Source organism: Episyrphus balteatus, chromosome 3, assembly GCF_945859705.1.
Source record: "Episyrphus balteatus chromosome 3, idEpiBalt1.1, whole genome shotgun sequence".
In the NCBI taxonomy this organism is placed as follows: Eukaryota; Metazoa; Arthropoda; class Insecta; order Diptera; family Syrphidae; genus Episyrphus; species Episyrphus balteatus.
In genome coordinates this window covers 111447784-111503777 of record NC_079136.1, presented here as the reverse complement: position 1 = coordinate 111503777, position 55994 = coordinate 111447784, and the positions used below count along the sequence as shown (strand labels likewise).

Below are 55994 nucleotides of genomic sequence, written 5' to 3'. Positions count from 1 at the left end.
AAAATTTCAACTTATGAAATGAAAACAGTAAATTAACGATTGTTTAAATATAAAAGTGTAACAATAAGCACATTGATTGGCTTTACTATTTTAATCAATAATGAGATACTTTTTAGAAAACTCTGTTTAATTTGTACAATATCTTAATGTTTTTTTTATGCATGAACTAATCCCACTTTCAAAAATGACGACAAATTTTCAAAACTAAATCTGAGGATAGCATGATCTTTACTTACTTTAAAAATTGTAAATGATGTTTAAATCATTAATTTAACTGTTTTCCTCATTTTTGGTCTTACCTAGAAAGAATAAAGCAAAAATAGTTTAGATATCAGGTAATTAAGTATAAAATATAATTTATTTTTTTAAAAAGATACAAATATATAAAAAAAAAATAAAATAATAATAAAATAAATAAAAAAAATCAATATGAGTTTAAAAAGTACATATTAAAAAAATGTTCACTATGGCGAATACGCACTTTTTTATTTTGAATTCATATTCATTTTATTTTTTATCTTGAAGCAAAAACATAAAAACAATTACATTATTTTTGCGCTGTCCTTTATTAAAAAAAATAATAAAAAAAATATACTGAATTGAGTTGATAGAATTAGAATACATTCAAAGGAAATACAGAGTGCCCGGTAATAAAGTAAAGAACGTTTTTAAACGCTGTTCATTTTTACTTGCCCGTGATAGTATTTAACTTTAAGTGCCATTTTCTTCGAAAAATATGTGATAAGAATATAGTTCTATTTATTTGTTCCTATGAAGAAATTAATAATAAACAAAAAAGTCATTCAGAACAAAACGAAAACATTTGATTATACTTGGGAAAAACTGCACAAGGTAAAATCTTAAAAATGCGTTTTTTTTTTATTAAGTCTTAAAATGCTAAGAATAAAAAAAATATTTTAGTTGTTCAAGTTAAATTTTATTTAAAACACGTTTACAACAAAATTGTTCGATTACCCCTAGCATTCGAAGGGACTTTAAATAAACTTTTTTTAAACGGAACTTGCTTGCCAGAACCAGACCAGAAAAGGGAAAATATCAAAAGTACTCAAATGAATCTTCCCCAAGCAGTAAAAACTGAGGTCAAACGACTGCGAGTCAAATCAAATATAACTAACCATTCTGTACTTTTGCAACAACTTTCAAAATTCAAAGGGTCGATTTCGATTTCGACGCAATGAAACCAAAATTTTGGCAAAGCCTAAACATAACCAGTGCGGAAAATCCTTGTCATACTCGAGAATTTCAAAATCACATTGTTTGTTCAATCATTTAACAAAATTTAGAAAACGTTACTATCAACTTTCAATCGATTCTAAAGTTATCCTTAAATTAAACAACTCTACGATATTAAGAATGCTAAAGATTTTAAACCCTCTGCATTCATTGGTGGTAGCTGTTGTGGTGGCGGCACATCAGTGCTTTGTCCACATTTCTCAGTCAACTTCATTACTCTTCTGAAATCGATTATAATACCTTTAACTATAAATAGACAAAAGACTAGATAGAAAAAGAACTCCTATGTACTCGTATGTATTTTCCGAAACTTCTCAAGTCATCAAGGAATGTCTAAGCCATCATTAAACTGGTTCTGTTTTTCATTGGCCACTATAATTCAATGCATGCTTAATCATCGAAAATCTATATATACACAAACATACAATACATATACGTATACGTATATCAGCAACTACATAATATATGTCTATTTATATATAAAACTACATCAACTACAGAGGCAAGAAGAAGAGAAATTAATAAATAAATCCCCGCAGCTAAATCAATCAATTTATTGTGCACTGCACAACCCATTGGGCGCGCGTACAGTTCATCGTTCTGTTCTGATATCCTTCCACACGGGCATGTAAGCACGGGCACAGACACGGGCAGCCCAATGCATACGCAGCCAAAGGCGCAGGCCATCCCCGCAGCAGTCAGTTAGCCAACACAATCCACCAACCACCACTCACTCTCTCGTCGTATCTTCTCCATCCATCTGATAAATGTGTCCTTTGAACCTTTCAATTTATCATTGAGTGGTCGATGTGTGTCAGATGAAGACGGCGAACCGAAAATTTAAAATCCACAACTAGGTTTCACGAATTGGCTCTGAGGGTTAGGTGAGGAGGTGTTTAAGAGTTATTGATTCGTTGTAAAACGATTTTTTGCTTATATTCCTTAATTGTGCTCAGGTAAATTATTAGGATACAATTTTTTGCTAGCAAAATCCGCAAAAAACAATCAATTGCTCTAGGAAGTCTACGTAAAAAAAAGTGATCAAGTCCAATTAAAATTGCCATCTTATTGAAGAAGAAGGTTAAAAATCAAGAGTCCTAAAGAATTTAGTACAATGTTGAACTTCAAGAATGAAATTCTTAATAGCTTAACGAAGTTTTTTTTTTTTTTATTTCGCAGTATCATTTTTTACTGTCATTTCATTTTTTTTTTTTGTAAATGCATTACTTAGCCTTTAGCCCAAATAAAGAAAATAAAAATTTAAAGGGAGAACCATGCGACCGATGAAGGAAGACACTTCAGCGTAAGACCAATCGACCAACCGACAGTCTCAGAGTGGTTGTATAGATTGCGAATGTTATGCGACTCTGATTCACCACACTGAATCGTAATGCGTTAAACCAGTTTAGTATTACTGACGATGGTATGCGCTCCGCATTTACAGGATGTCAAACTGAGATACACAACTAATCATCCGGTTCAAAACCAAAACGGAATTTACTACAACTCTCTAGGATTACTCACTATTCTTACAAAAAAAAAAAAAAAAAAAACGAGTAATAACTTAAAATAGGAATTTTATCTTTCACTGGTAGATTAGGCAAAAGTCATAAACTAATTTTTTTTTTTTATGTATAGAGAAATTATGAAAATACACGAAATTATAATCCCAAAATGTAGGTATAAAGGTTTTTATGAAACTGAAACCCAACTAGAACTACACCAAAATCAAGCTCTAAAAAGAATGAAACAAGAAGCATGATTCAGGCGGACTTATTTGCCCTCAAAGTTAGATTTTGAATGAAAAAATTAAGATGATCCTAGTCTCCAAATTTAGAAGAGGTTATCGTACGCCTTATCAATGGAGGGAAGTTGTCCTTCATTCAATTAACAAGCTGATGTCACTCACCATGAAGATTACTGATCGATAATTCGGTAATTCGGGGGTTTGTCACTCGCGGGGCTACCTTCACGCTTCTAAAGATGCGTTTTTCCCCTCTTACAGACAATCTACTTTTCTTCCAATTTAGAAAAATTGGAAAAATCACAAATGCATCTTTTTCATATTTTGGTGCCTCTTTTCCTTCTTTTTTAAAATTACGTACTCTTCTAGTTCTTTTTTAGTCTTTTTTTGTGTCGAATAGGTACGTTTATGAATGAGAAAAATTCTTTGAAGTCTGAACTGTTTAGTAAAGTTAAAGTTAAAGCTATGGTGTTGGTCCCAGTAATAAATAAGACAGCAGTGAGAACAACTTAAAGGAACATATAAGGAGTTTATAATAGTAATTCGTATTTTTATAAATGGAATAACCAATTTTCTTTAAAAAGTGACAAACGATAATAAATAGCAGCATAATTCGTTTGAAGCTCAAATTCCTTTTAAAATTGTTGCAGAAATAAAAAAAACTTAAATGCCCAAGTGTACACATTTAACAAAATTTTTAACAAAGATTTTGGAAAAATAACAGAGTATCAGATCTTATTTGTAGTTTGAAATATTGTCAATTTAACCCATTTATATATTAATTGGAAGTATCACGTTATTTGACCCCCCGAAAAGTATAAAGCACAAAATCAGAGCTGCCAGACTTTCGAATTCGATAGTAAGACACATATAAATATAAAACTGCGTATTTACATATAGGGAAAGTGGGGGCAAGACCGTCTATAGGGGCAAGACCGTTTTTGTACGATGTTGCATGAAGAAAAATATAAATGGCAACACTTGCAATATAGAATAAGTGCCTTTTGGTATGATCATCCACGTCTGTAAGTTTGAGCAACTTCGATTGAGACGCCGACAAATTACTGTAAATTTTGTGATTTTTCATCAAATTGTTATCGCTCATGTGAAAAGTCAATAGTATTTTTAACACTGAAAAAATTAAAATTGCTAACTTTTTTTCTATAATAGAAAGCGAATACTCAAAAGTATTTCCTGCGAAAGAAGTAGTCGTAAAGACAAATTAAAAAGAATATTCCAGAACATCAGATATGATATGACTGCAGGGGTAAGACCGCCCATGGGCGAAAATGAAAGCTTTGGTAACTAAAAAAAGGTGAATAAAGAAAGTCACTGTTAAAGTTGCAAAAAAAACTTAACGACTGGCACCAAATAGTACTGTAAGTGATGATTCTGATGAAGAAGACGCTGCAGACAGTATTTTTGTCCTCAACTGATATATAGATCCAATCCAAAAGATCGTTAGCTTAAGTGCAAAATGTGTTACAAATGGTACCACATAGCTTGTGCTGGAGTGAGAACTAATAAAAACATATAGCATACGTGTGTTATTATTGCAAATAGATTGCATTTAAAACAAAAGAAACGATCTTTCTACAAAAAAAATTTGATAAGGCGGTCTTAGTCTTACCCCCAAGACAAGACCGTTTTTTGTTAGATGTTTTTTCAAAACGTATTTTCATTTGTTGAGTATTTTTTATTTTTTTTTTTTTATAATAATGAGATTTACTACAAAAAACAATGAACTTAATGGAAAAATACTTAATTTTAATTAAAAGATGTTTTTTATTGTGTTTTAAGGCAGTCACAAACTAAAAGTGCGGTCTTGCCCCCACTTCCCCTATTTCAGATGGGAATATATTGTATGTAGCTTCTTTTTAATTACTTCTGAAATTGGGATTTAAACGTTATTAATATGACAACGGCACTGTCTCTGATAAAGCATCGGTTTCTTATCAAGCATCATTAAGTGCTGTTGGTTGAAATATGCATGAACTCTCATTATTTAAGGTAGGTACAACAATTAAGTTCAACATCTTGCTCTCTAAACTTTCTTGTTGTTGTTATATGTCTAGACCAAAAGTGATTCATTACACAATACCTGAACACAAATACCACCCCGGAACAGAAAAGTTCATAAAAAGTTATTTAACGATCAAGTTTCAGGCGAGTTTAGGTAAGATACTGCAGTAATAGCTTACTTTTATTGCGGACACAGAATTTTTCCTTTGAGTGCGGGAGAACATTGCAGCAATAAAATGACGAAGTCTCGAACAAATGACTTCAACGGACCCGCACTTAAGTCGACTTGACTGTTTTTTTTTTCATGTTGCCGCAGCGTATGCTGGACATGTAGACGCAAGATTTGTGTCCAGTTTGTTTGCAAACGCGCATGCGCCACCCTCTGCATCATCGTGGCTTCTTGCTGCGTATTATCAACCCACTTCCAGAAGAAGAATAATTCTAGTTTTTCCACTAACAGCAACCCAACCAGCCACCACACCGATCGATCGATGGTGGCAGTTTCCTCGGTCTACTTATGGAAATTCGGATAAAATTCATGGCTAATCTGGTTGTGGAACAACTTTGTAAACGGTGTCTATTCGTTTGACAGGAAGAGCTGCAAGGGTGAAAGAAATAGATATCGTTCCCTGAGAGCCATAGCTTGCGAGCGAGCAACAGCGGTTACACACTAAGATACTTTCCTTTTGAAACACTTTTCACACGAGATGACACACATACATGTGCAAGAGTGTGAGGGAGATTTCGGTGGGTGACCACTGAGCAGAGACCCAGAGTGACCAATCGGACTGTTAATCCCAGCTGCATCATGTCGCGCATGCCAATCATTGATCATTTCAGGTCCAATAATGGAACCATGTGGTAGTTCATAAATCATCGCAGTGAAGCCAAACAGATGGGTCGCGTGTTGTGTTTGTTGGTTGCTTTCGCGCAAACGCGTGTACAAATCCAAAGAATCTTTTGCTCTTGGTCTTTAAATCTGAAATAAGTCGTGGGGATGGGGATGGTGAGGAGGAAGTCAGTGGGATTAGTAAAACAAAAATTTCTTCTCTCCTGGGTGGGAACGGACAGCGTGGCGGCTGGAATTATTTGTTTGCAATGCTGCAACATGACAGCCATGCACTGATTATGAGAAAGTGGGAAAGAGAAAAGATGACGGCGGAGCGGCGCGGCGCGGCGGCGTGCGGAGTGAGCAAGCATGAGGAATCGGAGAGGATGAAGTGAATACCCCCAACGATAACATCTGGGATGCGAAGATAAAAGGATTTTGAGCTGAGCGAGAATGCAGGAAGAGATTGTGGCTGACGGATGTTTTTATTTGGGACGCAAGTGTGTCAAACGTTGTATGATAATGTGTTTTTTTGCGCTTAGCAGAAGTGTCACGGGAAGTGGTTTCTTTTTTGTATTTTATAATTTTTTTTTCGGGTTTAATGTAGTACCCACTACCATTAATTTTCCATCAGCTTCATTGGGAAGAAAGAGATAAATTTAAGAAAGTAGGTAGATATATTAATATCTGTAGTGTATAATTTTTAAAATAATTTTTTTTATCAATTTCAAAGGCTTAAGAATTTTGAACTTTAGGTACCTATTTTGAACAGAGTAATAAAATTTTCATGGAAATTTTCAATTCCTCAATACAATTATAAAAATATTGTTTGTTTTTGCTTTTACACCGAAAAAAACCAATATCAATTTGACATTTTTTTTAATATGAAATTAACATTTTTTAAATATCAGCAAAAAATGCTGGAAAATGTGTTTTTAGATAAAATTAAAATATCAAAACAATATTATTAATATAAGGATGATATGTAAATATCAAACTTTTTGTGTTTTGATACATATTTTTTTATCAATTTACTATATCAATTTTTCATCTGTTTCTCATTCCAAATTATTAAAAAATATTAAATAAAAAACTCTTTATTTGTACTAATATAAAGGCGCTTTGTGTTTTTTCGAAGTAAAATGTATGAATTACTGCATGAATTGCCGATCAAATTTTCTCAGCAATTCATACATTTTACTTCGAAAAAACACAAAGCGCCTTTAAATTAGTACACATTAATGGTGTTTTCGATTGGCACTCCGGAAGAGTCCGGAATCATTCAGAAGCCTTCTAAAAGTGTTTTATGCGCACAAAACTGACAGACAGAACGCTTCTCAGAAGAGAAATTCTCTTCTCGATTTAAAATCAGAAGCACTAATACATGAACACTAAAATGTCAACAAAAAAATACTCAATCATTCTTTTTTTGTTGTCATTCAAAAATTTAAATTAAATTAAAATTAATAAAAAGATTAAAATGGGTACCTCAATGCAGTGGAATGATTTTTTTAACATTGTACACTATTTAATTTATATTTGATGTGCAAATAAATTTTGTCTTTTAACACATAAAATGAACAGGCCATGTCTTAAAAACACGGTTATGTTGATTAAAATCAAAAGCAATGTATTTCGTGGAACCTGCAACCCCCTTTTAAAACTGCCTCTGATTTTATAACATATTTAGGATCTATCAAATCACTATTGGGCTCACCAAAGTAGACAATGGTGAGGCTTGAAGGGTTATTACCTTTTAAAAATGGCAGATGAATACTGCCCATAATCTCGTAAAGGCCCTAACTACATTTTTCTTACTTCTGAGTTATGGAGGGAAACACTAAATCTAATATTGCAATTTGCATATAAAAATGAAAAAAATCAAAAGCACATATTGAATTTTCTGACTTATTTGAAGACCTAGGCTAAAAAAAATAAATGAGAATAAATCAGAGACAATGCCCTAACTCCAAATATATGTAAAAAAAATCATAATCGAAAATTTTGTAGTTAGGGCCTTTACGAAATTATGGGCAGAATATGCTTTTTAATCATATATGGTTACTGTCGATATACGGCGGCGCAGGGAATAGCTAAAAAGGACATAAGTCTGGACACTGAGATAGAACATTGATACCACATAAAAATGCTTGGATTTATGTACCGCCAAAAACATATTTCTTTTTGACCCGAAAGAACAGTGAGGAGTGAGTCGAAGCAGGGGGGTTACATCTCTTTGTTTATAAGCTTTATTACCTTCAAACCTCTCTTGTAAATTTGTTTATTGTTTTTCTTTAAGAACAGATCTAAAACTGTAGACTTTTATCCCACCTTTATACACAAAACCTGAGAAATCCATAATGAAACCTGTGGAGTTATGCCCCACTAGGGTCAATTGATGAATATCTTAGCGTCAAACATAGTACCTTATTTACTCAGACTTCCTTAGGCATAAAAATCATTAAAACAAAACGAAAGCAAAAAAAAAACGTTTTCATCGTAAACAGCCGAGAAGTAAAGGTTAACAGTTCAAAGGAAGCCCTTCCTCATTTAACACGCGCTCCTACAATCCCACAAATTGTGGGCCACAATACCTAGTATAAGACCCTTTCATTTTGTGCAATATTTAACCAATAAACCTTTAGGCAATCTTTGTGTCAGTTCATGAGATACATTATAAAGTAAAATCCCAGAGCAAAAGAGCCTTCTTCAGCAGCAGGAGCAAAAATATGTAATTTGATTGCGTGTATGCATTTATGCATTACGCATCACCTAAAGAAGAAGAAGGGTGTTTCATACATTGTTGCAGTATACCGACACTCTTGGGATGAGTTGGTTAACACTTTTTCATAAGGATGCAAGCATAATAAAAAAAAAAAAACAAACTAAAGAGGAACTTCGAGTTTCTGGTGCTCAGTGGTTGAATGGCCTGATTCCGGTCATTTGTGGAATAAGTTCTAAACAGAACACAAGGACTTCTCTGTGATGGCAGGCATTACTCATGGTAAATTAAACTCATAGGAAAAGATACCATGGGAATCCAGAAAGTTGACTGTGGGTTGAGTAAGTTAGACGTGTTTATTTGACGTGATACGTCGTAAGTTGACGGTTAAATTTGCAAAACAGGAGTTTTGTTTGAGGTAGTTTGAACTGGATATGGTTGAATGTTTCCTATACATATTTAAATCTAGTCATCATAAGAATTTTTTTTTTAGATCTCTTATGATCACAGAGAAAACCGTGGGAACGTTTTTCTTATACTTAATTGAAACTACCAGAATTCTAATAGGTCAAGCTTATTTCATTTAAGTGTAGAGGTCTGACGTAGCTTAAAATCTGTTTTCCTTCAACGTGTAATTTTATTTTGAAAAAAAATTAGTCTTTTCTATGAATTAACATGGTAATGACAGTAGAAAAATTTGACCAATCCTTTTTGGTTTTATTAAATGCAAATTAAACCTTTTTATCTATAATTAAATAATTTACATATATTGCTGATTGCAAATTAGTTTTGTCACTTTTCGTAGATAAATTGGTCACGTTCAGGAAATGTTAGGGACTAGATATTTAGGTAACGTCATTTTCTGAACGGAAATTTGAGTAAATTGACTAAATTAGTTTGGATATACGCCATTATTGTCAAATTTCGAAATTAACTTGAGAATTTTAGAGCAGACACCAAATTTCACTTCACTTTAATAAATAAATAATATTAATTATAACCGATAATGCACTTTTTACTCGTTTTTCACACAAATAAATTTAATTTTGCTGAAATTAAAAACAATCAGCTGTCATGTTGACAAAAAAAACTTTCCTAATTTTTTAGGGAAAAACTGACTTTCCAGTCAGCTTTCCAATAAAATTACCTAAATTGGAAGGATTTTTTTTGACAGTTGACCAATCAGAGACCGAGAAATTACCTAAATATTTAGTCCCTAACGTTTCTGAACCTGCCCATTATATTAAATTGCTGATAACAAATTAGTTTTGTCACTTTTCGGAATTTTTCGATAATTTCCCATAGTTCCCGTTAGAAATGTTGTTGGAGAGTTTCAGATTCATGTTCAGCAGCCCAAAAGATAAAGTTGGCCACTTAAAATAACTACACCGGAGCTTACACTTTTATATGAGTCTCGGAAGACAAGAACCAGAACTGCTCAGAGAGCCGCCCGGGAGCGCCCCAGTGAAATTTATATGCAAAAAAGGAGAGAGGAAAACCGAATTTTAAAATGGAAGAAGGGACAACACACGGAAAACAAGCGGTAGAGTCTATCGAAGGATGTTACGGCAGGGGTTATATCAGAAAATTCTCTAAAAGGGTGAATCTAGTAGTTGACAACCATAATATTTTTTGTAAGGGAAAGGTAAATAAATGACATCATTGGAGTGATCAATATTGGCGTTGATTACCTGCTTTGAGCTGTTTAACAATGTTGAAAAGTTAGCTTGATTCATTAAAAAAATTGAATAAAAACCATAAAAACATATATTTGTTTTGAAATGAATTTAAACTCTGTCGGCAATGTTCTGATGTAAAAGTTTGTATCTGCCTTGAAAAATACTTTTAAAAAATGTAAAATACTCAATCGCTTATTTCGAAATATAGTCGTTCGAGTTATATCAATTATTTCTTAAAAATTTAATATCCAACTAAATGTCTTAGAAGTCCGACTTCTGTTCTAGCATTTTTATCTCTTTTTCTGCTCTAGTCACGATAGAATTCCACTAGGAGGTTAATGAGATTGACCTCATGCCGACAACAAGTCTTGTGTTTTATTTTTGTTCCTAATTTATGTATAAAAGCTGCACGTGCATTTGAAATTAAATTTGTCCAAGCCCCTAAGAGCTGTCCCAACTAGGTATAATAATATCACATATGGAACAACAATACAGTGATCATAAACAATAAACATACCTACTACCACACGCCATATACACAATGCCCATTTGAATTAAACTCGCTCAACACTGAAACCGAGGATTATATCTTCCTTCTGCTAAGCCAAATGCTGTTATTAAGCCATGAAACTAGAGTTTTATTATATACATATATTTCGTACATATTATGGCCATTACAACTTGATAGGATTTTATAATAATGTAGGTAGGTACTGTAAGCTCTCTAGTGTCACATAATAAACGGAAAATTATAAATTAAATTCCAACATCAGTGTCGTTATCATGTGAATTCAAAGTGTGTTTTAGCCATAAAAAGAATGTGAAGTTGCAGTTTCAAATAGTTTTTTGTGCAGACTTGGTATTTAGTTTTTGTTTTTATTATTTTGCTTATGTGTGACATCTAACGTGGATTTTAGGAGGTGACTTAGACTTTAAATGGCACAATAAACATTTGAAACATCTTTTTTATGCCAAGGCCATAACACATATTGAAATTAACATGTTTTCTTGTTATGAGATAATACACTGAAAAAAAAATTGTACATAAAATTTATGAACGGCGTTCATTAACTTGAAATTAATGTACGGTTCACGGAATTAATGCACCATCCCTTAATTCAATGAACGATTCATTAAAAATAAAATTATGAACCTATGAACGTTCATTAATCTCGTTCATTAAAATCCGTTTTTGTCTGAAATTTTTTTTATGAACGGCTATTCATTGAATTAATGAACCTGTACATTAAGACAATGAATACCATTAATTAAAATCTATGAACGTTCATTAATTCAATGAATAGCCGTTCATAAAAAAATCTGTTCATTATCCCAATGAACCTGTTCGTTAAAACAATGAACGCCATTCATTAAAATCTATGAACCATTCATTAATTTAATGAACAGCCGTTCATAAATATCCGAGACACTTTTTGATAAAAGATAAATATCCGATACACGAACCTGTTCGTTAAAACAATGAACGCCATTCATTAAAATCAATGAACCATTCATTAATTCAATGAACAGCCGTTCATAAATATCCTATACACGAACCTGTTATCCGATACACTTTTTGATAAAAGATTCTATGAACCTGTTCGTTAAAACAATGAACGCCATTCATTAAAATCAATGAACCATTCATTAATTCAATGAACAGCCGTCCATAAATATCCGATACACGAACCTGTTATCCGATACACTTTTTTGATAAAAGATTCTATGAACCTGTTCGTTAAAACAATGAACGCCATTCATTAAAATCTATGAACCATTCATTAATTCAATGAACAGCCGTTCATAAATATCCGAGAAAATTTTTGATAAAAGATTCTATGAACCTGTTCGTTAAAACAATGAACGCCATTCATTAAAATCTATGAACCATTCATTAATTCAATGAACAGCCGTTCATAAATATCCGAGAAAATTTTTGATAAAAGATTCTATGAACCTGTTCGTTAAAACAATGAACGCCATTCATTAGAATCAATACACATTCACTAATTCAATGTTTGTGAGATGTTTTATTTTGCAAAAGTCGCTATTACTTCTAAACGAAAGCGAAAATCAAAAAAACTTATAAAATATATTCTGTCGGAAATTAAAAAATCTACACCTTTTATATCTGACAATTTTTCAAAAAAAGCAAAAATAGAAAAGATATGACGAAAAAAGTAAAAATTTCATGTCTTTGTTTGAGAGATGTTTTTTTCACAAAAGTCGCTATAACTTCTAAACGAAAGCGAAAATCAAAAAAACTTATTTAATATATTCTGTCGGAAATTAAAAAATCTACAACTTTTATATCTGACAATTTTTCAAAAAAAGCAAAAATAAAAAAGTTATGACGAAAAAAGTAAAAATTTCATGTCTTTTTGTTTGAGAGATGTTTTTTTTTTTCACAAAAGTCGCTATAACTTCTAAACGAAAGCGAAAATCAAAAAAACTTATTTAATATATTCTGTCGGAAATTAAAAAAACTACATCTTTTATATCTGACAATTTTTCAAAAAAAGCAAAAATAAAAAAGTTATGACGAAAAAAGTAAAAATTTCATGTCTTTGTTTGAGAGATGTTTTTTTTTTCACAAAAGTCGCTATAACTTCTAAACGAAAGCGAAAATCAAAAAAACTTATTTAATATATTCTGTCGGAAATTAAAAAATCTACAACTTTTATATATGACAATTTTTCAAAAAAAGCAAAAATAAAAAAGTTATGACGAAAAAAGTAAAAATTTCATGTCTTTTTGTTTGAGAGATGTTTTTTTTTTCACAAAAGTCGCTATAACTTCTAAACGAAAGCGAAAATCAAAAAAACTTATTTAATAAATTCTGTTGGAAATTAAAAAATCTACAACTTTTATATCTGACAATTTTTCAAAAAAAGCAAAAATAAAAAAGTTATGACGAAAAAAGTAAAAATTTCATGTCTTTGTTTGAGAGATGTTTTTTTTTTCACAAAAGTCGCTATAACTTCTAAACGAAAGCGAAAATCAAAAAAACTTATTTAATATATTCTGTCGGAAATTAAAAAATCTACAACTTTTATATCTGACAATTTTTCAAAAAAAGCAAAAATAAAAAAGTTATGACGAAAAAAGTAAAAATTTCATGTCTTTTTGTTTGAGAGATGTTTTTTTTTTCACAAAAGTCGCTATAACTTCTAAACGAAAGCGAAAATCAAAAAAACTTATTTAATAAATTCTGTCGGAAATTAAAAAATCTACAACTTTTATATCTGACAATTTTTCAAAAAAAGCAAAAATAAAAAAGTTATGACGAAAAAAGTAAAAATTTCATGTCTTTGTTTGAGAGATGTTTTTTTTTTCACAAAAGTCGCTATAACTTCTAAACGAAAGCGAAAATCAAAAAAACTTATTTAATATATTCTGTCGGAAATTAAAAAATCTACAACTTTTATATCTGACAATTTTTCAAAAAAAGCAAAAATAAAAAAGTTATGACGAAAAAAGTAAAAATTTCATGTCTTTGTTTGAGAGATGTTTTTTTTTTCACAAAAGTCACTATAACTTCTAAACGAAAGCGAAAATCAAAAAAACTTATTTAATATATTCTGTCGGAAATTAAAAAATCTACAACTTTTATATCTGACAATTTTTCAAAAAAAGCAAAAATAAAAAAGTTATGACGAAAAAAGTAAAAATTTCATGTCTTTTTGTTTGAGAGATGTTTTTTTTTTCACAAAAGTCGCTATAACTTCTAAACGAAAGCGAAAATCAAAAAAACTTATTTAATAAATTCTGTCGGAAATTAAAAAATCTACAACTTTTATATCTGACAATTTTTCAAAAAAAGCAAAAATAAAAAAGTTATGACGAAAAAAGTAAAAATTTCATGTCTTTGTTTGAGAGATGTTTTTTTTTCACAAAAGTCGCTATAACTTCTAAACGAAAGCGAAAATCAAAAAAACTTATTTAATATATTCTGTCGGAAATTAAAAAATCTACAACTTTTATATCTGACAATTTTTCAAAAAAAGCAAAAATAAAAAAGTTATGACGAAAAAAGTAAAAATTTCATGTCTTTTTGTTTGAGAGATGTTTTTTTTTTTCACAAAAGTCGCTATAACTTCTAAACGAAAGCGAAAATCAAAAAAACTTATTTAATAAATTCTGTTGGAAATTAAAAAATCTACAACTTTTATATCTGACAATTTTTCAAAAAAAAGCAAAAATAAAAAAGTTATGACGAAAAAAGTAAAAATTTCATGTCTTTTTGTTTGAGAGATGTTTTTTTTTCACAAAAGTCGCTATAACTTCTAAACGAAAGCGAAAATCAAAAAAACTTATTTAATATATTCTGTCGGAAATTAAAAAATCTACAACTTTTATATCTGACAATTTTTCAATAAAAGCAAAAATAAAAAAGTTATGACGAAAAAAGTAAAAATTTCATGTCTTTTTGTTTGAGAGATGTTTTTTTTCACAAAAGTCGCTATAACTTCTAAACGAAAGCGAAAATCAAAAAAACTTATTTAATATATTCTGTCGGAAATTAAAAAAACTACATCTTTTATATCTGACAATTTTTCAAAAAAAGCAAAAATAAAAAAGTTATGACGAAAAAAGTAAAAATTTCATGTCTTTTTGTTTGAGAGATGTTTTTTTTCACAAAAGTCGCTATAACTTCTAAACGAAAGCGAAAATCAAAAAAACTTATTTAATATATTCTGTCGGAAATTAAAAAAACTACATCTTTTATATCTGACAATTTTTCAAAAAAAGCTAAAATAAAAAAGTTATGACGAAAAAAGTAAAAATTTCATGTCTTTTTGTTTGCGAGATAGAAAATAGAAAAGATATGACGAAAAAAGAAAAAAATTCATGTCTTTTTGTTTGCGAGATGTTTTATTTCACAAAAGTCGCTACAACTTCTAAACGAAAGCGAAAATCAAAAAAACTTATTTAAAAAATTCTGTCGCAAATTAAAAAATCTACAACTTTTATATCTGACAATTTTTCAAAAAAAGCAAAAATAAAAGAGTTATGACGAAAAAAGTAAAAATTTCATGTCTTTTTGTTTGAGAGATGTTTTTTTTCACAAAAGTCGCTATAACTTCTAAACGAAAGCGAAAATCAAAAAAACTTATTTAATAAATTCTGTCGGAAATTAAAAAATCTACATCTTTTATATATGACAATTTTTCAAAAAAAGCAAAAATAGAAAAGATATGACGAAAAAAGTAAAAATTTCATGTCTTTTTGTTTGAGAGATAGAAAATAGAAAAGATATGACGAAAAAAGAAAAAAATTCATGTCTTTTTGTTTGCGAGATGTTTTATTTCACAAAAGTCGCTACAACTTCTAAACGAAAGCGAAAATCAAAAAAACTTATTTAATAAATTCTGTCGGAAATTAAAAAATCTACATCTTTTATATATGACAATTTTTCAAAAAAAGCAAAAATAGAAAAGATATGACGAAAATAAAATAAATCTTTTTTTCTTCTTTTTAAAAAGGCGCCAAAACTTAATAAACCATTCATTATTTTAATGAACCATTCATTATTTCAATTATTCGTTAAGATTCATATTTAACGAATACATTTACTGTCGAAGTGAGCGTGTTCATGAATTTAATGAACGTGTTCATAGATTTAATGAACGTGTTCATTGATTTAATGAACCGTTCATAAATTCAATGTATAGTTAATCAAAACTTAACGAAGGGCAACTTGCATGTTTCAGTAATCACACTTTTAAAAAGTGTATCAAATTATGGACAAGGTTTTCATATCATTTAAAGAATACATTTATTGTGGAAGTGAGCGTGTTCATGAATTTTATGAGTGTGTTCATAGATTTAGGAACGTGTTCATTGATTTAATGAACCGTTCATTAAAATTTAACGAAGGGCAACTTGCATGTTGCAGTGATCACACTTTTAAAAAGTGTATCAAATTATGAACAAGATTTTCATATCATTTAACTTTTTACTAAAGTAATAATTTTATTCAGTTTGCAGGTTTCAAAATAACCCTTTTTATGAGTATGAGAATAAAATGTTTTGAGACCACATTTGACAGGTGTCGAAATATCATTTTTTTTTAACCGAGTTGGGGAATCAAATAAGACGGGGCTTATTACCTTGTGTATTTTTTTGTGTTTGTACATATTGAGTAGTTTTGTGTTTTGTTCTCATTTTCAAAGTTTTCTTGCTCACACAAACATTTATCTCGGTTGAACAACCGTTCGTATCAATGTGAACAGTAGTTAACGACACAAGGAGATGTAAATGTTGTTGAATGTGAAAACCCCTTTAGTACTTATTTTTTGGTGTCGTTTCATCTGTTTGTGCTTTCAACATGAAAGAAAATTTTAAGTTATTTTTTTTTACTGTGATTGTCAATATTCTTACAATATCTATGATATTCGATTTTTGAAAACATATATTTACAAGATATTACCTTTTGTGTATTAACTGTGCTCTTTGCACATAGTTCACACTTAAATTTTAAAGAACGCGTAAAATAAAGTGGGAACACTACTTGTTGATACGTAGAACGAAAGAATTTCTTTCGTTAAATGATGTAGCCGGCGTCCCCAAGCCAACCCAAGCCATTCAGTTACAGTGTGAATGTCTGATCGATAAGAGGAGCTATTCAGCGGAGAGCTGAAGCAAAAATAAAAAGTAAGTATTTCATTAGATTACGTAGTATTTATTATTTAAAAGCATTTATTTATTAAAAGGACACATTTATTTTGTTAAATAATTTGTTTTTTATCATATATATAGGAGATTTGTTCGATTTCCCATTTGCCGCCGCCCGCCCGTCGCCTGCTGCCATCACGTCGTTTCATGCATCAAAAATTTAAGGTAAGTGTTTTCATCCCTAAAATGTGTTATAATTGTATTAATATATTTATATATATTTAGTGCTCTTCTTACACCACGTTGCCACCACCACGCTGCCGCCACATATTGTCTGCCTCCGGTGTCGTTGTCGTCATTTGCCACACCACGTTCCTTCCAGCCACCACGTTGTTCCCGCCAGCCACCACCATCATCACGCTAAAATAATTCCTGGTATGTATCTACTTTTTTATAATTTTTATTGATCATTTTATCTTATAAATATATACGTATGTATTAATATATTTATATGTAGTGCCATCACGTTGCCACCACCACGCTGCCGCCACATCCGCCACATTATTGTCTGCCTCCGCTGTCGTCGTCATTTGCCACACCACGTTCTATCCAGCCACCACGTTGCTCCCGCCAGCCGCCACCAATCTTGCTAAAATAATTCCTGGTATGTACCTACTTTTTATGATTTATATTATATATATATCGATACCTTCCCAGAAGAATGTATTTAACCCTTTGCTCCCGGAAAAAAATACAAATATCTTGAAAAAAAGTTTTGATATTTTCTAATTACACACTAATATGAAAAAATAATGATTGTACTAGTAATAACATTGTATAAGGAATGTTTTGAGCTGAGAGTACAAAAGGAGAAGTCCATTTTTTATTAAAAAAAAACTAACAAAGTAATTAATACGTGGTTTCATGCTGAAACCACTAGGAAGCAAAGGGTTAAACGACATTCTCAAAATTTGTATAAACTTAAAACAAACTTGCTGTTCATTTCAAAGAAATAGAACTACAATTACTGCCTAGAATCATTTTTATTAATATTTTAAAATTTGATTGCATTATAATCATTAACACTCTACCGCAAACAGGCCAAAAATTGATTTAGATATTCTAAACTTGAATAAAATTAACTTTTTCAATATGATTTTTCATAAAATATTTAAAAAAAAATCCTAAAAAATTATTTGAACTTCGTTTTTAGCTTATTTTTCTTTTCTGAAAGCAGCGTATGCGGTAGAGTATCAATAAAATTTGAATAGAATGACTTTTTTAGCCACTTTTAAGCGTTGGTTTTGATCATTTATAGAGTTTGATATCCTAAATTGAGAAAAAATGAAACTAGGATTGCCATCTACAACCATTTTCATTAGTATTTTGAAATAAACTTGCATATTATCATTAACACTCTACCGCAAACAGGCCAAAAAATGATTTAGATATTCTAAACTTGAATAAATTAACTTTTTCAATATGATTTTTCATAAAATATTTAAAAAAAAATCCTAAAAAATTATTTGAACTTCGTTTTTAGCTTATTTTTCTTTTCTGAAAGCAGCGTATGCGGTAGAGTATCAATAAAATTCGAATAGAATGACTTTTTTAGCCACTTTTAAGCGTTGGTTTTGATCATTTATAGAGTTTGATATACTAAATTGAAAAAAAATGAAACTGGATTGCCATCTACAATCATTTTCATTAGTATTTTGAAATAAACTTGCATATTATCATTAACACTCTACCGCAAACAGGCCAAAAAATGATTTAGATATTTTAAACTTGAATAAATAAACTTTTTCAATATGAATTTTCATAAAATATCTTAAAAAAATCATAATAAATTATTTGAACTTCGTTTTTAGTTTATTTTTCTCTTCTCAAAGCAGCGTGTGCTGTAGAGTATTAATAAAATTTGAATAGAATGACTTTTTATGCACTTTTCAGCGTTGGTTTTTATCGTTTATAGAGTTTGATATACTAAATTGAGAAAAAATGAAACTAGGATTGCCATCTACAATCATTTTCATTAGTATTTTGAAATAAACTTGCATATTATCATTAACACTCTACCGCAAACAGGCCAAAAATTGACTTAGATGTTTTAAACTTGAATAAATTAACTTTTTCAATATGATTTTTCATAAAATATTTAAAAAAAATCCTAATAAATTATTTGAACTTCGGTTTAGTTTATTTTTCTCTTCTGAAAGCAGCGTATGCGGTAGAGTATTAATAAAATTTGAAAAGAATGACTTTTTTAGGCACTTTTAGGACTTTTAGGCACTTTGGGACCTAGAACATTTTTCAATACAAAAAATTTTGTTGGGGATGCCAAAAAAACCTATCTTATTTTGGGACTTAGAATATTTTTTAATGAAAAATTTTTTTTTGGGACTTAGAATATTTTTCAATGTTGGGGACTTAGAAAATTTTCGATGCCAAAAAAACTTAACTTAGTTTTGGGACTTAGAACATTTTTCAATACAAAAAATCTTGTTGGGGACTTTTCGATGCCAAAAAAACCTTAACTTATTTTGGGACTTAGAACATTTTTCAATACAAAAAATATTGTTGGGGACTTTTCGATGCCAAAAAAACCTTAACTTATTTTGGGACTTAGAATATTTTTCAATGAAAATTTTTTTTGGGACTTAGAATATTTTTCTATGAAAAAATTTAGTTGGGGACTTAGAAAATTTTCGATGCCAAAAAAACCTATCTTTTTTGGGACTTAGAATATTTTTTAATGAAAATTTTTTTTTTGGGACTTAGAATATTTTTCAATGTTGGGGACTTAGAAAATTTTCGATGCCAAAAAAACTTAACTTAGTTTTGGGACTTAGAACATTTTTCAATACAAAAAATCTTGTTGGGGACTTTTCGATGCCAAAAAAACTTAACTTAGTTTTGGGACTTAGAACATTTTTCAATACAAAAAATCTTGTTGGGGACTTTTCGATGCCAAAAAAACCTTAACTTATTTTGGGACTTGAATATTTTTCAATGAAAATTTTTTTTGGGACTTAGAATATTTTTCAATGAAAAAATTTAGTTGGGGACTTAGAAAATTTTCGATGCCAAAAAAACTTAACATACTATTGGGACTTAGAATTTTTTTCAATGAAAAATTTTTTTTTTGAAAATTTCTCTGTACTGATAACCGTGTCAATAAAAAAAATATACGACAGGTTCTAATCAAAATTAAAACAGCAGATTCATCTGAAAGTTCGTGCTTAGTTTAAATATTTTTAAGTAGAACTTGTAATTATTATTTTTTACTATTCCAAGTGATTAGTAAAAATAAATTTATACTTAAAAATACACTATCATACATTTTAATATAGCTATGTATAAATATATAATTATTGTACCAAATTGTTGTTGAAAGCCTTACTGATTTTGGTATTTCTGTGGTTGGCTTTTTTTCAGACTGTAAAGATGCGGCATTACTTTGGGCTCTGCATGGATACTTTGTACCTTTCCAAAAAGTTATAAAAAAAGACACAGATGGTAGGAAACACGTTATACGACATACCATCAAGGACTCGCAGTATTCATTCGTTTGGATAGGCAACACAATTCAAGCTTAAGAAGACCATATTGCCTTCCTCAACAAAATGGGTGAGAATACCCACCCACCAAATAAAAAATGTATGTATGTACAAATGCTCTAGTTTTGGTAAATGAGATCATAAAATTTCAATTCTTATATTATTTTGATTCAAATTTCCCTTAATTTCACTTTTTATAATTTGTTTCACTTTCTTATCTGAAGATAAATCTACAAAATAATGTAATAAAATTTTTCCTGCCATTCATTTGGTTTATTTGAACAATAAAAGAGTTAATGTAAATATAAATATTTCTTTAATTTAACCTTTAAGATTTCAGAAAGGAGAAGATTAGAGATGAAAAACCGAATGTACAGGTTTGTAAAAATTGAAAACGGCGATTCACATTAATTTTTCTTTCTTTTTCACAGATCTCGACCTAATAAATTTAGAAAGCTAAGCTTCCATGACTAATTTATTTGTCAGTTGATTTTTTTAATTTCTTGACAGGAGATTAAAAATTCTTTGACAAAGAAATAAGACTATACGAAATGTAACTTTTTAAATTTATTGAAAACAGTGCCTACGTTCTATAACGCTTGCATGGAAATAAGTTGTAGAAAAACAATTTGAATCAAAATGAAATTTGTACAAAAAAATTGATTTCATTCGAATTCACAATGTTTTTCGAGCACTTATGACGGTGCAAGAGTTACGGAACGTAGGCCTGTGTTCATAAAATTAATGAACGCGTTCGTTAAATTAATGAACACGTTCGTAAAATTAATACGAACGTGTTCATTGATTTTACGAACGCGTTCATTAATTTTATGAACGGGTTTTTTTATTTTTATGAACGCGTTCATTAATTTAATGAACGGCGTTCATTAATTCTATGAACGGCGTTCATTAATTTTATGAACGGCGTTCATTAATTTTATGAACGGCGTTCATTAATTTTATGAAAGGCGTTCATTAATTTTATGAACGGCGTTCTTTAATTTTATGAACGGCATTCATTAATTCTATGAATGCGTTCATTAATTCTATGAACGCGTTCATTAATTTTAGGCAGGTTTTTTTTTTATTTTTATGAACGGTTCATTGATTCAATGAATGCGTTCATTAATTTAATGAACGCATTCATTAATTTTATGCACGATTTTTTTTATTTTTATGAACGGTTCATTATTTTAATGAACGTGTTCATTAATTCTATGAACGGATATTTTTATTTTTAAGAACGGTTCATTAGTTCTATGAATCCGTTCATTAATGTAATGAACGCATTTATTTTTTTTTATGAACGTATTCATTAAATCAATGAACACTGTTCATTGTTTTAATGAACGATTCATTAAAATATGTTCGAAATTTCAAGTTCGAAATTTTATGAATGAAATTATGTATGGTTCATAGAATTAATGAACGTTCATTGATTTTAATGAACGGCCGTTCATTATCTTAATGAACAGGATCATTGGACAAATAATAATGAACGATACATTAATAGAATGAATATATTCATTAATTCCATGTACCTTTTTGGTTCAGTGTAATTGTCAGATAAGTAATTAAATGTTTATGTTCTGTTTGTAAAGAATTGCAATTGAACTAGGTAAACAAAATAGTTTTTGGCAAATTGTAGCTATTAAAAGGTTCAATTTTGAAGAATCTTTTATAAAAATTGTATAGGTAGTATCCTTTCAGAACACACAACGAGTTCAAAAGAAAAAAAAAAAGAATATCCAATCAAAATTCACTTAAAACCCACACGTGTTTATTATGTGCGCCACTGCATTCCACACATATCGAAGTTGTCATCATGTCCAGACATTGCGTATTGCAAGACAATTTTGAATTCAACAAAAAAAAATATCCAGAAAACTTCCCAAAAATAAATGACTCCATAGTTTTTTTTACATACCCACAACAAAACGCAGTACCCAGTAACCAGCATCACATATTTGCTGGACTTTTTTTTCTGTAAAAGCCAAAATATGAGAAGGGTACAAAAAAAAACTTCCACAAAGAAAATTGAGTAAAAAATTAATGAAAACTGAAAATGATTTTTTGGAAGAGATTTTTTTTTGTTATGTACTTTATTCTCCTCCCGTCCGTCAGTCATGTGATCGTCCAACGCATGCAAAAAAAATTCTCAACACAAGAGAAAGAATTTTAAAAAAAGAACTAACTGACATGCATCGGCATATAATGAGAATATTCAATTAAAAAGTCAATTTTTCACTTGGCAATCAGCCGACAATATGTTTAAGTCAAAGCCACTCACCACAAAAAAAAAATATACAAAAACAAAACAAAAAATACAGATTCCATGTGCGCGAGAAAAATGCGCGCACGCAAAAACTCTTTTTTTGTTGTTCTGTATGTCTTCCTTTACAGTTATCCATTGCAGGAAGACACTAAACTCGCCTTGCATCGCACCAACCATCCAACCACACACTCCTCAAACTGCCAAGAAAAACGCGTTCGCTGCTCAGCTCTTTCGTTTTTGTTCCACTTTCGCAAAGTTGTGCATAAAAAAGCAGTTCTTCACTAATTTAAGCAAAATAAATAAGTGAAATGGACACACATTGGACAAAGGAGGTTTGTATATAAATATATTTTTATACATATTAGAGTGTTCCTTACTTTAAGGTTTTTTTTAAACTCAATTTAAAAAATATACAAATCACAAGTTTTTTTTATATTAACTTTGCTCGACTTAATTTTAAACTTTTTTATACAAATTTTACTTCAAAATTTGTTGAAATTCTAAAAGGCATTATCAAATTTTAAACTTGGCAAATATGTTTGGACTATCAATTTTATTTATGAAAAAAATTATTTGACTAGTTACATAATTACCAAAGAAATATCTTTGAAGAAATGAATATATGTATAATTCATTTTAATTCTAAGTGAAACTTTCGAAAACTACCTGCATTTTGTGTAAAATTTTTATGATAAAGTTAGAAATTAAGTCGAATCGAGTTACTAGAATGATATGGACTCATTATAGGATCTTTTAACTAATGTCCGCATTAAAATTCAACAATCTTCCAAATAAGGGACACCCTAATATATAAATCCATAAAGTGACATTCTAAAAGAAAAAAAGAAAAATATCCTAGTGGTAATAATTCTTTTCATTTCAATTTGAATCTTTCTCTGTGTCGGCAGACAAATGAAACTAACAAAAAAACATGATTAATCAATTTAAACGCCAATCCCACATTTGCCATTTTGGTACGTCTCTCTCCCTATCGCTCTCTCTTTTTTCAGTCAATTTTGATCCTCTTCATCTCTATCTATCTGACTGGTGCTATCTTTGGTAATTATTTTTGGTGTGCAGGCTCAAGGCTTAAGATTTATTCGATAATTAAGAAAGTTGTAGTTGCACTAAAGTTTGGGATTGTGAGGAGGAGATTATACAACAAATAAATGCATTCGAATGAAAGTAATAGTATGGAAGGTAGTGTTGGAAATGCAATACAATAATATATCATGTAACGGTAGATTGAAAAACAAAATTATTTGATTCAGTGATTTTAAATTAAGTTTTAAGAAAGTTTATATTTAAAAAATCATTTTCATGAAAAGAAGTGACAATATCTTGTAGTAGTTGTATCAATTAAAAATGGCAAAGTTAATAAGCATTAAATCTCAAAAAAATTATATTTGCAATGAGTTACGTTGTTTTGTCAAAAAAAGCAACTTAGTTCCCTGGATTGTAGAAAGGAATTATATATTTTGCTTTTTTCGTATTCACAGACGACATGACAATGCAAGAAATTGGAGGTGTTCATTTTTAGTTTGTCAAAATTATATCTACTTATGTTTCCAGTTCGCTAAGCTTGCTGGATGCTGCTAGCTAGTCAATGTGATGTGCTGATATGTTTTTTTTGCATTTACCTACCTTCATCTTCATTTCTCACTATATGTCGACGACCTACATCAAGCTAAAGACGTGTGTGCTGCAAAAAATAGAGGAGTATAGAATTGGGGAAAAGGAGCTCCGCATAATATTTGTGAAAGAAAGAAAAAGCGGTCAACACAGTTTAGGTGTATGCACATAATTTTGTTTGATAAATTGACAACAAGTGTCGAAAAATATAAATAAATCATTTTTAACCGTAAGACAACGAATTTTTCAGGAGATTAGTTTTTTTTGCTCTTTTTGCAGAGACCTCAGACGTTTTGTGTCTGATATTTTTAGATGGAGAAACTTAAGATGTATCTAGTGATAAGTGGTTGCATTCTTTTGTTTCTTTAACACAAAGCTGGCTTGGTAGTCTTTAGATATGAAAAGGAATTTTGCATGTGAAGTCAATACACTTATTGCTGCCTAACAGTAATTTTAGGAAAATAATTTTGACACACTTAAAGCCTGTAATTTATTATTGCGCTTCTTCAAGAAGGAGTTTATTTTATTCACACCTATCAATTACCATCATTATTGCAAAAAGAAATTCGCCTCTTTTGCTATACGTGTGCAAAAGAAAATTATAATCTCGTCGGTTATTACAAAATTAGTAATGGCTGATATCTAATGGCTTAGATGATAAATAAAGGGTGTTCCAAAATCAATGCAAAATTTGAATTAAATAGAAAACACAGTTTTTAGTCCTTTGGTTGTAATTTTTGAAGTTATATTTCTTTTGCCGCGTTTGGGTATGAAAATTTACTCTTTGAAAATAAATGTCAAGGAATGCAAGTAGCACCATCTAGTGATCATAATTGTAAAACAGTTTTGCTATGGTATGAACCTACTAAGTGAATTTCTGTGCGTGAGATTTCACAAAAAAAAAACGCTGACCATAAATTTTGAATAAAAGTTGTTGCGAGAATTAAGATAGGACAGTTTCAATGCATGTATTTTCTCTTTACTATAAATAAGAAGGAGGTAGATGGAAAACTATTGCAACGGCAAATGTAGGTATAATTAAAAAAACGGCTTATTGTGAAGGGTCAATAAGAAAGATTCACCCATTTTAAAGTAAGTTTGGATTTGTAGTTACAGTTCAGTTTCAGTTTATTTTTATAATTACTCAATAAGATACAATAGGCGCGTCCCACCAAGAAAAAATATCTGAGGGCTCAATGTCATTTTGAAAGGGAGCAAAATAATTTTGTGGAACAAGTTTCTCACATGAATCCGATTTTTTTTTTTCAAATTCAACACTTCAACTGTAACTCAACACAATTGCAACTTTTCTTCAAATATTAAATTGTGATACAAAATTATTTCAAAATAAGTTATTTCGTGAAGCAAGCTTAAAATAATAACGTTTTCTTTAAATTTTTCATGTTTTTAGCATTTTTATAAGTGTGTGGCGATTCATGATTCCAATGTAGTAGCTTCGGATGAATAAAAACTACTTCTTTGAATTCTTTAATAGAACTGATTTAATTTTATATTAATCACCTATTCTGTGCAAAGTTTGTTTATCGAATGTAAACAAACTTTTTGATATAAATAGTGCTTAAAAAATAAAATTAAATCAGTTCTATTTAAGAATTCAAAGAAGTAGTTTCCTTTCATCCGAAGCTACTACATTGGTGACCCCGAGTAAACACTCTAATAGGTATCCCCCGACCAACGGTAAGGTACCACACTCAATTTACAAGGTATCCCCCGACCCACGGTAAGGTGCCTCACACAAAACATTCACACACAGTTAAGAAGGTATCCCCCGACCAACGGTAAGGTGCCATCATTAACCCATACGACAGTTGACACCAACACAATGCCTGACACCGTAGACAAGGTCCAAGAAGAGGTTATTGGCAGAGTTTCCATCAAAGTGCCACCATTCTGGAAGCGGAGCCCTGACCTGTGGTTCCTCCAGCTTGAAGCCCAGTTCCACACCAGTGCAATCACATCTGATGTCACAAAGTATTTCACTCTTGTTGGAAACCTTGAAGCAGATGTCCTGACCGAAGTTCGAGATGTAGTCACCAGCCCTCCTGCTACAGAAAAATACAATGGTCTGAAGAATCGACTTCTAGCAGCGTTTCAAGAATCTGAGCAGAAAAGACTCCAGACCCTTCTCAGTGGCATTACTCTCGATGGAAGACGACCAACTCAGCTGCTTTCTAAGATGAGAGAGCTTGCGTCATCCACTATTTCTGAAGACATCCTCAGAACCTTATGGATGAAGCAGCTCCCGAACACCACCCAGTCCATCCTGTCGTGTAGTGCCAACCAAGAACTCAAGACTTTGGCAGAAATGGCAGATAAAATTTCTGACGTTTATTCCAATTCAGATGTTGCTTCTGTCTCAAAGCCCTCCAATGTTTCTGAAATTTCTGAGTTAAAAAATCAGATTGCTTCTCTTCAAAAGGATATTGAGCAACTTAAAGTATCCAGAAGCCGAAGCTCTTCACGTTCCAAAAATTTTATCCGGAATAAATCAAAGTCAAGAAATCAAAAAATGTGCTACTACCACCGTCGATTTGGCAAACAAGCAAGAAAGTGCCAAGAACCTTGCCAGTTTCAGACGGGAAACTAATTTGCGGACAGCAATCAGCGACTAGCCAGCCCGCAGACACCATAAGTCGCCTTTATGTCAATGAGAAATCTTCAAATAAATGTTTTCTCATTGACACTGGAGCCACAATTTCCGTCATTCCACCATCAAGCATAGAAAAGCGGAACAATCAATCGAACCGTGTTCTCTATGCAGCAAATGGCACTGAAATTCCAACTTATGGAGAGCGTTTGATGTCCCTCAACCTTGGTCTTCGAAGAAACTTCACATGGCCTTTCATCATTGCCCAAGTCACCGAGCCAATCATTGGTTCCGATTTCCTCTCCTTTTTCGATCTATTAGTTGATGTCAAAAATAAGAAACTAATTGATCGTAAAACAAGTCTTCAAACACATGGCTTTGGCGCAACAACATCTTCAAGTGCCGCAAACATCCAAACAATAAATCCGTCCTCATTCATTTACGATTTATTGAATGAATTTCAAGACATCACCAAGACGAATCTGTTGGCTAAAACCAAGCACAATGTGACACACCACATCCAAACAAAAGGACCTCCTGTGTTTTCAAAAGCAAGGCGTCTATCTCCAGAACAGCTAAAGACAGCCAAACAAGAATTTGAGTTCATGATCAACCAAGGGATTTGTCGACCATCAAAGAGCAGCTGGGCGAGTCCTCTTCACATGGTCAAGAAAAAAAATGGTGACTGGCGTCCATGTGGCGACTATAGAAGACTCAATGCGATAACCATCTCAGATCGCTATCCCATGCCTCCAATTGGAGATTTTGCTCATCATCTGAAGGGTAAGAAAGTCTTCAGCGTCATAGATCTGACTCGTGCCTACCATCAGATCCCTGTAGAACCAGAAGATATCCCAAAAACAGCTATCATCACTCCTTTTGGACTGTTCGAGTTCATGGTGATGACTTTTGGTCTGTGCAACGCTGCACAAACTTTTCAACGATTCGTTCATGAAGTGACCAGAGGCCTTGATTTCTGTTTTCCTTACATTGATGACTTCCTAATCGCATCAAATTCATCTGAAGAGCACCACCAACATCTGAAACAGCTTTTCCAACGTTTTCGAGAATTTGGTCTTACCATCAATCCTTCCAAATGCACTTTCCAGTCATCATCCGTAAGCTTCTTGGGTTATCTTGTCACTGAAGAAGGCGTCAAACCATTGCCATCCAAAGTTGAAACAATCATGTCATTCAAGAAACCATCAACAGTCCAAGAGCTCCGAAGATTTTTGGGCATGCTTAACTTCTACAGACGTTTTATTCCAAATGCTGCTCAAATCCAAGCTCCACTTCATGCATATCCATGTGGCAACAAGAAAAATGATAACACACCTATCAATTGGACGGCCGAACTAGAAAATGCTTTCCAAGCCTGTAAAGAAGCTCTAGCCAACTCAACTCTCCTAGCACATCCAGATACTGACGCTCCATTGTCAATCATGACAGATGCATCCGATACTGCTGCAGGTGCAGTTGTTCAACAGCTTGTCTCTAACCATTGGCAACCTCTTGGCTTCTTTTCAAAAAAGTTTTCACCTACACAAAGCAAATATAGTGCCTATGACCGAGAGCTGCTAAGTGCTTACATGGCAATCAAGCATTTCCAGCATATTGTGGAAGGAAGAAAGTTCGTTCTCTACACTGACCACAAACCTCTTACTTTCGCTTTTCAACAAAAGCCAGAGAAATCAAGCCCTCGTCAACTTAGACATTTGGACTTCATCGGACAGTTTACAACTGATATAGTTCACATCAGCGGCAAAGACAACGTAGTCGCTGATGCTTTATCCAGACTAAACGCCATTTCTTCACCATCCTCAATCGATTACAATGATGTGTCTCATAAGCAACAAACCGATGAAGAACTCAAGAACCTCCTCAACTCTACTTCTTCGTCTCTTCAGTTGAAGCAAATCACTCTACCAGATACAAATCACCAAATCTTTTGTGATATTTCAACAGGCAAAGCACGACCATACATTCCATCAGATCTACGACGTCAAGTTTTCAATACAATCCACAACATGTCACATCCCAGTGTTAAGAAAACTACCCAGATGATTAAAGAACGATACATATGGCCTGACTTGAAGAAGGATTGTCGCAAATGGTCTCAAACGTGCCTAAGCTGCCAAAAAAGCAAGATTCAACATCATATCCGATCTCCAATTGCAAATTTTTCACCTCCCGAAGAAAGATTTCATCATGTTCATCTTGATCTTATTGGACCCTTACCATACTCAGCCGGAAACTCGTATGCCCTAACCTGTATTGATCGTTTCACAAGATGGCCAGAAGTTATTCCAATACCAGACATCACCGCCGAAACAGTGGCAACAGCATTTCTTTCTGGATGGATTTCCAGGTTTGGAATCCCTAAAGAAATCATGACGGACCAAGGAAGACAGTTTGAATCCTCTCTTTTCAATGAGCTGTCAAAACTTCTGGGCATCAAGAGACACCGTTCATCGCCTTATCATCCCCAGGCAAATGGAATGATAGAACGATTCCACCGGACTCTGAAGGCAGCAATCAAATGCCATGAAACAGAAGATTGGGTTGCCAGACTCCCAATTGTTCTGCTCGGCCTAAGATCATCCCTGCAAGAAGACTTTAAAGCAACTTTAGCTGAACTTGTCTATGGAACAACATTGAGATTCCCAGGCGATATGTTTATTGCAACTGACTCTTCATCAAGCCATGATTTTCTCAACAAATTTCGAGATAATATGCAAAATATTAAGCCTATTCAACCTGAACGTCATGGTTCAACCAAAATTTTCATCGATAAGAACCTTCAACATTCAAGTCATGTTTTTGTTCGTAACGATGCAGTAAAAAAACCACTACAACAACCTTATGATGGCCCATATCTAGTGAAATCAAAAACAAGCAAATACTTTACACTAGAAATCAAAGGACATCAGAAAAACATCTCCATTGATCGCCTTAAACCAGCATTTCTTTTAAATGATCAACACCAAATCGAAGAAAGAAATCTAACACCTACTCCACCTCAGATACCAACCACTCAGACTACAAGAAGCGGTAGACATGTCCATATTCCAGACAGATATCGTTGTCACTAGAGGGCGAGTACTGTGGCGATTCATGAAATTCATAAAATCCACTTAGTTTTAAAATCATTTTCAAATATTATTTTACTTTAAGAACAAATTTTATATTAATCACCTATTCTGTGCAAAGTTTGTTTATCGAATGTAAACAAACTTTTTGATATAAATAGTGCTTAAAAAATAAAATTAAATCAGTTCTATTTAAGAATTCAAAGAAGTAGTTTCCTTTCATCCGAAGCTACTACAAGTGCACACACCAAAATACAAACATCAAAACAATAACAAACAAAAAAATTAAAGAAAGAGAACTGAGAAATTGAATCCAAAAAATTTTCGTCTCAGAAATCTCTAAAAAAAAAAAAAAACTATAGTAAAAATATGAAACGACGGGAAAAAGTCTCAAAAGTAAGAGAAAAGCGAATCTTCCTTTGGTTGGTATTGGTATTCGATTCTTTCTATAAGCAACTGGTCTGTTTTTTTGGAGCAATAAAATCTTATCTGTCATACTATAGGTGGTATTAATTACTTATTACTAATTTGATTTGGGAAGCGACGAACTGCTTTTGCATGAACGTCATGGAACTTTTAGTTCTATTTATATAAGATTTCATTACCATTTAAACTTAATTGAATACTTTTTAATTTTCATCAAACAAATTTCATAAAATCTCCCAAGAGGATTTTAATAATTTTGTCCTATTTGTTTAACTTGATATTAGTAATAAAAAATTCAATAGCTTATTTTTTACTAAATTATAATTAATTCGTACAAACAAAGTGAGATAACAATCAAACATGAAATTACTATGTTAGAGAAGGCGAAAGCACGTGTGTCTGTCAGTCTATCTGTCTGTCAGTATGTCTGTCAGTTTGTCTGTCGGTCTGTATAAGCAGCTAAAGCTTAAACTTGATGGTAGGTACAGAAGGATTCTTGGTTCCTGTCATATACTAATTTTGGAAGAGTTTTAATTTTCTCAAAAACGGCTCCTCCGGTTTTGTTAAAAAAAATCCAAATAAGACTTTTTAGGTTTATCTTTAAATTAATATTAATTTTTTAGAAAATCATTTTGAACGGTGCATGCCAAAGAATCGTTTTCTAAAGTCCGATTTTCTCCTTAACTAATCATTCGATTTATACAAGAGCATTAATACAGTTCAAATATAAGCCAAGATTAAAATTTTCAAAAAAATATTTTTTAGGTTAAAATTCTTTTTTGGAGAAATCAAATTTTCGAAAAAAAAAATTTAATTTTTTTTTTGAAATTGAGATTTTTGATCGATTAAATTGCTACAAAGTGACGTACCTAACCTACCAATTTTTTAAAATTTGTTTTCCAAGAAATTATTTAAAAAAAAAATATTTAAAAAAAAAACTGCTCTAACGATTTTGAAAATATTTTTTCTAAAAATACATCTAAATAAAAGAAATTAAATTGCATACTTGTTGTGGAGCTCAAATGGCTTTGCGATGTTGTTTTTTCCTTTGAAACACAAATTTAATTTTTTTCTATTTCTATTTGACTTTTTGGACCAAGCGCTGTTATGTTTTTCGTATACCTAGATTTAAACCTTAACCCCGAAAACTCGAATATCTTATCTTAAAAAAATGTTTATGGACAGATTTTTGAGATATGATTTTTCAAAGTTTTTTTGTCGTTGTTTTTCTAAGTATACTTAGTATTCGGGCTTGAGTAATATCTTCAGTAATAAATGACCAATCTGACCAAACCTGAAAGCTGAATTAATAACCAAGGCGACTCTTCTGTGTCACTTCAGATGTTTTAGTGCAATGACAAAAAAATTTCTTACTAAAAGAAAAAGATAACAAGATACTTTTCTTCAAAAACTATGGATATTTTTAAAACTTCTGTAATAAATCTCAAAAGTTATAATTTTCAAATTGGGCTTAGTTTAAACAAACTTAAATATTTAAATTTACCAGTTAGAAACACCCTATAAGTTCAAGATTATGTCACAGTTTTTAATTTTAGGGATCACTGCTAAATACCAACTGAGATAGATCCATGAATATCTTAATTATAGTTTAACTACATTCAAATTCATTCTCACAATGATGTACCAGTAAGTAGTCACATTAGAAAAGAGGAAAAAAAATCTAAAAAACAATAATCCTAAACTACGGCGTGCGCGGTGTATAGTACTTGTTCGAGTAGCATTCAATTGCTTGATGTAGAAAGTAATTTAAAGTAAAACAAGACTCACCTCTGCCATATCCCTGGGTATGTTTGGCGAAACTATTTACCACCGCATCGACAGCTTCCTTTAGCACCTGTTTGGCCCGCGCGTCGGGTGCCGTCCCAATTGTTGTCCCATTTGTTTGTCCGTTGTTGTTGTTGGCTGATGTCGGTGGAGGTTGCATTGGTGCCTGGATCTTACCATTCCCCCGGACGACAAGATGATTGCCGGTTACTGATGCTGCCACTGTTGCTGCTGTTGTTGCAACTCCTACCGTTGCTGCTCCTGTTGCTCCTGATGAATTTGTTGCGATTTGTTGTTGTTGCTGTTTTTGCGATTGTTGGTGCTGTGGTGCTTGCTTTTTAACAACCATTGATGCGGTTATTGATGATTGTTGTTGTTGCTGTTGCTGTAGCTGTAGCTGCTGGTCGCTGGATTGTTTCAATAACTTTTGCTGTTGTGTATTTGGTTGACCAGTACTGTTCATTATAACGACACTACCATTACTAGCAAGAGTACTCAGGCTACTGCTGCTCCTGCTACTGTTGGTACTTTCAATAAAATCCTTGCTACAAAATCGAATGCTATTTCGAAGATGCGACTGTTGTTGACTATCGAGAACATTGAGTTTATGCGATGCCAGTAGATCACTGGTTTTGAGTTTGTTCATTACTTTAGTGTTGAGTGGTTGATGTAGAGTTTTTGGTAGCGTAACATGCGGATATTGTTGCTGAGGGATTAATGTGAGTAGGGACATTCTTCATCCTGCTCATGATTTGAATTAAATTATTTTTTTGTATTCGGTATAGTTTTTTTCATTTTTCAAATTTGTTTTCGTCCTTAAAAGGAACTTTCGTTTTTACTTTAATATAAAGAGGATGAAGTTTTACACTAATTAAATTATGAAGCTGCTATAACAGCTACATTCTTAAAAGGTATACGCTGCATTTCTGAAAATAAAGATAATACGAGTATTTTTGATTATTTTTAAGAGTATTGATATCAAAACAATAAGTATAGAAAATGAAATAAAAATATAAGGGATGTATAATAGAGTGTCCCGTCCATGTATGGGGCAAAATTTTTTTTTTTTTTTTTTTTGAGTTTTATATCGTAAGAGGTATCAAAAGTTGCGTATTGACGAGTAGATTAAGAATATGTACTTCCTTTTTTATTTGTATTTAACTTTTGGGCCTCTAAAGTTGGTTTTATGCTTTAAAAGAAATAACCCGGATTTGATCGCTTGACACAGTTCAAAAAGATATTTTTGTTCGGTAATCTACGATTCGTTGCTCAATATGAGCTAATTTTTCCATAACAGGTGAAAATTGAGCAAAACTGGCACATTCACTATCAGCTAGTGCCTTACCGATTGCTTATTTTTTTCAAAATTAAATGCTCACTAAGGAGCATTTGATGCCAAAAAAAAGACTTATTTTTGGTTGGAAGCTTTAAATACATGTTTATACATAAAAAAGATATAGATACCTTTACATAATTTAGTTTCAAAACTTTCCAGAAACATTTTTTTTGTTTTAAAAAAATTGTAAGTTAAAGAAATTAGCTAAATTAAAGAAAATAAGTGAAATTTTTGAAGCATGTTTTTTTATAATTATTGGAAAGGTATGGAAAATGTTTTTATCATCCCAATATGTATAAAACTCATAGTTGACCAGCACATACAATTATGAGTTCGACCTTGCCCTGAACTATAACAAAAACAACAATGATAAAATGCACACATCCTAAAGAATAAGGTCTAACTTTCAACTGCCCACCCTTCGCGGTGTTTGGGTTTACGTATTTTTTAAAAGTAGTTTATGATAGTAATTATTCAGATAAAATAAAAAAATAATTAGGTGAATTTTTTCCAAAATTTGTAACTAATACTTTTGACCGATTTTTGAGGGTAATTTCAACCTTTGTGCGGCTGGTAGAGGCCCAAAAGTACCCTTCAATATTTTTTTTAGCATTTTTCTCCTAATGTGCTATTAAATACGCAACTTTTGAGGGATCTTACGTGACGATCCGCCGAAAAAATTTGTTGGTTTCTTTGTCTCTGTTAGACTTATATAGCCAATTTTTCATAAGCCAGATATATTGACTTTATTCATCTGATATTGTAACTGACGCTTGAAAAATCGTCTTTTAGTCTTCTACAAATATACTTTCCCTTCACGAGATACCGACATTTGTCCATACAAAAATTACTAACCGACTTTTTGAGGCAGGGCCGTCTTTAACTATCTTGGGGCCCTTGGGCACACAAGAATTTGGGGTCTTTTTGGAAAGTAAAATAAGTACAATGGTTGGCTAAAAAGCAATGGTTGGTTAAAAAGGGCTGCCAATATATCGTTCCATATAAAGTACCTAGTGTCTTTATTATTGGTAGGGGGTGCCAATAATACGCACATTGAGACATCAAACGTTGCCACTGCCAATAATTGTACATTTTATACTGCCAATAATTTCCCTGTACCGCTTATAAGTTTCTATTTGAAGAATTGGAAAAAAGAGCTCAAACGGATTGATAGATTCGCTAAAAACTCGATACAGACGATTTGTAAGTGATTTCCAAGAGACGTTATTTTATTTTATTTTATTTTATTTTATTTTATTTTATTTTATTTTATTTTATTTTATTTTATTTTATTTTATTTTATTTTAATGTCTCCTTTTTAACGGATATCTCCAATATAAAGTTTTCGAGATATTGCAAATTTCTCAAAAACGGATAAGGATTTTGCTTTGAAAAAAACATGTAATGCTGCAAATAAGAACGCACTTTTGAAATAAGAAAAATATTTTTTGGACCGTTATTAACGGTACCTACTTGCCATAGAACCGATTTCTTAATGTAAACGACACAACCGATTTTAATGAATATTTTGACATAAAAAGGTTTATACAAAAAAATTATCAAAACACACATATTTTTACACTGATTTTAACACGCACTACAAATTTGACAGTTTTGCGAACTTCCAACGAAATTATTATTTAAGGAAAAAGATAATGGAAGAGAATTCGTTGTTTTTATCAATAATAAATAATCTTACCTACAGTGTTTTCTTGTTTTTTGAAAATATTATTGTCTTATTTTTTGGAAAATTTAATTTGGGTTTGGTCGTTTGGATTTAAATTTTTGTCCGCATACAACGCCACATAATTTGTTTTCATTTTGAAAACATATTGTATTTTCCGTATAGGTGTAGAAAAAACTTTATTTGGTTGCCATATAAAAACTAAAATTTTTTGGTAGATGGTCTGCCCGACAAAAATGTTTTGAGAATAAATGTGTGAGAGAAATTTTCGTTCCTTCGGGGCCCCCCTGAGAATGGGGGCCCTGGGCACGGGCCCCGTGTGCCCTTATGGTAAAGACGGCATTGTTTTGAGGTCTTAAGTAGAGGCTATTTCCTTTAGGAATTTAGTGATACTTATGACCTATTGAATCTAAACAAAGAATGTTTAGGTTATATTTAGGTTTTAAATAGTGCCAAATGTTTGACTCGGGAAGCCACTATACATATGTTGAGAGTGAACGAACCCACACATTCTCCTTAAGTTTGGTTGAATATGCTTTTTCCGTGAATCGTTTTGTTTTCAAAATATTAACGAAATATTCACCCCCTTCTCTTGCTTAAATCTCACGGGCCTGGTTTCGGGACTTTGGGTGTGTAACACGAGCATTTAAACTTATTTTTACAAATTTTAGTAGGTAATCGTTACCTGCATTAGTAAATTTTAACGTCTTTTCTATAAATTTGATCATAACTTCTAAAGCTATAAGTTTAAACAAGTCTTGCAGGTCTTGGATGTAAGCTGATCATATAGACAAACATAAAATCGTTAATAACTCAATTTTAGAAATACGATTCAATCATTATTATTTCATCATAGCAATCATAATTTGCGGGTGTCAACATTAGCAAAATTTGCATTTCTTAGACCGCGACAGCTGTAATTAACTCTTTAAAATATAGTTAGCGAGATGAATATATAAAGAAATAAAAAACACACATTTTCCCGCATTGTCATAAAACAACTGCAAAAACTTGAACCTGTTAACTTTGTAAATTGCACAAGTTTTTCTTATTATTTCTCTTTGTTATGCAAATTACTTTTTGTATGGTTTCTCAGTTTTTATTTTTCTGAAGCCGGAAGCTAAGTGCCAGAGCTCTGAACTGTTACGTTCCATAAGAAAAAATTATATACCAACCATTCTGAGGTTTTTACTTTATCTTTGCTTTGTTTATAATCGTAGAAATATTTATACAGATGCCTTCAATGAATATTTCTCAATTTACTAATCGTGTTATGTTATTTTGCTCATTAACTATCCATCATTAGCTTCATCATCATCATAAACACGCCATCATGGTTGGGTTGCGGAATTTCTTGACACCTTTTCGCACCTTACTTTAACCACTCAATCGCTATGAGTTCTCTCTACGGAGGCTTTAGAAAAAAGCAAACGAGAAATCATTTTGGATATTTTTTTTTGCACTTCTATCTTTGTTTGTTTGCAATAGAAAAAGTATAAATAGACAGGCATCGAATCTCCTGTCTTTATGTAAATCATGATGATTCTAATTTGTACCGTTTTATAGAGAAAATGCAAATTTCTGATAGAATGATTATGTTCCAAGCGAGACAATCTTTTTTTAAGAAGCCAATAACACCATCTTATTTTTCAGAGATGTTAGAACACAGATGGTTAAGTTTATATTTTTTTTTTTTTGAATAAATTAAAAAATAAAAGTTCGCTTATCAGCTCTTTTATTTATAAAAGACAATAACTGTCTCTATAAGAAAAAAAAACAATAAGTATATTACTACTCGTTTGTTAAAGCTAAATATCACAAGTCACTAGTGTAGTGGGAGGATTATGATCCCTGCGTCATCAAGATCATAACAGCGTCGAATATAGAGGAAGAAGAAGATGTTAAACCTAAAAATGCAAACTTTGATAAAAAAAAAAAGAAATTTCAATAACTCCTTACGTTCACAACACAATCTATTTATCTGTTCATGCTATTATCTACATCATTGTCACCAACATTGATTTTGTGACAAAAACAGTCACCCACTCCAGCATTAAACAACAACAAAACTAACACCAAAGAAATTATAATAACAAAATACTCAAAGCAGAAAAAAAAATACTGTTAAAACTCAATTCAGAATCGCATCAGCAACAAAGCAGAGTCTCTTCTGTATATCTCATTCAGGTCTATGACCTGATCTGCAAACAAATGAAAATACGTATCACAACCATATTAACCTTATGCAAGCCCACGAACTCTGGCGACAATAAATCTTGGTAAAAGCTTTTCATTCTGCAGCAACACCACCATCAGCTACAGTCGCAGTTAGCTAGCTATAGCAGAATCCACCAAAACCAAACTAAACATAACAACAACTCCAACTAACGACGACATCCCATGCATCGCGTATAAGACTGTTTGCCTCTCAAAGTATACAAAAAAAACCCCAAAACAAAGCAGAACACCACCACACACAAATTTTAAACCAAGATCCAAGAACAGCCTCTGTTGTTACCTTAACACTACCACCACAAAACATACAAAGGTCCATGGGACAGAGAAAAAAATAATATAAAATAACTGAATAGTTAACCAATGAGCCAATATGTTTTGGCCAAGTCTCCTCCATCTTCATGCTTTGACTGCTTAGAATGCAAGGGCAGGGAGTTTGTTCTTTATTTTTTTTTTTTTTATCTTAGAATGTGTGGGGCGGGCAAAAGATTCACTGCAAAGTTGGGCGACACTGCTGCTGTTGTGCGGACAACCGACCGCGAAGACGGTGTGTTTGTTATGTTTCAAGACAGGGCCTGATTTGACATAGAATAAAACTATATCGGGCCTCTTCAACTTAATTTTTTTAACTAGGTATCAATGGATGCATCAGCCAATTAAATTTAAGCTCCATCGATAACAAGTAATTCTTCATTAGAAAAATCTGATATTCTGATATGCAGATTTTTCAATATATGTATTTGTATGTACTGTATTGAAATTCTACGAGTGGTAGTAAAAAAAGTAGAAGTAAATAATTTTATTTCAATAATATATAACAATATAAAAATAATTGTGCTGGTCTGAAAGGTAAATTTTCAGGTTAAAAAAGCGTTGTTTAGTTAAGACACTGTGAGTTTACGTTTTCAAAAAATGCATTCATTATTTGAAAGCGATATTTAAGTGCAGATTTAAAAAACATATACAAATTTGAATAGCATTGGCCGTTTAAATTTTCGAGGAACTGGGATCTGAGAAACTTATAGCTTCCAAGAAATTTCTTCCTCTATCCATTTTGAATATGGACAAAAATCCTACAAAGTGGTATACCTAATATGATATTTTGACTTGACGACTTTAAAATTTAAATCCGGCACTGATGGTCGAAAGACTTAAAAGCGAACAAAATGATTTTGTGATCCGCGTTAGTAGGTGATATTTAAAAAGATGTGATCGTTTTTAGTAAGTATTTTTTTTTGTTGCTCGGTTTCGTTTTGTTGGCCTGTTTTGTAAGCTGAGTAATAAAACATAGTAAATGGCATAGCGGTGTTAGGCATAGGGTGGACGTAGACAGGAACAATCGAGTTGAGAACATAAGGAAGTCTAGATGCTGTGCTAAGAAATTGAAAGAATAGTTATATTCGAATTTTCATCAAGTTTATGCATGTTTTGAATGACTTTTGCAACAGATTTCAATACATCAAATATACGAAAATATTAAAGATTTGTAATTAGTTTTGAAATCAAAGTACATATTTCAAAGAATTTTTTTAACATATTTTTGACTATAAATATCCGTTTTAAATTAAATAAAGTGGAAGTCCAATATAAGTTCAAGTGACCTCAACTCCAAAAATTTATAAATTTTAATAATTTTTTATTATTTTTGTTATTTTTTTCTTCGTTATAAAGTGGAAGTCTCCATCTGTGCAACTTACACTATACTTCACTCTGATATGAACAGACGCCTTCTGTGTGCGGTATCTCGAAGATTAACTTGTCGATAGTCAAGTTCTGACCAAGCCTATGAGCTTTGCCTAGATTCTCATTGCATTGTTTCCTCTCTACCTTACAGTAATGACTACTTTAGTCAACCAGATCCGGTTGCTTTCTTATATTTAAGTTTCGCAATATAATTTTAATCGAGTGGTTGTAGAGGTTTCCATTTAAGCTTGGTTTGCCCGAAACCATTCCGAATAGAACAAAGCTTTTTCCAGTAGCGGTTTTGCGAATCCTATTATTTTCGTAAGGGCACTCCTGGCAATTTTACAAGTGATGTAGCTTGGAGATCGCACTCCTTCACATGAAGTGGAATACAAGTTTTTGAAGTTTGTTAAAGTTACGAAGTGTGATTTTTTTCTGATGAAAAAAAGTTTAATTTGGATGACTCTCATAGGTATTACTACTACTTCTACGATTTTCATAAGGAGGAACAGTTTTTGAGACGATACCATTCAAGACAAGAAGGAGTAAAGGTTTTAGGAGCCATTTAAAACTTGGTTCGATTTGTTTTTGTCTCAAACGACTGTTCTTTACGTATGGAATTTTGTAGAGGCTATTTTTAAGTTTTATTTTTTTTAATTTAGGATGTTCAGCACCCAGGGTTTCTTATGATTTGTCTTTATAATGAAGTTTTAAAGCTTCTTTTGTTTGTCTCTTGAAGGCACTGTTTTTTAAATAATTCCTCTCGAAATGGTCACTTCGTCCTATTTTTTGGCAATGGTGCTTATGGAAAAACCTTCGGAATGCAATGCGTCAGTTTTCCCTTCTTCTTTGGCGCTCAGAACTTATTTTTTTTTTTTTTTTGTTCATTTTACATTTTTAATGAAAATCACTAAAAAAGTAACTTCTTGATTTTTAAACTCCCAAATTTAATCAAATCAAAGCAATAGATCACGCCAAACTAATTAGCTTAACACCTTGTAGTTGCTTCATTACTATCAGATTTAAGAAAATAGTAACGAAAAAGAAATAGTTCTTTTTACTGGCAATTTTAAAACTGATGTCGTTTTCGATTGAAAACGTCGTACTGTCGTACCTGGGCGAATATTAGTGATTTTGAGTGAATTCTGATTTGAAATTAAGAAGAGAATTTCTCTTCTGAGAAGCGTTCTATCTGTCATATTTGTGCAGATAAAACACTTTCAGAAGACTTCTGAATGCTACGGGACGGATAATCAAAAACGACATAAGCTTCAACTTTAAAATACCTAATTGTTCTTCTCTTATAAATTCAAAATTTTAATGAAAGCAAATACGATTATCATGAATAACTTTCTCTTTCACTAATAAATCCCAGAAACAGTTTTTAAATCATTGAGTTGCTGAAAAATAAAAAATAAAAACGAATAAACACACAAAAAATGTCATCAAAAATCCATGAACAATAACTTTTTTTATTGTGACTTAAATCCCTTCTAACCTCTAAGAAAATAAAAACTGTCGCAACCTTATGACTCAAACCTTTCAACTTAAATTTAACAAAGAAAATATTTCTTACCACAGCCTCTCTGACAGTGAATAAAGAGAAGAAAAAAAAGAATAGATATCACACCTTTTTATGATTTGATCGATGATTTAGAAATGAAATACATACATACTCGTAGGTATAAAAAAAAAAATATGAATGAAATATCGCGTCACGATCAATTAAAGGTTTTTGAACTTTTTGCTATTCAATTGTGTTTTTGTTAAATAAAATAATCAATTTCTCACTCAGGAAAGATCAAACTGGCTTGAAATGTATTTATTATTAATATTACTAGTTTTTCAATTGGACCCTAACACGCAAAAGGAAATTTTTTTTTAAATTAAACTTTTTAATTCCTTTGTCACTATAAATGTGTTAATTTGTGTCAATCAGCAACATCGCTCCCACGCCAAAGCATTATAACCATCACCATTTGAAAAAGCCAGACAAAAGGAATTAATAACAAAAGAAAAGGAACAGAATCCAATTTACTAAACACAATAAAAAAAAACATCAACAACTATCTTGAACTAAGAGAACAAGGAGAAGTGATAAAAATATTTTCCCACGAGTACAAAACATCACACAAAACTATACTCCGGCTCTGGTCGAGTGAGCATAAGATATCACGCTAAAGTGAGTTGTGGTGAAAAAAATTAGTTGTAGCAGAGGGAGCTCATCACAGTATCTTAAAGAAGATGTCTGAATTATAATAAGAAATGACCTTTCTATAGAGCTGGAAAAATGTAATAAGAAACTTAACTAGAAAAACATCCAATTTAGCGAATTTAGAGAATGAATTAAGCTTATAAGACATCTTAATGATATTTTGAAACATATATAAGAGACAACCAACAAAAATAATAACGAAAACTATTTTTTTTTTTCTTTATTTCTTCAAAAAATGATTTTGACTTTTTAAACAAAAGAATTGATAGGCGAACCTGATTTTATGTTATTATTTTTTTTTAACATTTTATATTCACATGAATTTAAATAAATAAGAGTATTGCCAATAAAACAAAAATATCCAACTATATTTTATATATCTTTCTTTCAATATAAATAATATTGAATTTAAACACTTCATATATTATGTTCCAGTTCGATTTTAATCAAAGTGACAATTTAAATTTTTCTGTAAAGTCCTAAAATTGTATAATTTATACAATTCAATCTCAAATACAGGCAGATACAAACTATAAATTTACATTTCACAGAGCAGACAAGGAGATGAAAAGTGCGTGTGCGTGTTGTTTGTATGATCAAGTTCTACCGGTATTTTCAAAATAAAAAAAAAAAAGAAAAAAATAAACAAAAAAAATAATACTATTTGAGAATCGAAATGCGATTGAGTTTTAAGCTGCTAAGAAGACATATTTATGGTTCTTCAATGATTGTTCTGGTGCGGCAAAGATTGAACAATCTAAATTAATACCGATTAGGACTCAATGTCACTCTATTAGGGTATGTGTTTGTGTTTAGGTTACTGCTAAGCGGAAATGTTTATAAAGAAAAGCCGGTTTGTTTAGTGTTGATGTTAACATAATAATAAGCAGTTTTTTTTTCAAACTATGTTTAGATATGGTTGCATAAATAAAGGGCTTTTAAGTGCAACATGATACTATCAAAATATAGAAAGAAAATTTTCGAAAAACACATTTGAATTTCTAAATTTATTAATTTTTATTTTTTAAATCAATGACAACGCATTCATTACAGGAATTAATACATTAATATAAGGAATTTAGAATAGGTGGAACATATTTAATACATTTTTTGTATATTATATAAAAAAGTACATAAAAAAAGGCTTAACAATTTTCCAATTTTTTTTAATTCATTTCCACTGAACCAAATCCTTACGTAAATACAACGAAAAAATTCGTTGAGCCAACGAAAATTTAATCAATTTTCAGCCGATGAAAAATTTAATTGGCTCAACGAAATGGCATTCATACGTTAATGAAGAACTTCATCAATTAACGAAAACTTTCGTATTTTAATGAAATTTTTCATAAACATTTTTGATCGAGAATTAATGAATTTTTACATCACTTTACGAAATTTGTTCATCAATTAACTTTAAATTTAATTAAAACTTTCGTAAGCTAACGAAGTTTTTCGTAAATTTTATGAATATTTTAATTAAATTACGAAAAAATATTCGTTAGCTAACGAAACTTTTCGTTGTATTAATTATTTTTTTAGTAGATTATTCTCACATTCTTTTCGTAGAATAACGAATTTTTTCGTTAACCTACGAATTTTTTCATTCATTTTTCTTTTTATAAATATTTAATTGGACCTGTTAAATCATTGATTTAGACTCATCAGTTGACTGACTTATCGTGAGACACCTTGTCAATACGCGAATATTGTTTATATTCAGCTCAACTTACATAGATTTTTAAACAAAAAGCTAATGTGAACTATATCCAGCAAGATTAAGTTTTTCATCATTACAACTGAAATGCACCCAAGTCTAGGTTTTTTTTTTTTTTTTGTAAGGCAACGATTTTTTTTCGTTAACTGATGTATGTTTTCATAAGCCAATGTAATATTTCATTAGTATATGAAGAATTTTCATAAGCTTATGAAGATTTTCGTTAGTTAATGTTGAATTTCATAAGTTAATGAATTTTTTCGTTACTTAATTAAAACTTTGATAAAGTAAGGACAAAATTCTTATTTTTATTCTTTAAAATGAGTATGAAATTTTTCGTTAAGTGATGAATCTTTTCATTAATTTGGATTTTTTGGCACTAGGTAGGGAGAAAAAGTGTATGAAACGTTTTCATTAATTGATGAAGGTTTTCATATTACGAAAAATTACATATTTTCGTTGAGCCAACGAAAGTTTCGTTGGGCCAATGAAAATGTAGTGTATGAAACGATTTTCGTAATTTTACGAAATTTATTATTTTCAGTGTCCTTAAAAATATATCAACCAACTGGGCAATGAGTTCATGGAAACGATCGTTGTAAAAATTTCTACCACAGGACCATAATATCCTAATTTTTGAAATAGAATGCAACTTAGCTCATCGAAAAAAAATTTCACTATTTTCTTTTTACATTATAAACACCATATCAGATTCAAAATACCTACTTCCTTAGAAGATTACTAATTGTTAAGTAATATTTTTATAGGCACACATCTTTTTGCTTTGTTAAAACCATCAACCATAAAAAATAAGAATAAATCACAAACTTAACATCAATTTGTATTGCTATTTACCAACCTGTCTACAAATCTAACAAAAGAAGACTTAATTAAATTAGCTATTGTTCTTTAAGACACAATAGAAAAAGTAAACTCCATATCTGCTGATTAATTTAACCATTAGTCGTGCGAACCAACTTGAATAAATCTAACATTATTATAAAGACAGACAAAGAAAAATAAGTCGTTAGGCTCGTCAAGTCAGTCAAGTCTGACTTATGTACATATACGTGTAACACAGTTGTAATAAATTTCTGCATAATTAATAGCAAAGTTTAATCCTCATTAAAGCCTTCCTCAAAAAATTGTGCCTTATTTACAATTCAGTGTGAAAACGGTTTCTTAATAACTTAATCTTTAAAGTTTGTAACCTCTTAAATTCTTTTAAAGAAAAAAACAAAACAAACAAACATACTTATAATCAAATTTAGTCTTGATAGATTCTATGCGATAATAATCTCTGCGGCACATTCATTGACCCTTTTGCTGTATAAATGAATAATAATTGATTTCAGTTTTAAGACTTTATCGATTAGAGTTGAAAGTTTTGTGTAGGAAATGTCTTAACTCAAAGGAATAAATTATATTTGAAATAAAATTATAGGCTTGTCCAAAGTGCGTTTTGTTTTGACACATTTTTTGAAATGACACTTTTCTTAATCGAAACTGACAACGCTAAGACATTTCGATGACAGTTTTTGGGCGTACCGATCTCTGCAATTTGGTAGCTTTAATGGTTTTGTTGAAAATAAAAGCTTTAATTTTGATTAATAGTTTTAAACTGACGTATGTATGTGATTCAACAAATTTGACAAAATTACCACAAGAAATCTAAAAAAAAAAAAACTCTATTCTTAGTATATTGGTTTTAGCCACATATTGGCATTGAATATGGTCTGTATTTATCGTATACCAAAAAAAAAATAAACTTGTTCATTTATTCTGATCAAACTATTAATTATTCGTTTCAAAAGCTCCATAAATTCAAATTCCTTATGTCAATTTGGCAGTGGTAATTTACAGCTATGATATTATTTTTTACATTCTCTACAAAATAAACTTGTTCCACCTCTTTTGCTTTTTTATATTGATTGATTAATGATGTTCCGTCAAACCTGGTCAAATAGTTGGCTATGTACCGTCATGTCATGCTGGTCGAAGTATAGAAGAATTTATGAAATCTTCTTTTATCAATGATTTATGAATTTCATTGATGGCCTTTACTGAACCAGGATCAAAGTCACAGAGATGATTTGCATCATCTTTGGTATTGATTGAAAGAAACATATTTGCAATCTCTATCAAATCGATCCAGGAAACAGTTTAAGGCTTAGAAATAATAAAGATCTGTTTTGAAATTAATTGAGAAAATAATGATGTTTTGCTACGGAAAATTTTGAATCACAAACAGAATGGAAAAACTTGATCAAAGAGTATCACTTTATCATCGATCGGGTTCAAACACAGTTATAATTTCTATTTTTGCTCCTCGCCTGCTCAAGATAGGTAGTCAAATCTCAATTCAAAAAGTTATTTTTAGCAATATACCATGTGGATGGTTTATACTCCGATGTCTTCCAATTATGAACCTGTCTTGGTATTTTTCCAAACATTCGTATTTGTTTGTCCGGCAACAATGTATCCAACGAAACTCATAATCAAGTTTAATTGCACTATAAAATGAGCCAATAAAAAAAGAGTTGGTGGGACTATTGCGTAATGGAGTCCCATTAGAAGAAATCAGCTTCTAAAGCCAAACTGGAAAAGATCACGGTTAGGTTTATGAAAGAAGTTGACCGATATGTTAAGTCGATTAGCTTTTTTTCTTGGTAAAACTATGTTATTCGGAGCGAAAAAAAGTGATAGCATACCTAATTATTTGCATTTGTACTTTCGATGCTCATAGATACTCCTATAGGTTAGAAAAGGTAATGTTTTTTCTTGTGGATAATTCCTAAAAATAAAGCTGCATTTAAATATAGGAAAATAATGAGTCATACATACTTGCTCTTATGGTAAAAGTTACTTTTATGTTATTAAAAAAAATTCACTTTAATGTATTTTTTAATTATTTGAATTTCCGTTTTTGAGTTATGGAAGTGTTCCGGGAACGCGTTTTTTGAAGGTATATTACCTACTCGTTGATGGAATAAAATAGAAATGAAAACTTTTTTTTATCAAAAACAAGTATATTTCTAGATGCAAGCTTCTTATTTTATCCGGTATGAGAAAAAATCTTTGTTCTTTCGATTAAAAAAAAAATGCATGGAGAATTTTCTACCTCCATGATTTTGCGCCATTATACAAAATTTCTATAATTTTTTAGAAAAAAAAGTTGGTAATTAAAATATTAATCAACAAAAAGGGAAATTTGTATGCGATTTGACAGATTTTTCATTTTTAATGGAGACTTTAAATATAATGGAGAGTGAATAAATTGGGCCTTAGAAATGAAAATTTTGGGTTTTCTATTACGTTATAATGTTTGTTATGTTTATTTTACGAATAATTAGACAACATGACAGTTTTGAAGTTTGATGATAATTCAGCCAAAAGAAGCGCCGCTAAATTAATCAAATTTTCAATTTTGTTTTTTTTTTTTTTGTGAGGAAGGAGCCATCACTGTGCCAAATAACAAGTAGAGTAGAACTCTAATTGTTGCCAACAATTTTGCTAAATTGCTAAAAGTGTATAAAGCTTCTGAAGCTTTTGAATACAGTTTTATAAAAGATCTAATACTACCCAAGATACTTTGTCCGTATATGTTATATAAAGTGGTTTAATATTTATTAATTAGTATTTGTTATATTTCTAATTAAAATTTTGTTGGAGGAAGCCAGAAAACTTCACAACTTAACAAGAAATAAATTCTTTTTGTGACTTTTACAAGTTGTGACTGTGGGGGAGAATTTGGCGTATTGGTTTAAAGTTACCCGTTCCTTTGCCTATATTTGAAATCACCCCCTTGAGATCACAAACGGGTTTGATCTAGAATCATTGAGCAAGGATTGACTATCATAAAGGGCAAAAGATGAGGTCAATATTTTGTTGTATCCAGTTTATTTTCCTTCATTACCCATAGGCCTTTGGATTTTCTATATTGTACTGAATTTGAAATGTTATCAGTCCATGGTCTGATAATTGTAAGAAACTTTGCAAAAGAAAGAAAACTTTACTTTTAGTACGGTTATTTTCTTTTATAGGTACTTACTAACGACATAAAAGTACCACTAGTCCAAATAAGTCAGAAGATGTATTTTATATGATTGAACTATTATTTCACAATCCTGCAATAAATGAAGCTCATTTTTTTTATTTAAAAAATCTCACAATGTATAGTATATAAGTTACCGTATCTATACACCTTTTCTTTACAAAGTGAAACCGAATGTCAGGATTTGGATTCAAATTTCACTGTTGTGTGCCAAACACGAGTTTCTGTTGCATGCTCTATAACCACTACAGCGATATGCCTGCCGGTTGGTTCGTTGGATGGTTGGTTACTCGGTTGGTTGGTGTTACTCGCACACTGCTAGCTCAGTGCTCACTCATCAGCATCAGAAATTTTGCAATTTCCACTGCATTAACCTGGTGGATGGATGGTGAACTGCATACTACAAGATGTCAGTGTGCGGATAACAACGAAACTGTCAAATGTGACTATTTTTCTATTCCATTTTCGTTACGAATTTTCATCATAAATCTTTTTTTTATTTATATTTTTTGTTATTTTTTTTGTTGTTGTGTATTGTCTCCTCTTGGCTTATGCACAGAAAATTGAAAAAAAAAAAAAATTGGTATAACCAGACCTTGCGTAATATTTATTTTTGTTTTATATACAAATTGAATAAAATACTGAAATGCAGCCACCAAAGTCGTCGACAACACTATACTGTCGAACATTCAAGTCCCGCACAGAGATAAACATCTAAGGAAAAAAAAAAATTGCGCGACATTCGCAGTTAAAGTGTTGTTGATATAATGGTTGCCACTTGAGCACAAATAGTCAAAATTGTTGAAAATGTAAAAGTGTATATAATCATGTTTTTGATTTTTCACTTGTTGCATTAAACATAAAATTAAATATAAAATATTTGAATAGTTATTATAATCAAAATTTTTCATTAAAACTTTATGAAAAAGAAAATAGATTTTCATAATTATTTTATTAATTTGTTTATAAATATAACTTCTAATTAAAATGTTAAATTATTGAATTTGAATTTTCTCTCAGATTTCAAAACATTATTCATTTAAAAAATAAACACCAAGCTTTGTTTTGAAAACGAAAAAAATAAGTAAATAAATAAAGTGGTAACCATGATTTGAAGTCCAAAAGGAATTTTATGGAATTGGAATCATGTTTCGTTTGAGTTTATTAATCAGATATTTTCCATATTTTACTCAAAATGAGGTAAAAAATAGTCATAGTAATGTGTTTATGCATTTTAAGGTTACTTTATGGACTTGCAAGCCTTTTGGCTACAAATCTGTCTTTTCTTTTATTATACATATTTATTTTTATTTATTTTTTTTTTTGTAAAAGTAGATTTCACGCAATTCCATTAAGATTTGGCAATAAATCTAAGTTAGCTTGTTGTTGGATTTTTATTTAGAACGAATGTTGGGTACTTAATAACTAAGTGCAATTTATTTTCAAGTTTTTGATTTATTTCGTTGAGATGCATGAACTAATGAGGAACAACCAAACAAGACTTTTAGGAGTAATATGATATGTTTTGCAAGATACGTGATGACGATGGATAATTTGAAAATATGGTTAATTTAATAGAATAAATAAAATGCCCCTTGCCCTTATAGTATCTTTTATATTTAAGACTACCTTTTTCATGTGCGATAGATAAAACAGCGAAAGACTGGATGATAAACTCATTTATGTATCTGGCCACTGAACCCGATCAAAACAGAAATCAAGACGATTAGTTACTTTCTTCGCTCAAACAAGAGATAGAGGAAGAAACTACTAGTCAATTCGAAATTCTAAGTTTTCTAAATATCATTGTTTGGACGTGAACTTAAATTTGCTATTTTCAAGTCCACACTGGGAGTGTTGGTTAAAAAAACATTTTACCATTTTCTAGGCATGTACAACATTGTGCTTTTAAACGACAAATCCAAAATGAAGACAATCTGAATTATTAACGAGAATTGTGTCTCTTTTTAAAGCATTGTATTATATTATACATAGTATATGTATGGCAAATAAATTTATCACCGAAACCCTTTTAGACAGATGATACAATTTAGTGATACAGTTTAGGATCAACGTTTCCAAAAAAAAAAAAAAAAACACGAGGGGCTATAATACGGATATTTTTAGAAGATAAGGGTTGAGGATGAAGTTTTCAAGAAATGATATTTTTTTGATTTTTTTTATAAGGTTGTTTAACATTTTTTAAGTCAGACAAATAATATTTCTATAGTAGAACGTTAAACTATCACAAATCACTTGCTCAAAAAGCTTTGGAATACATGAAAGTTTAGATATTGGCCTATAGTTTTTTAAAAACAGGAGTAATATATGCGCTTTTCCATGTGTTGGGAAATATACCTGATTTAAGAGAAAATACAAAAATGTATTGAAGAGTAAGAGCTTTAAACGGATCTACAGTTTTTCAAAACTATCGGAGGGATATATGAAAAATGTATCCAAAACATTCGAAGGAGACGAGCCAACATGAACAGGGTTTTGAATGACTCATAGAAAGATCTGGGGAGATTTAGCACCACTCTTTTAATATATTTTGAGCTACATTCCCCTTAATATCCCTGTATACTTTTAACTAACAACAACAATGCAACATTTTACCAAAGGATCAAGTAAAAGTTCACATAATTTACATAAATAAGTAAAAAAAGGGAAGTCTGAAGTCATAATAAGTAAATGGCGACGAACCTTTCCCATTGGACAGTATCTTGTTACATTTTTTTTAACTTTCCCACGAAAAAAAGAAGCAAATATGTATGTCAAAAGATATCATAAGGCAATAATTACTTACAATGTATGCATGCTAATCTTAAAAAAGAAATCTAACAACATTATTCACCACAGAGCGAGATGTCAACTTTCTGACATTTCGTACCTTCCGCTTTTGAAAGAAATAGCAAGTACCTACATATACTCGGATAGTATAAAAAAAAATGGTTTCAATGCGAATTCAATTTTGTGTGCACAAGATACAAGATACACTCAAGAGACTTCGATATCAATTTTGGTCTGTCTAGTTTTTCTTGTGGTTTCATTTATTAAGTTTCAATCTTCAGTTGATTTAACCTTCTGGTTGGAGTATAGATTTCAGAAGAAACATGCGGATGGCGTTAGTAATTGAGGCGTAGATCTGCATATGTAAATAATACATACAAAATATACATGTCGCATGCAAACAGTCTCAATCTAGAGTAGGTATACGCATGGTCTTAAGTTTACTTATACAAGGCCTATACGTACTCGCATAAGAAGTGAATGGTTATGATATTCGATTACATCATTCAATCAATTTGATTCAATTGGTTATGAAGAAATTAATGCAACTAAGAAGGAGGCATAGCAGATATCGAATAAAATCACTGTGACAAGGTAATTTAATTAGACTGTAAGTAATAGGTTGTCAATCGGGTATGGGAGGTCAGTTTGTTTGGAAGTTCGGGTAATACCAACCTCACAGATCTAGATTAAAAAAGAAATACAAGACAAAATATCGGAATCATTGAACTAATATTGTTCTATTTTAAAGTTCAAGTAATCTCAACTCCAAAGCGTTTCGCCCAGGTACGACTCTTGAACTTTAAAATAGAATTATATATTTAATCGCTCCACTTAAAATAAAAATATTTTTTATTGTTTTTTATTCGTTATAATATTGTTCTATTTAGTTTTATGTTTTTAAAAAATATCTTTTAACTTCCAATTAAATATGTTATATAATAAAAAACTAAAGGTTCGAAATTAATCCTACACGGAGAAAAAAGACTACCTAAAAATAAGCGGATGCCACCTTATATTAGCTGATGACTTTCTTCTTGTATTAAGCGGTCAAATCATCTTAATTTCTTGAATGCGCAAATTAGAAAAAAATTTACTTAATTTAAGCGGGAGATCATCTTATTTTGATGTGGAAACATTTTAATAAAAAACAAGAACTGGTAGGAAATGAGGATCGAACAGTACACTGTTGGGTCACTAGGCGAGTACCTACATTTAATTTTAAATTCATTTTTTTTTTTCATCATCTTAAAACTATCTTAAAGATAATAACTAATTTATTTTAAAATTTGTATTTTTTTCTTGTTTTAAAGATGAAAATTGAAATTAAAATGAAATGAAGTTCACCTTAAATTTAAGCGGGAATCGTATTGTTTTAAAGTGGTGGGATTTAAGGTGGGCATCATCTTATTTAAAAGTTACCTTTTTTCTCCGTGTAGAACACTACTTTGTGGATCGTTCAGACTTTGTCTTTTGAGCGAAATCTGTTATCTTGGCATAATATTGCATACCCATAATATTGAAATTGAATGTTGTTCAATTCAAGACTCAACGCAAATTTATTTAATACTTCAAATTCAAGTTTATTTGTTGCTTTTTTAATTAATTAAATAGCTAAATTCATTTTTTGTAACCTCCCCATTATTAATATTTGTATTTGTTTGACCTATGTGTTGTTAGTCGAGTTATAATCGGATTATGACTTACTTTTACATTTTCTGGAATCCGCTTGAATTCTGTTAAATGTATTTTAACAAGAATTTCCATCTTAACCCTTTGCCTCCTAGTGGTTTCACCATGAAACCACCCATTAATTGTTTTTTATTTTTTATTGTAATAACCAAAATTTGAAAATTATTGCATGAGCTATTGCATTATGAGTAGTACGACCAACACAAAATTTAATATCTGTATAAAAGTTAATATTTAGTTAAAAATATGCAGGATTTGTGACAGTTTTCTCTATTTTTCAAGTAGCCTTAAGCTTAGAGCTATCAAATTAAATAACGGTAATACTGAAAGAGAATGATTATAATGGTTCTTCAATCTATGGAATATGTAAACGTGTTTTTCATCAGAAAATTTGCTTTTCCAATCTAAATACCAGTTTAATATGACTTTTTGGTAAAACACATTGGTTTGTACGCTCATTTTTATCTCTTAATTTTTTTTTACTCAAAAATGGAATTCAACTTTTGTACTCTTAGCTCAAAACATTCCTTATACAATGTAATTACTAAATCAATCATTATTTTTTCGTTTTGGTGTGTAATTAGAAAATATCAAAACTTTTTCTCAAAATTTTTGTAATTTTTCGTGAAAAAAATTTAAAAAAAAAGTTACTCCGGGAACAAAGGGTTAAAAAACCCTAATAAAAACAATTTTATGTAGGTATGCATTCGTTTAAATACTCGCCTTGTGACCCAAGATCCCCAGTAGTTGCCTGTTTTTTTTTTTTTTTTTTATTTAAATGTCTCCACAAAAGGTAAGAAGATTTTTCTCTAAAATTAAGTGAATTTCTTTTAAATTAGTACATTCAAAAAATTAAGAAAATTATTTGTCCCGTTAATTTAAGACGGAAGTTTTCTTGGCAAAAAACATGCACTTAATTTAATTTTGTTTTTAGATGGTGTTTTTGTAGCATTAGTAAAACTTTTAAGAAGGTTAGGTGGTAAGAGAAAGTTTTAGGTAGCAATAGCACTTGGCTTCAAAATTCGAAAGCGAATTTGTAATATAAGAACAAAAAATTAAGAAAAAAATTACTACCATTTTTTATCACCAGAACAAGACGTAAGTTAGGCTTTATCTTATTTTTATTAATAACAAAAATATCTGCTCGCATCGGAAGGTTGTGTGAAATTTGCAAACGATTTTATAACAATTTAAAATGTCCTAAATATGACTGAAAAAGACTTATAAAATTCGGTCATAAAAATCGCATGCCTCCATTTCCATATCAGTCGACATTTTTCTATTTTTATGAAAAACAAAAATATAAATAATGCCATACCTAGGGCAATCATGATTTAACCTACCGGTGGGTTAAATCAGAACATTCGCTTCCTAATTCACGAGATCTTATAAACTCATAATAAGATACATTTTAGCTCCCATACAAACTGTCGAAAAAATTTAGCCGAGCTAAAATTTATCTGAGATAATTTGTATGGGACTTAAAACTTAGCTCGGATCTGTTGGCTTTAAGTTCAAAACTATCGAGGGCTGCAAAGTTATTCGTTGTGTGCCGCATTCGGGCCGCGGGCCCGACTAGACTAGACTAGGTTTGACTAGAACAATGGGTTAGTTAAAGGTTTAATTCATTGTACGGTTTTTAAGAAAACCTTTTTTATCAAATTGGCTCTGTTCTAACAACTAGTGTGATATCTATTTTATACTTGCTCTATAGGTACGGTGATCATCCGTCCCAGTTTTCCCGGGACTGTCCTGAGTTTTTATTTAAGAAAGTCGGGATGTATAATAAGTGTGCCTTGTTTTGTAATTTGTCCTGTAACTGTCCCGTATTTGCACATTCGTACCTACTTAAAATTTTATATACTATGTACGTAATTAAAATGTAAGATCAAAATTTCTCAATTTCAAAAACATTCAAAATAAAATAAAAATGTTAAAAAAGCTCTTACGAACTTGATTAAAAAAAAAAACAAATTTTTTTAGCTAAATATTATATAACCGTTTTTTTTTATTTCTCACTTCCTCTATAAAGACTTAAATAATTTTTAAAATAATATTACCATGGGATCGTTTAAGAAATCTTTATAATAAAATTTCGAAAAATTAAGAAAACTAATTTAAAAAAAATTTTTTTTTTTGTAATCAATATTTTCAAAACGATCCAATGAATATTAAATTTCTCATAAGCGTGAATAATTACATAAAATGATTTAACATTCTAAGCAATTTTAATCGTGCGATCCAGTTGTGCATCTTGCTTGCTTTAGTTTTGAGTTTGGTATGTTGTTGGCATTCTATTATTGTTTCTTTCAAGATTTTCTGTTTGATTTTGTTATTTACTTGATATAAAATTTAAGATTAGATTTTATAAATTTTTTTTTGTTCCTGCTTTCGTTCCCAGAAATATGAGCACCGTATATATAAGGCAAGTATTGCTTTAAGTCTTATTGTTTAACCTTGCCACAACACTTTCTAATTTAAAAAAAAAAACAATTTGCAATTGTGTGAGGTGACAATAAAACAAACAAAAAAATACATGTAAAAATCAGATTGGTGCGTAAAATTGAAATTCTAAAGATTCAAGTTTTAAACAGTTCCTTATAGTATAGTTGTTTACAATCAAAACAATTCAAAAAAACTTCTCTTGATGGTTCATAAACATTGTTCTCTGCTGAGGCAGACAAAAAAACTGGCAGAATTAATACGACCTAACTTTCGGTTAAAAATCAGAAAATATTTGCAATGTATATTTTAACTTTAAATATATTCAGTAGGACAAAATCAGACCTTGCAATAATTTTCATTCTTACTTTTTTCCAGAGAAAAAAAAAATTTCTTTGTATGAAAAGAAGTCTTGGGTTTATTGAAAACATTTTGTTGTATATCTCCTTGATTTTGAAGAAAAATAATTCAAAATGTTGTATACACACGAAAACGATTCAGTTTGAATTTTTGAATGAAATTCAAAACTGAATAAAATTAAAGAGATATGTAGGTACTGCACCTACATACATTCTGCTTTCATGTAAAAATTTATTTAAATAAGAAAAAAAATTAAATCTTCAAAAAACAAAATCATACTTACATGCGACAAGTGACAATATATATGCACAAACTGGATACCGTAAAAATAACACCTTCAACTCGTTTTTTTTTCTAATTTCCGCATATGCGCAAGCTTATAGCCTAGGTAATAAGTCCCCCGGCAAAAAGACACTTTAAATCACCTCCACACTCCTTTCTCTTCTTAGCCCCTTAGACTCCACTCTTTGATTCGTGAACCAAACCAACAACAAAAGAATTAACAAAAAAATCACAATAAAAATAGTAAAATCGAAATTAAGCGCAAAAGGAATTTGCTCCCTTCTTAACCAACAACAACAACAAAAATAAAGAAACAAACCCGCAGCACTTGAAGCACACAATGGACAAAAGTAACAGAAAAAAAATAGAATTTACCCAAGACAGGTAAAAGATATAAGATACTTCCCACCGATTGCTCGCGCTCTGGTGGCACTGGTGCACTTTTTGAACGATACCTTTAAACACCCGTCTTTAACCACTTAACCCCCTCCAACTATAAGTTAGTGGAGTTTGGAGTATCAATATCGTGTTTGGAAATATTTTTATGAATTATAACACAAAAAATTATTGATTCCCAATAAATTCACATCAAATTACGTGCACTGACTTAATAAAAAAAATCAAACAATCTAACAACAACAAAAAAGCGTTGAATCGATGTTTGGTGTTTGGTGTTAACACAGTGTTAACACTCGATCCTTTGAAAACAAGATTCGGAGAAAATGTTTAAATTTTTTTCTACAAATACCGCAATGGAAATTCGCGAAAATTCGCACAAACAAAAGAATCCCAAATACTCTTATAGTATTATAACGGTGAAGCTAGGAGAAACATTTATTTCGTACAAGAATTTAACTCTAGATGGCGCACGCGCTTTTTTCGTAACACAGTCAATATTCTGTAGACCACTAACGATGAGGTTATGGCAACAACTGAGTGGATGATTGGCTCTGGAAGTTCAACCGAAGCTGGGCTTTTGAGACGGAGACTCAACAGACTGGAGGTAGTGGAGGCAACGATGGCAACGTTGATGGAGTGTTGGGGACAGAGGTGGTCGACAACAAGTTGTGTGGTGGTTCGATGTGCGATGGTAATGGTGGTAAAGTGGTAAGTTGATGGCACAGAGAAAACTTTCAAAAAGCTAGAGGGAGAAAAAAAGAGGAAACGCACTACTTCTACCACTTTTTTCGCGATAAAAAGATGGAATCCGAATCCGTGGTAAATGATTCACAGAGAGCTTAGAAAATTTGTTTAGTATTTG

General features: G+C 31.0%; 1 protein-coding gene and 1 long non-coding RNA gene across 2 annotated transcripts; one reads left to right on the top strand and one right to left on the bottom strand.

Moving 5' to 3' along the window:
- Positions 1-210: 210 nt before the first annotated feature.
- Positions 211-55396, bottom strand: LOC129913069 (ras-interacting protein RIP3-like). The gene is made up of 3 exons (XM_055991490.1): positions 54735-55396; positions 32247-33169; positions 211-299 (listed from the first exon to the last, which is right to left on the bottom strand). The coding sequence occupies exons 2-3, from the start codon at positions 32974-32976 to the stop codon at positions 271-273; spliced, it is 759 nt and encodes a 252-aa protein (XP_055847465.1). The 5' UTR covers positions 32977-33169; positions 54735-55396; the 3' UTR covers positions 211-270.
- Positions 16798-20921, top strand: LOC129913070 (uncharacterized). Its single transcript, XR_008771975.1, has 5 exons — positions 16798-16907; positions 17013-17093; positions 17154-17303; positions 17386-17532; positions 20307-20921. It is a non-coding gene; the product is annotated as an uncharacterized LOC129913070 (long non-coding RNA).
- Positions 55397-55994: the final 598 nt, after the last annotated feature.

Coding starts and splice junctions, on each gene's coding strand:
- LOC129913069 (XM_055991490.1), bottom strand. CDS start 32,976: ATGTCCCTACTCACATTAATCCCTCAGCAACAATATCCGCATGTTACG. Junction 300..32,246: donor TACCCAGGGATATGGCAGAG/GTGAGTCTTGTT, acceptor TATTCTTTCTAG/GTAAGACCAAAAATGAGGAA.